At 36.2% G+C, this 61,604-nt stretch overlaps 6 protein-coding genes and 1 pseudogene across 13 annotated transcripts; 3 read left to right on the forward strand and 4 right to left on the reverse strand.

Moving 5' to 3' along the window:
* The first annotated feature begins 2,041 nt into the window (after positions 1 to 2,041).
* LOC137717778 (agamous-like MADS-box protein AGL11) lies at positions 2,042 to 12,365 on the forward strand. Of its 6 annotated transcripts, none has more exons than XM_068457261.1 (9): positions 2,044 to 2,246; positions 3,774 to 4,005; positions 8,026 to 8,107; positions 8,975 to 9,036; positions 9,266 to 9,365; positions 9,528 to 9,569; positions 9,657 to 9,698; positions 11,814 to 11,971; positions 12,094 to 12,364. In XM_068457261.1, the coding sequence occupies exons 2-9, from the start codon at positions 3,824 to 3,826 to the stop codon at positions 12,095 to 12,097; spliced, it is 672 nt and encodes a 223-aa protein (XP_068313362.1). In that variant the 5' UTR covers positions 2,044 to 2,246; positions 3,774 to 3,823; the 3' UTR covers positions 12,098 to 12,364. The 6 variants fall into 6 exon arrangements, with proteins under 6 accessions (XP_068313363.1, XP_068313362.1, XP_068313361.1 ...); XM_068457259.1 differs by having other exon boundaries at positions 2,047 to 2,215; positions 8,023 to 8,107; positions 12,094 to 12,362; XM_068457258.1 differs by having other exon boundaries at positions 2,048 to 2,246; positions 8,023 to 8,107; positions 12,094 to 12,361.
* A 374-nt stretch (positions 12,366 to 12,739) lies between these two features.
* LOC137717676 (regulator of nonsense transcripts UPF3-like) lies at positions 12,740 to 18,932 on the forward strand. 2 transcript variants are annotated; one of them, XM_068457113.1, is made up of 14 exons: positions 12,740 to 13,070; positions 14,055 to 14,161; positions 14,429 to 14,524; positions 14,607 to 14,705; positions 14,788 to 14,867; positions 15,135 to 15,233; positions 15,547 to 15,670; positions 16,820 to 16,905; positions 17,033 to 17,516; positions 17,704 to 17,802; positions 17,939 to 18,057; positions 18,151 to 18,206; positions 18,383 to 18,518; positions 18,608 to 18,932. In XM_068457113.1, exons 1-12 carry the CDS (start codon positions 12,931 to 12,933, stop codon positions 18,190 to 18,192), a joined length of 1,575 nt encoding a protein of 524 aa, XP_068313214.1. In that variant the 5' UTR covers positions 12,740 to 12,930; the 3' UTR covers positions 18,193 to 18,206; positions 18,383 to 18,518; positions 18,608 to 18,932. The 2 variants fall into 2 exon arrangements, with proteins under 2 accessions (XP_068313214.1, XP_068313215.1); XM_068457114.1 differs by having other exon boundaries at positions 12,743 to 13,070; positions 18,154 to 18,206.
* A 91-nt stretch (positions 18,933 to 19,023) lies between these two features.
* Positions 19,024 to 23,354, reverse strand: LOC137718325 (putative methylesterase 14, chloroplastic). The gene is made up of 5 exons (XM_068457849.1): positions 22,853 to 23,354; positions 21,350 to 21,589; positions 21,123 to 21,266; positions 20,311 to 20,445; positions 19,024 to 19,684 (listed from the first exon to the last, which is right to left on the reverse strand). Exons 1-5 carry the CDS (start codon positions 23,096 to 23,098, stop codon positions 19,412 to 19,414), a joined length of 1,038 nt encoding a protein of 345 aa, XP_068313950.1. The 5' UTR covers positions 23,099 to 23,354; the 3' UTR covers positions 19,024 to 19,411.
* A 4,309-nt stretch (positions 23,355 to 27,663) lies between these two features.
* LOC137718090 (vacuolar protein sorting-associated protein 60.1-like) lies at positions 27,664 to 31,226 on the reverse strand. Its single transcript, XM_068457602.1, has 7 exons — positions 31,012 to 31,226; positions 30,476 to 30,627; positions 29,555 to 29,648; positions 28,783 to 28,854; positions 28,577 to 28,688; positions 28,166 to 28,326; positions 27,664 to 27,918 (listed from the first exon to the last, which is right to left on the reverse strand). The coding sequence occupies exons 1-7, from the start codon at positions 31,078 to 31,080 to the stop codon at positions 27,865 to 27,867; spliced, it is 714 nt and encodes a 237-aa protein (XP_068313703.1). The 5' UTR covers positions 31,081 to 31,226; the 3' UTR covers positions 27,664 to 27,864.
* A 5,933-nt stretch (positions 31,227 to 37,159) lies between these two features.
* LOC137717191 (pentatricopeptide repeat-containing protein At1g71490-like) lies at positions 37,160 to 45,667 on the reverse strand (annotated as a pseudogene).
* A 1,282-nt stretch (positions 45,668 to 46,949) lies between these two features.
* On the forward strand, positions 46,950 to 51,566 carry LOC137718368 (probable alkaline/neutral invertase D). Of its 2 annotated transcripts, none has more exons than XM_068457903.1 (5): positions 46,950 to 47,156; positions 47,730 to 48,272; positions 48,661 to 49,092; positions 49,543 to 50,101; positions 50,963 to 51,566. In XM_068457903.1, the coding sequence occupies exons 2-5, from the start codon at positions 47,889 to 47,891 to the stop codon at positions 51,256 to 51,258; spliced, it is 1,671 nt and encodes a 556-aa protein (XP_068314004.1). In that variant the 5' UTR covers positions 46,950 to 47,156; positions 47,730 to 47,888; the 3' UTR covers positions 51,259 to 51,566. The 2 variants fall into 2 exon arrangements, with proteins under 2 accessions (XP_068314004.1, XP_068314005.1); XM_068457904.1 differs by having other exon boundaries at positions 47,821 to 48,272.
* Positions 51,567 to 52,030: 464 nt separating this feature from the next.
* On the reverse strand, positions 52,031 to 58,667 carry LOC137718369 (uncharacterized). Its single transcript, XM_068457905.1, has 9 exons — positions 58,541 to 58,667; positions 57,616 to 57,760; positions 57,404 to 57,531; positions 56,028 to 56,099; positions 55,623 to 55,749; positions 55,418 to 55,533; positions 54,233 to 54,274; positions 53,100 to 53,312; positions 52,031 to 52,337 (listed from the first exon to the last, which is right to left on the reverse strand). The coding sequence occupies exons 1-9, from the start codon at positions 58,664 to 58,666 to the stop codon at positions 52,269 to 52,271; spliced, it is 1,038 nt and encodes a 345-aa protein (XP_068314006.1). The 5' UTR covers position 58,667; the 3' UTR covers positions 52,031 to 52,268.
* Positions 58,668 to 61,604: the final 2,937 nt, after the last annotated feature.

The raw sequence follows: 61,604 nt of genomic DNA on the forward strand, positions 1-61,604 counted from the left end.
TATTTTATCATGAGGGCTTCTCAGTGTCCGCATGCCATTATATCATTAGATGGTGAAAATTGATTACCACGAATTTGTTAATAATTTATACATACAAATAGTTTATTTATTTTTTTTAAATGAAGTGCTTGAATGATTAATATGTATGTATGTATGAGTAGAAATTAAAAGTACATAATAATTTATCAAATATTAGAAGGTATGAAGTAAGCATATGATCAAGAGCAGTAAACCAACCAATCATGTATTATATATGGATGATCATCATTTATGGAGGATAGGGATCTTATACCAATCAGCATATATCAGCTAGCTGTTAATAACTACTCAACAAAAATGATATATAGGCAGCCCACGGTAATTGGAAGCTTGTGACCAAAAATGGTATATGGGTGTTCGCTCGTAGATCAAAGTAAAATGGTGTGTGTGTGTGTGTGTGTATATTATGGAGTTTTATACTGCAATCTCATCATACTAGATTTGACGTAAAAACCACGAGAATCATTTCATAGTGTACGGCGCATTTTCTAGTGAATGTCAAAGTGTAATGATTTGGTTCGAAATCAGTTTCGACGGTAATTAAACTTAAAATTTTCTTATTTACAAGTAAAGAAGAATACTACTAGTATTTCTGCATTGATTAAATGCAAAATTGAAGAAGAAGAATATCATTAGTCCATTATTTGTTGTGTCAACATGAGATAATGACATAATTGGACATAATGAGTTATGAATCCACAATAGAATGAGTTATTTAACTTATATTTATACATGAGTACAAGTCCAGTCTTATATATTCCTGCCGATTCAATTCTCTTTCAAAAACTCAATCTCATCTAGCCCACTAAATAGACCCAAAGTGCTATGCCATGACATGGGGTTTTTCGGCCGCATTCTATTATTTATAATGTTTTATTAGGATTCTAAGATTTTAGGATTATTTTTTTTTGTCATAATATTTCATCAGGATGTTTCAGTATTTTGTTATTTTTTATAATGTTTTACCTATTTGAACTCCTGTAATGTTTAAGAGTAACATGCATTAAAAATACCACTTTTAGGGTGCTAGGCTTGTTTCTTTCATAATTTCTATCTATTAACTTTGAGGTTTTTTCATAGTTTCTAGTGGATTACAACTTTATTATTCTTTAACATTATCGTTTGATATTCTTTCTTTGTCACGTTGCGTTAAATTTGGACCCAAAATTCCTCGATCAGATCTAAACCCTAATGTCTTGATCTTCAATTCTCATCTAGAACCTACAGTTTTGACCAAGACCTGCAGCAAATCATAGCAAGAAGGCAATGAGAATAGCCCTACCACACACTTAGACATAATTTGATGAACTTGTCCACTAAGTCTCGATTAAGGACAAAATAAAAATGGTTGAGAGAAATTGACTATTCTGTCATGAATTTGAACTCGATAAATACTACGCAACTTGAGGTTTCAGATTTTTGGGACAAAATTAATAACAAGCTGTGGTATTCGAAATGACTTCTTTTTCCCTTTCTATTTGTTGACAAGCCTAGTGCAAACGTACGTGGAAAGCATCATACCCTAATCTGCCAAACGGTAATAAATTTCCATTGGCACATTCTGGAATTCCTCACATATATTTCGATCGCCAGAAAACACTTTAATCTCATCATCACAAGCATTAGATACAAGTGATGAGTTGTTAATTAGCTAGCTATATATAGCTAAGATAGATTGATAGAAAAATATTCTTGAAGAAGAGCAACTTATAAATAACGGATTCACTGTCATGTAATGTTTGGATTCAAAAACATAATGTTATGTGTTGAAAACTTACACATGTTATTATTTTATTTAAACGAGACGTACGTCACGATAATAGTGAACCTGTTTGATGTAAGTTCTCCATTCTTAAAGGACATTTTAGTCAGGCTAGCTCTTAATAATTGCACAAAATAATTATAAACAACTAACATTGGAACAAATAAAACTTTGCAGTTTATGGATCGAATTTGAACCTGCAAAGCTGTTCAAATCAGCTCAAACAACCACATATTGTATCTCATTTCGGGAAAAGGCCAACCCTTTCTCTCTCTTCTCTCTCCACACACAGTCGCACACAGACACAAATATCAAAGTTGGACAAGGTAAGAAAGAAGCTATAATTGGCGTGGAAAAGAGGACTTGCCCACAAGCTTTGGCTTCTTTGGGATCAGAAGTTTTCCGAAAGCTGAGGTGAAGATCCAACGGAGTAGTGGAACCTAGAGTAAAGATCTCTCTGATACCTAGCTCAGCTTCTTCTTCTTCTTTTAAACAAAATCATCTCATCATTTCCACGGAAAAATAAAACAAATTTATTTTCCAATTACGATAATTATTTTTCATCGTATCACATTTCATATATCTGTGTTTCCGAAGCTTTTTGTTATTGCTCATTTTCGCTTCCTCTTTTATTTATTTTATCTTGCATAGAAATTCTGGGTTTTAGTGTCCTTGATATATATGATAATATGATCTTTTTTTGGTCAATATATATGATCATATGCATGATCTGTTGCTTCATCTTTCAGACTTTCTTCACTTTCTTTTTCTTCTGTCAACTTTTTTAATTACTCTTTCGTAAATATTGGACATGATATCAAGAACCAAATAACTGAGACTTCATTTTTATATAAATTTAGGCCTTTGGCTTTCCAAAATATATATAGGTGTAAATTCTATTTAATCTGCAAAACCTTCTTCTTCTTCTTCTTCTTCTTCTTCTTCTTCTTCTTCTTCTTCTTCTTCTTCATTTTCTTTCTTTGAATTTGATTTCACCCTCAGTTTTCTTCATCTAACTTCGATCTAGCTAATGCTCACAGAGCTAGAGCTCAAGGTCCACCTCATATATATATGTATATATGTTTAGTTACGGTGTCTCTCCTAAGGTTGTGAGAGAGAGAGAGAGTTCCCAATAAAGGGTGCTGCACCATTATTAATGGTGCATGACTACCAAAATCTTTTTCAGCTAGCATGTTGTAGATTCTGGTACCAGAGTGTGTATAGGGCATATATATATATATGTGTGTGTGTGTGTGTGTTTTGAGTTTTTTCTATGACAACCTTACATACTTCTCCGTTGAGATCTACTTCTAGATCTCGTCAACTTTTTTTCTTATTTCCTTGATCCATTTTCTTTTGTTATTTGTTTTCTCTGACGCACTAATCCTTAATAATATCTACAGTCTTTAGATTATCCCATCACCCGATTCACCGTCTTTCTTCTTCTTCTTTTCCTCTACATGACACACACACACACACACACACATCCAAATCTTTTTCCTCTGAAATAATAATTCTTGGGTTTTCATTTTAGTCTGGTCATGCATAATAAATTGTCAAATCAATTAAGGTTAGCATTTGTGGGTTAAGTTCTTTAATTTCAGTTTTGATCAAACCCCCATTAGAAAATGTTTCCTTAATCGTTGTTTGTACAGAGTTCATTCTGCTGAATTTTAATTTTGCAACTAGTTATATTTCCCTTTGCTAGCTAGAGAAGAGAGAGAAGGAGATATCTCAAAGAGGATTTTCTTCTATTTTTTTTTAATTATTTTTCAGTCTGTTCTATTAAGTGATTTATAGGGTTTTCTATTTAGCAATTTAGTTTCTATTTAGTCATATACATATGCTAGCTGCTCTTTTCTTCTGAATTAATTCTTGTTGTCTTAATTAATCATGCAGCATCGATCTATATGAAATTGATAAAATACATTTCCTATTTATTAATATTGTATAAATTCATTCATGTATACAGGCAGAAGGTTGGTTAGTTCTTGGATCCGATCAAAGTAATTAGATATTAAGATGGGGAGGGGAAAGATTGAAATCAAGAGGATCGAGAACACGACGAATCGGCAAGTGACCTTCTGCAAACGAAGAAATGGGCTGCTGAAGAAAGCATATGAATTATCCATTCTCTGTGATGCTGAAGTTGCCCTCATTGTCTTCTCTACTCGTGGCCGTCTCTACGAGTACTCTAACAACAAGTAATACGCTATAACTAATTTCATCCTTAACTGTTATTTAACTTCACTTCACTTATCAATTAATTAATTATTTTCTTCACTTGCATGCATGCATTGATTAATTAATTAAGGGGTGTGCTATACACACATCTTATTTTACTTCTCACATACCCTTTAATAATTTTTGTCTGTTGATATTCTTCAATTCATCTGATCCGATGGCCAAAAATTAAAAAGATGTATGAGAAGTAAAATGAGATGTGTGGATATCACACTCCTTAATTAATTACATTTTGGTTACAATTTATGCGCTCGAAAGCTGAGTGATTAATAAATATCACTCGTCCCTACGCAACATATATATTGAAGATTATATTCTTGTCAAAATATACACTCAATTATTAACTAGCTTTTGTGTCTCCGTGAGTTTGAAACTATTATAATAGTTTAGGGAATGAGAGAGTTGCATGAGTAGAAACTCAACATCTTATCCTATGTGTGCTTGTGTTACTGTTGTATATATGGTACTTATAGTACCAATGTAGTCACAGTTTTCTCGAAGACCTAAAAGTGAATGAAATGGAAACATTTGCACTGATTTGGATCTACTTTGTTCCACAAGAATCCAGTGCTGGTTGCGTTTGGGACTTCCTTCTCTTCATCCTTAGTGTTACGAAACTATGGGACTTTTTTGGGTGCTCCAGATTATCCACTCGAGAGTATCGGGTACTAACCATAAGTTCTTTGTTTAAAAATACAGAAATGAAGATCTAATAGTTAAAACACCTAGGCCTCATTTGGCACATCGTATAAGATACCGGATAGTACTATATAATACGAAACATGTGTTTTGTGAGTTTTGGACTAAATAAACACCGGATTAATAATCTGGCCCCACCATTTTTTATACCCCTTATGCCCGCTTGCTTATCCTATCCTTAGTATTATTTAGTCGGGTTCACAAACTTCACGCTAAAGCAAAAACAACTGCTCCAACCATCTCGCCATCTACTTCTACACATCGGGAACTCCTTCTCAACTAAGGTATTCCTTCTCTCCCTCTTTCTCCATCCCCACCTCCGATTAGCATCAAGCAGATTTTGAACGAAAAACCAGAGGTGGCAGATCGTATCCAAGTCAAGCCATTCCTATTGTGGAGAGACATTATTTGGGTTTTTGGCTTAATTGTTATTTGATTTTCATGATGTTCGGTGATTAAACTCAAAACTGGAAAAAGATTTCATCTGGGTTTTGGTTTCAATGGATTAAAAACTCAAAATTGGGTTTTTTATATTTCACCTGGGTTTTTGGCTGCATTGACTCCCCTGTAAAGCATGGACACAGACTTTCTGCTTGCTAGGTGAGCAAGCTACGATCAATAATTTGGAGATTTGCTTTTGCAAATGTGATTGGTTGGTGGATGAAAGAAAAGGAAGACGATGATGGTGGCGAAAGAATTGATGATTTTTTATTTGCTTTTCCTTTTTTTTTAGGGGATTGTGAACTTTTATTTTAAAAAACACATTTTTTTTTTAATCATCAATTTAAAAATATTATTAATAAGTACCAAACACAGTATCGGTAAAAAAAAAAAAAAAAGTACCAAACACAGAATAAATAATACGGTCATTAGTCCAGCATTCACCAAACGTCCGACTAATTTAGTCAATACTATCCGATGATTATTTATTCTATCCAACTGAAATAGTCAGTATAGTCCGAGCTGCTACACGAGGCCTATACTCCAGAGCACCCAAGAATTTTTGCAAATCTATTTGAATCTCTCTGTCTGTGCAGTGGCATGCATTGCGATCATGGTACCGTGTCGATGGTCTTACCTTTCCATTTCTGGCTTTCAAACCCTCATACCCTTTTGTTTGTCTTTATCTAGCTATTGAGCGCAGTACTGTAATTTAGAAGAAAGCTTCCTCAACATTTCACTTTAGTTTTCACTCTAAAAGGTTAACTTTCATACATACTACTGGATCTCCTTGTTCTAATAATTTATAGTTTAATAATATAAATATGTATGTATTTATTTATCACTTTGCAAAAAGAATATGAATCTCTTAGCTCTGTGTTTTACTTTTATGTTCTAGTTCTAGGGTTTCTATTTTGATAAGGCAAGCGTGGCGTGCACGTGCCATGCTGCTTGAGTGTGGGGGTTATGAATGGGAAAAGTCAACTGACCCATCCATGATCCACCCATACTCTTTTTCGACTGTTGATGTTGATGTCGAACTGACGACTCTGCTGACTGCATCTGCATGCATTTTTATCTATCATGTCCATATATATTTCTGATGTTCTTGTGAAGAAATTATGTTTAATTATCTGCATGCATGCACATTATTTTCTTCAACTTTTCACTTTAGTATTCACTCTAAAAGGTTAACTTTCATACATACTACTGGATCTCCTTGTTCTAATAATTATAGTTTAATAACATAAATATCTATCTATTTACTTGTCACTTTGCCAAAAGAATATCAATCTCAAGCAATTTAGGAAGAGGTAATTAAAACAAGAAAAATTCGAAGAGGCTGTATATATATTTCAAGAATGTTCAATATATGTTTTAAATTTCCCGTATATATGTCAGATCGTTTAATTTTAATATATATAGAAAGCATCCATTGAAGAGATGTGCATATTAATCTTTGCAAGTTTGCATGAATAATGGGGAGTACGGCGTACCGTACTTAATTTTTAAAGGAAGAAAAATGTTAATTAAACAAGAGGAAGGTTTTCTCAAAGCCAGAAAAATGAAGTGTCTTGTTTGTGATTTGACATCTGTGGCTGCGTGGTGGCCAGTGCATATGTTATTGACCTCCACAAAAGGGGTTGAACTGACTTGAGAGTGCCATGCATGTATATAGTGCTTTCCTGTTTAATATGATATATTAATTTATTCCTAAAGACAGTGTGCCCTATCTCTCACTCATGTCCCATCTCCACCAACATATGTGTGCTTAATTTCAGTTCCCCCTTCATTGTTTGACACCTCGCAATCGCATGAGGTTACTTTTGCAATTAAAGTTTTTTTATTGAACAAAACCAATTATGATGGGAATCTTTATGAATACTTTTCTAGAGCGTGTCTAGTATTTAGGTTGCCTTCAGCCAAGTGTTATAGTCCCAATTTGGGTAAACTTCGTCCTCAACTAAGAGCTAAAATGAATCTGCTTAAAAGAAACAAGACTAATTAGTTAAAGATAGAATACATGGTAAGCCAATTGGTTTTTCAAGATGGAAAAATTTAACCCTGTATGATTGAAGTTGGAAAAATTTAACCCTATATTTTACTTAAAATATTGATTTTTGAAGGGCTAAAGTATATAGTCAAGGGTTACATTTAATCATCCATGATTAAAGATGACCTTTCATTTTTTGTCATGGAATAGAAATTTACAATATCTAATAATATTTTATATATTTGAGATCACTCTTAAAAGTCTATAAGCTGAACTTCGTTGACAACTCTTATATATGTGGTTATATAAATCACCTTATTCATTTAAAAATAACATGCAACTTCCAACTATATATCTATATGCAATGTAATATGTGTTAGCATTAAACGCTAAGAATATTGAATAGTGTTAGGGTTTAAATGAAGAAGGAGAGGGAGGCTAGGGTTTAATGCTGGTTTGAGAGGGTCTAGATGCAATGTAATATGTGTTAGCATTAAACGCTAAGAATATTGGAATAGTCTAAATTTACGGGACTACAATAATAATCTAAACCAATTTGGATCATCCAATACACAATGCTACGTAGCATAAAAGAACTTTCTAAATTTGAATCGATATAGTACGAGTAATTATTAATGCTACGTAGCATGCATGAAAGAAATTTTCAAAATTATGAATCGATATACAGTAGGAGTAATTATTCTATATGGATGATCAACTCTTTTTTTACTTCCTAGCTCCTTTTTGTGGATTCATGTGAAATGAATTTATTTCAAAAAGAAGTTGAGTTTTCACATCTGCATTTCCTATTGACATTTCACAACTTAAATATTTTGACCTGCAGCAGCATAAGAAACATCATAGAGAGGTACAAGAAGGCATGTTCAGATAGCACAGGATCAACTTCTGTTACTGAAATTAATGCTCAGGTATATCTCTCTATGTATATTAGTTGTTAGGCCTAACCTGATATTATATATGTGTGTGTATATTAAAATACTTGCTGCATGCCTTTTCTGTATATTCCAGATATAAATACACACATATATAAACCTTGTATATATTTTCTGTTGAAATTTGATACACTTATATTTCGTCTACTTAATGGGTTAGAACTTACAACTTACTTTGGATAATGCATTTGTCAAATTGACAGTAATACTTGCTGCCTTTTCGGTTAATTTTGTAACAACCACGATTTCTGTTTCACATGAAAAATAAAATCACAAATAGGTTTCCCCTTCGATCTTTTAGAATAAGTTTCTCTTTGCAATATAAATAAAGTGATTCATTTCTTAATTTGAAACTAAATGGCTGTTTGAAAACCATTTCGTTTTCAACTTTCATTTTGAAAAACTGAAAATTCGTTTGATTAATACTTTCATTTTTGCAGTTTTCAACTAAAAATTGTAAGCTAGTTTTTGGGTTTTCAAGATTTGACTTTCAAGTTTTAGTTTTTTATTTTCATTTTGAAAAAAAAATGGAAGACTGAAAGTAATTATGAGATGAGCTTCAGTTTACAAAAAAGTAAAAATTAAAAATCGAAATAATTATCAAACGACTCCTAATTGAAATAATCTAACTTGCAGAGTTGTAATTTATGCTTTGGGTCACTTATTCTAAAGATTTGAAATAAAGATCTGGATATATGTATTCTTAATTAATGTTTAGCGAAGGTACTTAGTACTCCATATTATATACATACATACATATGTATATATGTATATATATATATATATATATATGAACCTAACAATTCATGCATGCATTTTGTTTGCTTTTGTCTCGATATGCAGTATTATCAACAGGAATCGGCAAAACTGAGGCAACAGATTCAAATGCTGCAGAACTCTAACAGGTGATCCTCGATCTATATATTCATAAACCCTTAAGTTGTACATGGAACTGGAAAAGTACGATTACATTTAGTATATAATTTAAAGTTACCACACACAACAAGAATGGAACAGCAGTTTTAAAGTTAAAGTATACTCTATAGAATTGCCCTAGCTTGCACCTCAAGGCAGTATATTGCAGTAATATGTATAGATGATGGATGAATACAAATATTGTTTGCTTAATTTTAGGCACTTAATGGGAGATGCCTTGAGCACTCTGAGTATGAAAGAACTAAAGCAAGTGGAGAATAGGCTTGAACGAGGCATTACTAGAATCAGGTCCAAGAAGGTAATTAATTAATTCATTCAGTCAAACAATTGATTTATATGATCTTGATGGCTTTCGAAGAATGCTGCATAAGCGTATTTTTCAATTTAGAAATTGGCCATCTTCATTTTCCTCTCCTCGCAATTGATTATACGATATTTTTCCTGGTATGCTTGAGAACAGCATGAACTGCTGCTTGCAGAGATTGAGTACTTCCAGAAAAAGGTAAACCTTTTACTGTAAACAAGAGCTGCCCTCTTTCTGTGAAGTGAATGCCCTAACGATCATCAATTATTTCTGCTATGTACGTAGGAGATTGAGCTGGAAAACGAAAATGTTTATCTTCGAACTAAGGTAAATGCTTATGCGCAGAGATTAGCATTCGTATACGTTAAGTAGTAGTTTTGATCAAAATGCATGCCGAAACTAAATAATCATCAGATGAAGAAAGTACTTTCCCATCTGTGCGATCAGCTGACGCTATCTGTACATGCATGTTTAGCCACCAAAACCACTGAAAATAACAGATATGCATGCAGTAGTCCTTTAAGTTTTACATAAATATATATATATATATAGGGATACTTTGGATGCGGTCCCTAATCCTTAACATTCTTTGATTAAAACCTTAATAGTATTCAAAGTTTGATCAAAGTTCCTTGACTTTGTACACCTCATTATATTACCATTAATATTTTTATTTTTATAGTTTTGACATTAATTGTTTGATATTTTATGAGATTTATAATCCTATAAATTCAAAATCCTTCATTATTAGGAACGGTTACAATAAAAAAAATTCAAACATTTTGATTTAATAAATGGATAAAAACTAAGTAAAAATAGGAAATAATAAATGGCAAAAGAATGTATCCATAGTGTTAAAAAGATTGGTGCATTTTACAAAAAAAATGGTAGATTTCACATATAACAAAGTGGTACATTAATAAAGAAGAATGGGTACATTATAAATAAATTAGGGTACATATAAAAGATTAGAAAATTATGAGTACAAATGAATTTTTTAAAAATATAGGCGCTAAAAGAAATTAATACATGGGTACAAAATAAAACTAAAAATATAAATATATGATACAAAGTTTAGGCATAAAACATAAATATACCATATGTAATTTTTCTATCATTGATTAAATATACAATGTAACGTGACGGTATACGCTTGGGTACAAACACAAATAAAACTTTAAAAAATATGGGCACAAAAAGAAACTAATATATGGGTACAAATTAAAAATGAAAAGATAATTGGTACAAATTAAAAAATATTTGCAAATTACAAATAGGTACAAACTAAAAATAAAAATATATGATAAAAAATTTAGCCATAAATGTAATATCCCACATCAGCCAGGGGAGTGAATCCTCTAAGCCAAATATGTATATTCTTATCTCTACCTAGCACGAGGCCTTTTAGGAGCTCACTGGCTTCGGGTTCCGTAGGAACTCCGAAGTTAAGCGAGTTCGCGCGAGAGCAATCCTATGATGGGTGATCCACTGGGAAGTTCTCGTCTGAGTTCCCAGAAACAAAACAGTGAAGGCGTGGTCAGGGACCAAAGCGGATAATATCGTGCTACGGTGGAGTCGAGTTCGGGATGTGGTGGGGGGCCGGGCAGGGATGTGACAATAAAAATAAGGGGGTGTATTTAATTGAGAATTTGAGAGATTTTAATGGATTTATAAATCCATGGATTTTTATGCAGTTCGATTGATTTGTAGAGATTCCATATAAAATTTTGATTCAATTCCCTCGAAATCTCATGGGAAGATGTGAGATTTGTAGATGCTTAAAATACACTACGAAATCTCTCCAATTCCCTCTAATTCATCAACTTTCTCAAATTCTTTTAAATCAATTTCTAATTGAATACACCTGGAATGTTATATACTTTTTTAAAATCTTAATTGAATACACCTAGATTTCTAAAGATTTTAATAAACTATCTTAAAATTCTAATTAAATACATATTGAATTTCAGAGAATCACTTAAAATCATGCTTGAATACCCCTAGATTCATTAAAAGAATCAAAATCACTCAAAATCCCAATTGAATACAGCCCCCCTAAATATACTAATTGTAACATTTTTAACACTAAAGAAAAATATTTAAAAATAAAAATATTTTATTATTCAAATAATTAATGATGTTATTAATAGTCAAGGACCTTGATTAAAAATTGAAAATGAATAGGATTTTAATCAATGGAGTAACAAAAAGAAGGAGGTGAACCTAATAAAATCAGAAATTTCGGATTGAATTGAATTTTTGCAAGGATGATCTATAAATCGAGACTAACAAAATAAACGGTTCGGATCATTGAAATTCGATGTAGAGTTGGCCCTATACCGTAATAACCATTTTTTTTTTCAAAAAAAAAAAAAGGATCCCTTTACATAAAAGGCCTATATATATATTTGATGTTTAATTTTCCGATGGATCGATGATCAGATATCAGAAGTTGAGAGGCTTCAACAAGCAAACATGGTTCCTGGGTCAGAGATGAATGCGATCCAGGCGTTAGCTTCTCGCAATTTCTTTAGCCAGAATATGATCGAGGGTGGAGGAGCTACCTTCCCACAGCAAGACAAGAAGAATCTCCATCTTGGGTAATCATTAAAGTACTAATTTCTCCTTACATATATACTTTAATTCGTACAGAATTACTAATAAAACAGAAAATTTGTATCTTAACTTCTTGAGTTTAATATTTTGTTGTGTTTACGTGCAGGTAACTAATTAGCTTTTTGAAGGCAGAATCTTCAAATGCAGGAAATGCTACCTCAATCATCTTAATTATATCCAGATAATAATGATGATATATCTTCTCTTATGATGAACAACTTTTCTAATTACTAGCTTTATTATGTATTTGTAAGGATTGTAATATGACTTTGGGCTTTAGTACCCAGTACTACCCAGAATAATTACTACTACACTATGATCTGGTATTCAATAAGTTTAATTATTAATTAGCTTAATTATGGCAGTGATGATGAACTATTCGTTACATGAGATGAAATAAGTAGAGAGGTTCTCTCAGTTTCTCTCATGGCGTTATGCTTGGGGGAACAGTGCCACATCACTGCACAATTATCGTCCACATAGGCACTACGTCACGCTTTAACGAAGCTCTTGACAACCAACCTAACGGAAGTATGAATCTGAGAGAAAAATGTAACTTTCATATGAAATGAGTTAAAAATAAAACTTTAAGGATGAAAGTGTGTATTTTACGACACTTGATGATAATAATGAAAAAGTTGCCCTAAAAACTTATATATATTTATTTAATTGGCATGGAACGTCACTCATGTCACTTAAGTTTTTCTCCTGTCTGAGTTTGCACATGTTCCGGAGTTGGGTTGGACATCGTACGCTACAATAGTCGCAATCCTAAATTTCTGGGCTTGGTTCTCAGCTTAAACCCAATCTCAATTTTCTCTCAAACCCACTTTTGGATGTTCCACAGAACAAAACTTTCCAACAAAAGGAAAGAAAAAGACAGAGGGAGAGGGAGGAGGGTAGAACGAAGAAGGAAAAGAAAATCGGAAGAGAAAAAAAGAAGATGAAGGAGCCATTGGTGAGGACGAAGGTGTTAATTCGGCACTTGCCTCCGTCTCTGTCTCAGTCCGATCTCTTCGGCCAAATCGACCACCTGCTAGCCGACCGCTACAACTGGCTGTGCTTCCGTCCAGGAAAGAATAGGTTATGCCCTTTTCAATTCCTTTCAGTTCTCAATCATTTTTTCGTATTATTCCTGTTTCTTAGAAAAATTAGGTTTAGGATTGTAATTGAATTCGAATGGGGCTTTCATTTATGCTTTTTTTGTGGATTTTTTTATTGTTAATTGGAGCTTTTTTTCTGGCATTTTTTTGGGTAGCATTTTAAGTGGTTATTCATTTTTATACCTTTGAAAGCATGGATTTTTCGGCCCTTTTGTGGTGGATTGGGGAGATTGAACTTGTTTTATTATGTAGTGATATGTTTATTTCTTATTTTTTGCTCAAGGGGGACGAGAAAAGGATAAATTTGTGAAACAAAAAATGTTTTTTCATTATAGAATGGCTAATTATTTATTTTTGTTGAGTTTTTGGATATGATTATGGAATGTCGTTCAATGACTCATCTGTTTTTTGAATAAATTCTCCACTAAGCTTTGGTCTATGACCGTGTTGATAACAATAATAAATCAATATGGATGTATGGGGTTTTATAGGCAGTGCGTTCCTCATAGAGTTCCTACTCTCATACTTGGCCTAATCTCGATAGATAAATGTCGAAGGTGGTTTTGTTCCCTTTTGTTTTCAGTTGCTAAAATCAATCGTCAGGCAAGAAGGAAACTGAATATTTGAATTTTGCATTTTTTTTCTTGGAAATTATTATTAGCGCTCCAAAAGTTTCATTGTGCACGCCAAACTTTCTATATTTAGAAAGCAAAATACACTTGTGAGGAGTGCACAAAGAGATTTTTGGTGTGCCAATAACAGTTCCCTTTTTCTTATTAAGTTTTAATTTGAGTAGCCAGGTTGATATATCAATTTTGGTGGATTCGCATGTTTGTGGAACTCATGATAGATGGGGAAGTTTGGTTTTGCAAGAATCTGTGTTTTCCTATTTGTTTCTTGGCAAAGAAATGGAGAATAAGGATTTTTCTCATTTAAATAGTTTTCTTTGGAAATAATGTTGCAGCCAGAAGAACCAGAGGTATTCTCGGGCCTACATAGACTTCAAGCGACCTGAAGATGTTTTCGAGTTTGCTGAATTCTTTGATGGACATGTATTTGTCAATGAGAAGGGTAATTAACACTGAAATATGTTTATTTACCATGATATATTCTTATATATGAATGTTTTAATGAGTTTGTGTGATATTGATGTATTGAATTTTTCTTTGTTTCTCTTATATACTAAACTTGAAAGAGAGAAAAAATAAATTCCTGTCAAGAAACTGGTTGGGTATTGCTTGATTCTTGCAATGTAAAAGAATATGTGCACCTTGGTATTATAATTTCATTCTTATTTTGTTTTTGAAGCTTGAAACTAAATATATTTTCTCTTTCCAGGGGCTCAGTTCAAGGCTATAGTTGAATATGCACCCTCACAGCGTGTCCCAAAACCTAGTACAAGAAGGGATGGCCGTGAAGGGACTATATATAAAGGTGCTAAGTTAGACTAGTTTGATAGTACTCTAAAACATGATCGGGATTATTCAACTAACTGCTATATACTTGGCGAATGTAGATCCTGATTATTTGGAGTTCCTCAAACATATTGCAAAGCCTGTTGAGCATCTTCCTAGTGCAGAAATACAGCTGGAGAGAAAGGAAGCAGAACAAGCTGGTTAGTTATGCATTTACTGAAGGAATATCGGTACAAATTGTTTTGCTCAAGATTGAGAACTAATCCTCTGTTATTTTGTTAGGTGGTGCAAAAGAAGCTCCTATTGTTACACCCCTCATGGAGTATGTTCGACAGAAACGAGCTATTGGAAGTGGGACTCAGGTAATGGCACTACACTGTTTTTCTGTGTGTTTTTGTGCTGAAAATACAGTACAGAGCCCTAAATAATAAATAGACTAAGAACCCTTGTAATCTTTTTAACAACTTATGATTTCAGTCCCAAAAAAATAAAATTATCTGTTAACAAGTTACAGCTAATTTTTTTACTTCATTTTTTCTGTTAACAGTAATCCTTTCTCCAGATACATTCTAGTTTGTTATTTTCATCTACAGTTCCTTTGAGGTATTGAATATTTTGTTTGATCCTAGGTTTCACCTGTTGTTCGGAAGGTTAGAAGAAGAGTCGGGGCTGGCTCTGTTAGCAAACGTGGTTCACCTTCTACAAAACGAGTCTCTGAGAAGAAAAAGGCATGTGCCTCCATTATATGTATATTTTAAATTTATTCTCAAATATATGTTTTGTGGTGGTGGGTAGAGAGGTTTTTCATGCTTTTAGTTTCAGTAGAGCATGTTCATAATCACCTGTAAAGAGGGGTTTTGAGGGCATCTTTTGTCAATGAACCTTTCCTTTCAGTTATGATTTCTCCTTGTAGCAAAATATACCCTTGACCCCTTCTTGTTTTTTATTTATGTTTACCAATTCTTCTATTTTACCCTGTGACCACATGTGTCTGTATATATAAAAGTTAACAGAATTGCAAATGACCTTTTGTTGACACAGTACATAATGAAGGACAGTACTAAACAGACAAGTCGAAAGGAGAAGTCCACTTTCAATGTGGTGCCCAGGCGAGAGGATCAGTTGGCTCGTTCTAGTGGAAAAGAAACATTAGAAAATGAAATTGGTACTTAGTATTATTTTTCTGTTGATCTTTGTTGTTTCTTTTCCTAGGAGATGTTTTCAATTTAAAACAACTGGTGAATTTCTGTTGTTATGTGCATGAAGGAATTTCTGCCTCTAATTTTAGTTTGGAGTTGGTCGCTCTTTCCAGTATTGTTGGTTGCAAGTGATAATATCTCATAGTATGCGATTAGTGTGTGAAGTAATACCTAATCCCAAATTTCCTGAGTGGTTAGTCATGTAGATAAGGCTGTCAATGGCCAGATCAAAGATTGGTTGAATACAATTAGGTTCAAATATTTTACAGAAAATGTCTACGGTTCAAGCTCAAATTTGTTTCTGAATCCTATTATAGTTTGGTCAAATTTAGGATTATGTAAACGTGATTAGAATCATTAGATATAGATCTGAACTTGATTTTAAATTTTACGTGATGAAGTTTATATTAAATGAAATATTATATGAGCAATCAATTATTTAGATGAAAACATTGTTTCAAAACATTGGAAGTTGATCTCTTTCTTGGACTTTACTTTAACTGGAATGCAGTTGTCAAAACTGTTGTGTGGACCCAAATTTGGATATTACTTTAGTGATCTGGCTGAAATATAGACCTCTCTTCATGCTTTATCCATGCTGAATTGAAGCCACTTACAGCCCTAGTTTGAGATGATGGCAAACATGTATTCCCTTTGAATCCCCACTTGCGTCCTCTCCAACAAGTCCCAAATCTCTATTATTAGTTTTCCATGTATTTTTCTTGATGATACTTTCCCATTTACCTCTGAGTATTGTTGTGTTTATTGCTGATTGTAAGTTTGAACAATCCTAAACTAAAGAATAGTTTGATAGCTCTGCAAATTTGACCTAGCGCAGAATGATAAGTAATGTATCATGTAATTGAAGTTTCCAATATGAAAAATACTATCTGAAATGTTTTTTTTTTTTTTTTTTTTTTTTTTTTTGTAAAGAACCGAAATAAGGTTTTCCCCATCTTAGTTAATGTTTTCACTTGACTGAAATTTGGGGAGAATGAATTCCAATCTTCTTGACACACTAAACTAGATACCACAAAGAGAAAATATATGCGTCATTTTTCATATCGTTCTGCTGCGTTTTTATGTTTGCTAACTTGAAATTTCTGTCAATGAAGGTTCTCTTTCAGGAATCCCTGTGATTTCCGACTCTGGAAAGAAGAAAATCCTACTTATTAAAGGAAAAGAGCGTCAAATACCTCCTGTAAGTTCTATTGACTCTGTTGATTCGGATAATTATACTGTTTTTCAATTTATCACATGGACATGATCTATTATTATATCAGTCTTTTTATCATTTTGACTAGGTTGTAATGTTTTTTTTTCCCCAGGCTGAGGGTATGTCACAACTTGGAAGTTCTCCTGTTTCACATGCTCCGAAGCAGAACCAAGGGCGTGAGGTTAGTGGAAGATTGGTCAGAAGCATACTTTCAAACAATGAGGGACACCAAAGTCAAACTTCAACCGAAACTCAGCCTCAGCAAAAAGTTCAGAGTCTGAACGCAGATGTTAAGCGAGTATCTCGGCCTTCCAATGCAAGGTTAGGGTTGAATGGTCATGGCTCTACTAATGAACTAAATTCAATGAGCTCTGAAGGGGATAGAAAGAGGGGAACAGTTGATAGATTTACGAAGAAGGACACGCATGGTACAACTAGTGTTAGTGAGAGGCAAGAAAAAAATACACGAAACAAGGATAGACCTGATCGTGGTGTTTGGGCTCCTCTTCGTCGTGCTGATAGTTCACAGGCTAGTGATGAGCATTTACCATCCTCCGGGTTACAACGCCCTCGTTTGCTCTCTGATTCCATTGAAGGTATGGGCTGTTTCTGTAAATGGATGCGTAGGCTTTTGTGAGTCTATAAATGGTCTAATTTAGGAACATGACTTTTGTGTTAAATCATCTTGGGTCAAAACTCAATGGATGAATGCCTAATCTTACGGAGGAATACTGGATAGTTGTCATCTGGGAACCTACAGTCACTATCTGCTTGATTTTCTAGGTCCCTATGGAGAAGGGAAGGATGACTCTTCTTATGGAAGCAGGACTGGGGAAGTTATAAATCCTACAAGTGGACGTAATAGTTCTCATGTAGAGAATGGTTAGTTATATCTTCAAACCAAGATACTAACAGCTCTGAACTTATAAAATGTCATTTATTTGTTTATATTTTTAATTTAACACTTGTTTTTTTGTGATTAAAAATTTTGCTAAACCGACTTTTATACTTTGTCTAGGTTCACATAGACATTTTGGTCGCCGCGGAACAGGCCATAATATGAAAGATGATGGTTCTCAAAATGTAGGTGAGGGGAAGCCATCTAAAAGAGGTGCTACTGTTCATGGTGCCCCTGAGGTATGCATCACTTTTGCCATGTTGATTACCATATTATTTTTATTTAACCTTCCTTTTTTCTGAAAGTAGTAAGAATCTTTCACCGTTCACTAGCAGAAACAAGTGTGGGTTCAGAAATCATCGTCGGGTTCTTAGAACATCCAAGGCTGGTATGTACTGCATCTTTTGTTTTGTCCTACATACATCTCAAGTATAAGATCAAATGCATAGTTTATGGCTATTGCAACTGTTTATCGGGGCGGATATGTTTTTCAATCAAGGTTCTATAGCTTATTTGTGATTGGTAGTCGTAGATTATAATGGTTTGCTACCCTGTTCAAAGCAGATCACGTTATTCAGTCAGAACACTATTCGTCATATGTTCGAGGCAATCATCTCCGTTATCGTGGCTTAAGGCGACTGAAGACATCATGAAAATGGAGGCATACGTAAAAGGAGAGCTTTGTTTGTGCCAAATTACGGTATGTCCACGTGTTATTATTCTGAAGTGGTTCTCAACCCTGGGTTGCAATCTCACATGAATTTATTTATTTACCTTTTGGGATTGCAGACCAAATTTTCTTGTGGTATGATCCAATTTGTGCCGGATGGAAGGAATGCAGCATGCTCCAAGTTACAACCGCTGCAAACGCGACAAAAGTTTTTGAGATGGTTGGCTTTTTATCTTCAGTTTACGACTTTATCGTTATGCCATATGTACAGTTTAATTGGTGACGAATTTCATCACGTAAATTACTAGTTCGATTGTTGTGTGTACTTGGCGGACTGGTAGTGTCTAAGAACATCCACCTCTATGTACCTAACGACGACGATGAATGATGTGTACCATGTAACAAGGAATACTTTCGTGAAGAGAAATCATGAGTTATGGTTTAGCATTTTTTTTTTTTTAACAAACGATATTATTTACACTAAACGGAAGGGGGTGTACTCAAACATTCAGGGTATACAACCAAACACCGTTGAAAAATGACTCAAATTCAAGCCTCTATAAAGCCCACTGCAATTAAAACCTGATCAATCCAAGCTCAAAACAAATTAAAGCAGCAGCAGCAGCGTCCTGCTTTAGCTTCAACTCACCACCGGCGAGCAATGCTCGGCGATGATGAGATGAGAACGAGGAACATAACCCTCAACTTAACACAATGAAACCATGAGACATATAAAAAATAACCAGAGAATTTCTTTTGATCTATATGCTAACTAAAAAGAAATTGAAGGATCCAATTCGGCCGCCGTGTTCTACATACAACTATGGCCTTAGACTTCGTAGAGAACTGTTCAATCATCTATGTTTTGTTCTGTAACTGGAAGGTAAAATAAAGGAATCCCATTTGTGATACTTGTGAAGAAGCTACGGAATTTGAGCAATTTCCACCAGCATTTTGTGCAATGATTGTGGCTTTGAGAAGAACGGGCAGTGGTCGCTCCCTTTTATCTTGTACACTCCCTCCGGTGGGTTTTCCCTCACTAGCTTTTCTTGGACATCTGGTGACAGTGCCCGATCGTCTAGTGTTTGAATGAAGAACCGCCGGCTAGTTCCATAATTTTCAGGCGTCAAAGACAGTTTTTCCATGATCGGACCTAGTGGGATAGGTCTCATGGAAACCATGGCCAGAGCAACATCCTGGAAATGAACCAACTTCCGTTAAAATTATGTAATGGTACGTTAAATCAACTCACAAAAAAAACATAAGGTTCTACGACGGTAAAGAAACTCCAGTAAAGCCACACAACTTATATGTTATTGTCCAACATTAATGGAGACTAATCATTGTTAATGAGCTACAAAATATTTATAAAGTACGAACAAGACTCGCTTATATAATCGTGCCATAAGGTATCGACTCGTCGTTACTGAGCTACATATAAGCAGGAGATTACAATGGCCTACGTGCAATGTAAGGTCTGTAAGGAGAGAGCTATCTACACTTAATGAATCAGAGCATTTTCGTCTTCTCTCCTTCCGCTCTGGACTACACAAAACAAGATCTAGCACTACACCAAACATCTCTTCCAAGCTCATTGGTTTTCTTTTTCACTGAAGAGAGAATACCAAACTAGCTCTAAGGCGTAATAAAAATTAAAAAAAGCGGTTAAACATTCGTTGACATTTTGGAGGTACTGTGAATAATATTCTGCTCGCAAAATTTGCAAAACTTAAGCAAATGCTGTTTAAAATGAGAAAAAAAATACCAAGATAATATAAGAATAAAAAAGCTTAGACTACTTTAGTTGTAACTTGTAACATACCTTCGTATTAGATTGGTTGAAGTATAACCCTTTCATCTGCTCTTTCTCAAACATGAATCCGGTAGGAGGCTTTTCGTTCCCATTCCCATGAATCAAAAGCTTTGATCCTTGCATAAATTGTTCTGCAGAACCAAGCTGCAATACAGATTTCCTTCTTGAGAACACGAAATCGGAGAGCATATAGAAATGAAACTGTTTAAGTGAACTGCACCCCCAACACAAAATTTAGTAGCAAATAGAATGGGTAAATGGAAAGAATGAAATACACAAGTAATTTAATTTAACCCATGAGAAAGAGGCAGACTTGCTACTGAAGGATAAAGCGGCAACATGCCAATAAGGGGAAGAAAATGGCTTCCTTGAAAAGGAAAAACTAGTTTTCTCCTAAGTTACTTCAATAACCTTCATCACTCATAGGAATATAAAGAGAATTTTTGTAGAACAAAGGTGAAAGGATGCAAACATCCTCTTCAGTGTGCGGAGGTTCCGCGTGTATACATTGCAACATTACCGTATATATATTTACACAGACACCACACACAACAAATTCACTATAAGCTTGTTCGTTCAATTGGAATTCTTATGCAAGTAATTTTGCTGGATGGATTCAATAATTCTCAACAATATGAAGTTCAACACACGTGATGGCACAAAATAATTGCAACACCTTGGAATTTTGTGAAAAAGGATGAAGTATGTGGTGTTTTATAGAAGTAATCGTGGCATATGCTGAATCGTTACAATTTTCAGGCATGCACAACAAATGCTTAACTGATCTTATAGCCTGAACTGGTTCATTTTTAACTATTTACCTCTTCAGCAAACACATCAAAGGGTCTCTGGCCATCAGACACCATAGTAGCACAGATGAAAACTGCTTTTGAAATTTTCCGTGAAAAGTGCTCCAGTGCATAAGATACGCAGGCACCCCCACTACTGTGACCAACCAAGATGACCTGCACAAAAGTAATAAGCATTGAAGATTTGACAATATATTACATGCTTACAGTGAAGGAATGAAGAACATATCAGCTTGTACCTTTTCATCCTCTGGAAGATTTTGTAGATAGTCAATCAAAGGCTTCGAATACTCTTCCAGCGTAGCTACAGAGTTTGTATCTGTGAGATCAATACCAGAACCCTTGAGATCAAAAGTGATTGCAAGCAATCCCGCTTCCTCTAGTAGAGCAATTGTTTTGTACCAACACCATGCCCCAAATCCTCCTCCATGTACAAGAATGAACTTTTTTGACGTAAGCTTCTCCAAAAATTCTGGTCCCTGTAAAATATATGAAATCAGTAATCATGCCAACAACTCAAGGGAGGATGAACATGAACTGGTGCATGACCTCGTCCTCGTGGTAGTCAATTGCTATGGCAAAAGTTTCTTGACTGTAAAAATTAGAAAAGGAAGCAGACTAGAACCAAAAGAAAGGAATAGCAAGAAGTCGAAAATTTTATGGACGTTGAGAGTTGTTAAAAAACCATGTTGTGCATTATTATGTTCTAAAAGAGGAAGACTGGATTACCTTACGCTGTGTAAATTTTGAAACCCACAAAACAAAACATAAACACGTTACGCATTAAAGACCAGACGATGTCACGGCTATCAAAATTTCAAATACAAACTCTATTCTCAGTGTTCAATAAGTACACATTCTGACAGAAGCTAATATACATCATACAGAGGGCACAAAATTTATAAAAGGGTGCCTCCAGAATCTTGCTTAGTGACGAACCTGGGACATACTGTGAGATCCCACATTGCCCGGGGGAGAGGAGGTGATGTGCCTTATATGTACATGCTCACCTCCCTATAGTAAGACGAGTTTTGGGTGGAAACCCAAGAACAAATCCGTGAGGGCGTGGCCCAAAGCGAACAATATCTTACCATGTGGACTGGGTTGTGACCCATACAGCCAAATCTTTTAGGACAGCTTCAATCCAAATACAAACGTAACTGCTTTCTGTTTTTCTAGAAAAATATCGCCCTCCTGAAAAGGGAGGTAAAATTGTTTAACAGTATGGTGCTAGCAACTTTGGGGAAAATAAGGGACTCAGTTGGTCCATAACGGAAGGATCTGAATTCTTCGTTCGAGTTCCCCCAGGATTTGGCAGACTAATCACACTTAGTGCCACTAATTTTGGTTAGATACCATAAACGCGCTGCTCTCAACTAGCTAACGAAGGGATAATGAGTAAAAGTTGCATGGTTATCAAGAGAAAGTGAGAGTCTTGAAACACACTTTCTCTTCTAGGTAAAGAAAAGCAGTAGAATAATAAAATTTCAAGATCTATGAGTGCACAATCCACATAAAGTAGACCTGCTTTTAATAAGCACTTTTCAAACCATCATAGTAACGCAGTAGAATAATTCCCTACTTTTGCCACTTATTTCTTTAACTTGATGATTGATTAACTGTTGATTTTCACATATGATTAAGCACTTTTTAGCTTTAGCAAAAAGCTGGTTAAATCAAAATCATGAAAACACACTTTCATCACAGATCAAAATCATGAAAAGTCAAAAGTGGAAATCAACCTGCTTCACATTAGTCAATGGATCAGAGGCGAGTCTCCTGGAGCTTGTGGACCCCCCAATCCTCCTGGACATGGATCCATCAAACCTCTGCGACGATTGATGTTGTTGAAGAACCATAGACAGAGCTTGCCTGTGCAGCAAGTCTTCCTCCGCGACCAGTTTCCTCTGCGAGCGATTCATTCTCTTGCTTCTCGATCCATTTTCTTTGGTGTCCTTCTTTGACATGCAAATAAATCGATTACCCATTGTCGGATAAGCAATTCTAAGCACAACCCAGATTCGTTTTCGGCAAATTTCCCCAGAAAATGGGAGAAACTCAGCACATGTTCCTGGAAAATGATGTCTTGGTGAAGCAAGATGCAACTGTCTGTCCGTAAAGATGCAGTCTTTGGTACCAAAGCTGATGAACTTTCTATCCGTTTTTTCTTCTTTACTCTGTGAGAGAGAAAGAGAGAGAGAGAGAGAGAGAGAGAGAGAGAGAGAGAGAGATTAGGTGAGAGAAGTTGGTTGGGATTAACAAATAAGAACGTGTGCTGTGCAATGTGCGATGAAAAACTCTCTCTCCTCTTACTCTCTCTCTCCAACGGAAATATAGCTATTAATTGGCTTCTCCGTTTTCTTTCAACTTTTCAACGGTGGAAGGACTTCTGAAGGCTCTCTTTCCAGTAACCGAGTGGTAAATGGTAAAACGATAACTTCACTTCGCTCTTTGTTGTCTCTCTGCTAATTGGCCAGGGTGAAAATTGCGCGGTAATTTTCTAGTTGTGGAGCGTAACCGTACGCTGTTGGGTGGGCCGTGTGTGACGTGGCCTCGTGGTTGTTAAATGTTGGATTGTCAATTATTTAGTGATAAAAATTGCTGTAAACGAGATGACTTCATGCGCAAAACTTGGACTAAACGGAAAATGCATGTTGACCAAAAAAAACATACAAAGAAGATATTTTCCTTAAATTATTATTATTAAGGGCGGGGCGGAGAGGGGGGAGAAAGAGCGTCGCTTGGTGGGTCTCCTTACGCTCGCGAATGCCTCCTTTCTCTTTTCTGAAGTCTACAATAAAATTATTTATTAATTGAATATGAAATTATTGGTTTTTTGCTTGGTTGATTGAATATCTCTTTCATTGCCTATCGAGAGTAGCTTTAGTCTTAATCAGCCTTTAAGGAGTGAAGTGAATCAGGGATGATATAATAAGTTATGAAAGAATCGATTTAGAACGTATCCACTGTTTTAGCCATATTCGCAACACTCATCTTTTTAAGGGAAAGCTATAGCCCACAATCAAAGTATACTACCGGTTTTTAGCTGAGCTACCTGAACCACTTTCCAAAAGTATGTTTTCTTCGCCCCGTTTTGAAGTGAATTTGAACCACTGGCACAAGGATTTGCAGTCCTCTACTCTACCAAAATAGGTATCTAAAGAAAGAGGGGTGATGATTCGAAACTATTATAATAATTAAAATAAATGAGAGTTTCGAACTCGTCATGTTATATTTGAGCATCTTAATAGAGATATCAACTTAAAATGTTAATTTACTAGCATATACCCACATAAAAAGTGTATGAGGACATTTTTTTTAATATTTGAAGTGAAAGGAGAGGGAGTGGGAGGGAATGTGAGAATTCGAAGGGATTTTTTTAATATTAGAATCACATGTGAGTGAAGCTTAAAAAAAGTAGAATTTGCTTCGAGTAAAATTACATTACTGTTACGTTTGTTATATCTATTCAGTTTTGATTAGAAGAATAGAATGGTAATTTTATGGAACCTTGGTTAACAATTAAGGTTCTATTAATATATAGTTTAGATTTTATAGCTTATGTAGTGTCACATCCCAACCCAGGCGGGACCACTTCCCAGGTCTGCTCCACCACCGTAGCACGATATTGTCCGCTTTGGGCTCTAACCACGCCCTCATGGTTTTATTTCTGGGAACTCACACGAGAACTTCCCAATGGGTCAGCCATCTTGGGAATGCTCTCGCGCGCTACTCGCTTAACTTCGGAGTTCCCATGGAACCCGAAGCCAGTGAGCTCCCAAAAGGCCTCGTGCTAGGTAGGGATGAGAATATACATATAAGGATCACTCCCCTGGGCGATGTGGGATGTCACAATCCACCCCCCTTAGGGGCCCGATGTCCTCGTCGGCACACACGCGACCAAAGTTAGGCTCTGATACCAAATTGTCACATCCCAACCCGGGCGGGACCACTTCCCAGGCCCACTCCACCACCGTAGCATGATATTGTCTACTTTGGGCCTCAACCACGCCCTCACGGTTTTGTTTCTGGGAATTCACACGAGAACTTCCCAATGGATCACCCATCTTGGGAATGCTCTCGCGCACTGCTCGCTTAACTTCGGAGTTCCCATGGAACCCGAAGCCAATGAGCTCCCAAAAGGACTCATGCTAGGTAGGGATGAGAGTATACATATAAGGATCACTTCCCTGGGCGATGTGGGATGTCACATATAGCAACTTAACAATTTATAAAATCCCTTGTCAAATTAAAATTCTTTTTAATTACTAATAAAATTAAATTGGTCAGAATTTAATAGAAATAATCAATAAGTGAAGAAAGTACAGAAATATGTGGGCCTAGCATTTAAAAAAATAATAATAATATTGGCAATGTCTTCAAATTTGGTGGTAGAGTAGAGAATATCAATTTATGTAAGATCATTTTCAAAGGAGATGTCAAATATGTCAAATAGGATTAAAAGACATTCAAGTGTTCTCCAATGGATATATCATATATGATGTGGCATGTAAGTCATTTGACTCATTGCTTTCTAGCTGCCTTTTTTGACAGCAAATAAAGAAGGAATTAAATATATTTAATTTAATTTTTAATGCATGGGTCCCATTAACAACCAATAGAATAAAAACTAAAACTAATTTTGATTATTTTTTTAATAGTTAATATAACTCTAGGACCAATAAAATAATAAAATAAATATTTGACACATCCATTTGAAAATAAGAGAATTTAGCACTTGTATTCAATTTACCACATCAGCCATCAAATAAAATTTTGCCATACTATATCTGACATCTCCTTTGGAGATGCTCTAAGATTTTGGCATCTTTTTTGGGACCAAAAAACCACCTTTTGTTTATCAAGATAGTATGTAAGATTTTTTATATCTCCTTTGGAGATATTCTAATATATTGATGCAGTGAATGATAAATTAGTACCACCACAAATAGTTATGATGGCTGGTGTGACTTCTCATTCTTCAAAGAACATGACTAAGGCTTTCTTAATTAGGTTGCATTGTAACTACAATATGTTTTCTTTAGTTTTAATAATCTCTTGTATCAATGAGCATATATCTCCTTATTTAAAGGACTCCATATGTAAGATTAAGAAGTGAATTAAAAAAAAAAGTAATCTAAGAAGAGAGTTTTCTCCTTCCCTAAATCAAGTGTGAGGCTTGGTTGTGTCGAGTGAATCCACAAGTAGCGACGTCGAGTGATTCCGTTGCTCCTAGTTGAGTAATTCCCAAGTTACTACCCCTGTCTCTTCGAGGCTCTTGGTCCTTACGATTATATATGACTTAATATGAGGAAGTCATAAGATTGGATGAGGACATGTGGCACTATGTGTATAGTGTAGAATCTTATAAAAAAATTTCACCTGGGGGAGTTGCACAGAGTTAACTACTTTTCGGGTGAATAGTAAAGGCAATTCAATGCCATTGCCATTGTCCTTCCTCAACGGGTGAAATTGTTCTAAGAGCATCTCCAATAGAAGTTTCTATTTAGGGACTCCCACCATCACTTTTGAGTACTCATTTAGAGTGCATTTTTGCTCACCACAATTTAGTGTGGTGTATGCTCATCACCCTATTTATCACCGTTAGATGAGTTTGAATTTCAATATTTATGCTTATCCACTACACGAATGAAACATGAAATCGATGTTTCGGAAGCTTCACATGAGGTAAGACTTCATATTTTTTATTGTTTTAGTGATTTTGATGACATCGATAATTATTCAATCTTGCTTTTGATGCGTTATTCAAGCTTCTATGTTCGTATTCATCTTTTAGGGATTACATGAAGACTTAAACACCTAAAATTACCATCAAATATTAAAAACAGACGACACGGGTTTTAATGATGGAATTGAAAACAACTCACATATGCTTTAAATCCCAAGCGGCATATTTTGTCAAAATTATAGTCGCCATTTTTTGTCCAAATTAAAAGCTTAATAAGATTTGAGAAATGTGGGATGTATAGAAAATATGGGGTGCATGTAGAAAATGTAATGTGTCTATTAAGAATGTGGGGTGTGAGGGTATTATGGGGAAATATGTGGGATGTATTAAGATAATTTTTAATTGAAAAAGCAAATGTGGGGTGTATTAAGTATGTGGGGTTTTTTTTAACAATTTGTGGAGTGTTAATATAATAAGCCTTTTAAAATTCCTTAATAATCTTAATTCTTCATCCCAAACAGAGTGTTAGGTTAACCAAACAAGAAAATTTACAAATTTTAGAAAATAAAATTCTATTGTTTTAAGATTCATCAATAATCTTAAATTTCATCATCTAACCATAAGTTATACTACTATTGAAGATGAAAAAGTTGCACATTCGTTCCCTTAAGTCCCTATCGAATAGTGACATGAAATTTGCCGGTGATCGAAAAAAGATTTCAGCCAAATCGACGGTGGCAAGATTTCGGCCATAACGACGGTGGCCGCGGGACAATTTATGGCACTAGTTCTGGTGGCTCAGTCCGGTCTAGTTCAGAACCAAACCAAACCGAGCCTAAATACACTTTTGTGCGATTATCTTCGTTAATCGTCATAAATCTCAATCGTATTTATTATGAAAAGTTGAAAACCAAACTGTTCAGGTATAAAAGCCAACCACAACATACGTGAATTTGAACAACAGATGAATGAATATTCACTTCTGCACAATATGTTGATAGAAGAGTTGTTACTTCTCCATCCAGCTCCCGTCCCACATGCGCAAATGATAGAGCCAACAAAACCCTAGCCGCGAAGTGTTGCCCGAGGGACAGCTGGTAAACCCAATTCGTCCTCAGCCTGCCAGCATTGGATTTTAAACAAGAATTAGCACAACGGAAAGCAATGATGTGGAGCATGCAAGTGCAACTACCGATACCACCACCCATGTCAATGCAGAATCATTGGCAGCCAAGGCCAAAGACTTGCCTCTTTTGTTCATTAACGTTATGAAGTAAAAAACAAAGTTCAGAGTTTGACTGATCGTTTGGCATTCTAACCACAAAGTAAACATCCAATCCAGCAAACAAAATCAAGGCACATATACCTGGGCATTGGATCTCCCAGCCGGAGCTGTTGCCTGTCCTGTGGGTGCTGAAGGCAAGCGGAGCTCCGCATCCAAGTCCGGTTCAGCATCAGGCTGGAGATAGGAGGGAACCCCATCAGCTTCTGTTTCCATACCCATGTCTGCTTCTAAAGCATCCAGCTCTGCATGCCAAATCGAGAATACAGTAAGACAATTGGAAACAGAACCATCAGAACACAGAATCATATATGTTGATGCTTTGAATGCGACCAGAATAGATCTTAGCAGCACACAAGATGAACAAGGTCTCCCCTAGCCTATAGTCTAAAGATTGGTTGTCCAAAATCGATCAGAATGATTTCGAACATGTATGAAATTCTGAAGCCAGTATTTCCTTCAATAGTTGGGAACTCAAATGATTTCTAAGCTTACCACCCATAAGATCTTCCTCATCAATGTCATCAGGAACACTATAGCTTCTGCCAAGGGTCTCTTGAATTTCATTGCTCACATCCATCAGGTCCATCATTTCATCTTGCAAATTCTACAACAATCGAGTATTCACATGTTAGAAAGATATGCTTTCAAACGTAGCTAGTATGGAAGCAAGAGAACAAAAACAGAAAGAGACTACTGACATCAATATCTTGAATCTTCACGGTTTTCATCATTCCTTTGAGCTCCTTGTTTGCAGACTTCAGAGCTGTCATCTGTGTAAAACACATCAATGTTATATTCCAAACAAAAGTATTCTTATGGCAGAAAATATGCCTCCATTGCATCTACATTTTGAACCCTAAATGGATACCAGGAATGAATATAACGGAATCTAGGCTTTATACCAATCACATAGTTATAAGCAAAAAAAAAAAAAAAAAAACCCCCAAGACACAAATGGTCCATCTCCTACCTCTTATGAGGTAGGCAGCAGGTTCCAATCAGGGGACAGAAAAAGCTCCTCCTCAACAGCCTTGAAGTATGCCCCTTGGGGCACTACCAAGGAAAACCAATAATTTTAAGGTGAATTTAGTATATCCCCTTTGCAACCAAATTTGATGTAGAATAGAGTGACTCCAGCATGTAAATCAATAATTAACCCTTTAATTTGGGCATCCTATCTATCTCTTCTTCTTCTTCTTCTTTTTTTTAGGTACTTGTTGTTGAGAGGAAAGAGGGCATCTAATCCATCTAAATACATGTCATAATCACAACAGACTGGGTACCCTATCCCCAGCCTTTAATGCTAAAGGGCTTCACCAATACAATGAAAGCAGTTCATCACACAATGTCATTTGTTGTGTTGAGCTATGTCATTCATTATTCTCGTATCCTCACATTTGAAAATCAAAACAATCCAACACATGAATAAACATTGTGTTAATCACAGAACTTAACAGAATAGGACATTACCGTTTGCTGAGCATCTTTTATACCCTCTGAAGCAAAGGAAACTTGATCAAGGTTAAATGTCTGATTATACAGCATGTCCCGTTGTCCTTCATACCTGTCCAGAAGCTCAACGAATTATACCAATCATCAAAGAAAAAAGGATAATGCAAATTGATTCACGTAGTATATTCACCCCATTCCTTAAAAGTTGCAACAGATATCTCAATAATTCTAAATTCCAAAGAGAACGATCTCATCATTCAGTGAAAAATTTAAAATGACATCATCAATAGTGAAAAATTTTCAAATTTTAAATTAAATTAAATAAAAATTAAAAAAAATTTAAAATTAAAAAAAAAAACCATTTAGCGCAATGTTTTTGCAAATCTACCATTATGGCCCTACTAATATTGAAAAAGGGCATGCACTAATGTCCTCACATGCAGATTGTAACCTAACCTACTGGACGTAATGAACCAATGATGCTATAACTGTTTGTATTTGACAGATTTCTTTTTCTCATTGAGGCTAGACCATGCAAAGACGCTGTAAACTTATGCCAGATTTCTAGCTGCAGGACACTCCAGGAAAACTGAGTGTGTGTACAGACTCATGCATGCTTACTTTGTATTCTATTTGACATTCTTCTAGCACTATTGCGCAACCGTAAGTTGCTCATCATGTTTTTTAATTTCTTTTTTTTTTTCAATAATTGTCTTCAATTAACCGCTTAAAGTTCACTCCCAAGTCCCAACCGTTCTTAAGTCATAGAAATGTTTAATCATTGTCACTCCCTAGCTTTTCCCATAGTCAAAATAAACCAATCTCAAAATCCTCACAAATTTCATATGAATGAAGAAGAACGATTGACATGCAATAAATATGAGATAAACCGCTGAGGGGAGCAATAAACCCGTAACATGGAAGGGACAGGGGACCTACATTCGTTTCTGCTTGAGAACCCTCATGGCTCGAGACTTAACAGCTTCTTGTGCAGGACCGGGCCTTGTCTTCTTGATTTGCTCTTTGTATCTATTCAGTTCAACATCAAGCTTTTTGATCTTTTCGTCGACTGTTTCGCCTCTTTTATTGATCTGTTACAAAATAATGTCTACTTCCTCAACAGTTGTAGCAGAAATAATACCAAACGAAACTACAAAAGCTAACTATTGAAACAACAGTTTCTCGGAAACCAAGCATGGCGTTTAGTTACAAGAACTATCGATTCTAAAGCTGGTGAAAGTGATTTGACTAAACCTTCAAGCTCTTGATTAGAGTAAAAACCATCGATTCTACAACTACCCAATTTTTACTATTATTCGTTTTGGTTTAATTAAACCTAAACATATTAAAGCAATAAATTGAAATCCCCAATCCCGACATAATTACAAATAGAAAGCGCTGATAATCCCAACCCTAATTAAATTATGTGATACCCAACCCAACAATCAATCAGGAGAAAGAGAGGGGAAACAAACCCTATCGGAGGCATCGCCAACAGAAGGTGGGGGCTCTTTGTCTTTCTTGACACCAAAGACCCTCTTCATCTCTCTCTTCCCTTACTTTGCTTGTTGCCCGCCTCTGAACCGACGGAGAGAGGGAGAGACGACGACGGGGGATTCCACCAAACAACGCAGACACAGACAGAGTGATTAGAAGAGAGAGTGTATGTGAGAGAGATCCAGATCAAAGGTAGAAGAGACTTTGAGTTGAATCGGTGCAATTTTGGGATTTCATCTCTATCTCAATGCTGGAAAAGTAAGGATCTTTCGCGGTAGCGTACGAGCTTTCATTATTTCTTCGCAACACGTTACATCATTGGGAAAACCAAAAGGGTCGGGTCAACCCGATCAGCCCAACTCTCTCAAACCCAATATTCGACCCACTTTGTTGTGTCAATTCTCTGGTCTTACCTTTTTGATAAAATTGTAGAAATAGTCTTTCAACTTTAACCTAATTTGAACAATGGTCATTTAACTAAAAATTCATAACCATTAGTACAATTGGGTTAAGGTTAAGGGACTATTGCTACAATTTGATTAAAGTTGAGGGACTACTTGTCCAATTGAGTTAAAGTTGAGGAATCATTACTACAATTTTTTTATTTGATTCAACTTCATGTGCACGTGACTCATTTTGACAGAAGTTTTAATGGAGCTAACGAAAATTACTATAACTACATGTTTTGATAAGTTAAGAAATCAATGATTTCAAATTTTTAGTTAATGGATCATTATTCCAATTAAGTTAAAGTTGAGGAGTCGTTGCTACAATTTTCTCTACTTTTTTTAGGCTTATTTTCATAATGCCTCATGAATCTTAAACTTCATTCCATTTTCCACCATAGAATAAAGATATTGTCGCTTTACACTGAATTCCGTCTATTCCATCCAAAATGACGTCAAATATGCTAACGTGTAAATTGTAAACGAGAAAGTTGCTTACATAAATACTCGGAAGTGGTATGATTAGTCATTGGTTATTTGTGTTTTTAATGTTCGTGAATTAGATAGTACCAAAAAATACAAAAAAGTCCGCATGTTGGCCTGGAGTTTTGTTTTGATGGTTCGATTTTGTTTCGTTTTAGCATATTGCGATCTTCCTCTTTGACAAAATTGTTTACAAAATAAGTTACTCAAGTTGCACCAATAATAAAGGATTAAAGAGAGATTATTGACATTCCGAAAAAATATTCATGAAACCACGTAAAATACATACATGTAAAATGCATGAAACCTCTTAAGTGTGAAGAAACTTTTTAGTGTGCCGAAAATACGACTCGATATCCAACCAATCTAACTACTTGTATTACGAGACACTTGAGAATCCAGCCATGTACTGGCATGCTTAAAAATTTCTCACAAGTGTGCCACTAACAATATCGCATTATATTCTGCGCACACAAATAGAAGCCATGCATTCCAATTTCAAACAAAACCACAATACACCCCATGGATAGATACTGGTTTAGTGGTATTTCTCTTCCAACGTTGAAATATGTCCCAAGTTCATATCCCATTTTCCAGCTAATGAAAAAAATTAAAAGAAAACTGTAACCATTTGAATTCAAATTAAGAGTAACATTCATGACAAGTAACAGAGTCTACAGAGAGCCTATCATCGCTTGCAGCACTTCAACACTCCGCCGTTATCTAAAGATTATTGTAATCCAAAGCGTTTTTCGTTAAGAGTACGTTCCAAACGGGGAAACCACATCGAGAAAGTACATCCAAACAATTCATGGTCTAAGTTCTTCAAAGGAAGCAGGAAACACCTCTCAAATTGAGCAACTATTTAGCCCAGATTATTACATACCAAATTTGAACAAAGCGAGAGACGCATTTAGTTATACCTTCTAGCATCGCATTTAGTTATGCCCCTGAAAAAAAAGGGAAACTCACAATTAGTAACAGTATAGCATTTAGTTTCTAAACCGTATCAATGTCCACAAGCAATTAAAAGAATGTTAAAGGAAAAGTGCCACTAATGTCGGCAGAAGTAGAAGTATAGTTGTCTTGGTTGTTTAGAACTTTAAATGAATATTGTCACATGCAGATTGCTTATGCAAATAAAGCCGCCTCAGCAGCCAGCAGCATAGTTAGTTTCTGTCCAAACCTGCAGCATAGTTAGTGAGTGGCTGTTTTGTTAGTTAGGAATCTTGGATCGGTACTATTCTCTCTTGTAACAGAAAACGTCTGTGAAAGATAATGTAATCCAATCTTGAATTGAAGCAATAAATCCTATTTAGGTTCTCTTTCGAGAAGAAAATTCGAACATGGGAAATGAAGACCAACAGATGCTCCGGTTAGAAAATGAGATTAAAGACAGAGGCTCAAGGCAAAAGAGATAGAAGAAGATCTAGGAATACTTGAACAGAGACTTTAAGAAAAGACATATGGTACTTCGAGCTAAGGGAAGATTTGGCGCTGAAAGCAGTGGTGTTCTATATGATTCAGACAGCTGAGCCCAGGCTTTCTTGTTGTTGTATTTCTATTCAATCAGCATTTTGCAAGTTATTCAATTGCCCTGCCAGTGACGCAGAGTCATTTTCCCAAGTGATTAAGCACATCATTCATTCACTATTTTCATTGTCTTCTTAGTCCATGACATCATCCAATTCGGTTCTTCCTGTGCTTTTGTTGAGGCACAGTACACCCATGATATCAATAACCACCATTCTCAAGGAAAAACATAAAGGGAGTCCCAAAGCAACATCAAATGCCCATCATCAGAGGGTGTTAAAAGTGGCCAGTTTCTCTTTTATCCAATGCATACAAGACACGTAACCTATAATACCTTGAGCACATCTGGAGGCCTTTAAAGATATATAGCGGAGCATATATGTGGGTAATATCTATACAATCCTAAAAGAATAATGATTGAAGGTTGTGAAAGGTAAAACCAAAAAGCACTAACTTGCAAAATCATCCAAGTCACAATAGAGGTATAAAATCAGAGTCATAACAAGAGAAATGAAAAACACCCGACTCTTGCAGAGAAAATGGTACTGACCGAGCTAGTCTTATTTGGTGGATTTAGGATCATTCTTGAGAGCGTAACCAGGAGGGGAATAGATGACAGCTGCGGCCATGGCTCCAGGAAAGACCACATACTTGGCCAAGGCTGCCAGTTTTGCCACTAGTGGCTCTCCCCTCATCAATGCCATTCCTCTGCTTAGCTGAGAGTCTGTAACACTTTCTTCAACCAAATGCATACACTCAACACAAATGTCCAAAGAAACACACAATAAAAGTAAATATAAAACAAAGATAAAACATGATATTTTCTGGAGCCTACAGATTCCCACTTTCTAGGACCATATAATAAAATCAAAACCATATTCCATCAATGGACCAGATAATAAGGGGGCAACTACAGAATCCCATCAAATATTTAAAAGGTTCCAACCTTTGAAGCACGAGAATCTAGCATGAGTACATTTATTATCTAACGTTATAACTTACTAACTTCAAGCATTGTTTCCATTTTGTTTTTTTATTTTTAGCATTCTGTCCAAAGTTCTATGTAACTGTAATTAATGGTCAAACTTACAATCCAATCTCAAACAGTATGTTATTCTCTGCTGAAGGGATCCATCTCACCAGTTCACAAAATCGAAAGAAGGTTGATTTCTATTTAGCTAGGTATCCAGAACATTTTGCTGCTACTATGGCAATGATAGGTTAACTGAGAAACCTTAATAATCAAATGCACACCAATTTTTTTTCTATTTTAATTGAAGAAGAGCCGGCTATAGAGTTGCAGATGCCCAAGTCTCACGATACGATTCAGATATCATTTTTGTTGGACATTAGTTTGCACGAAAAAACTCGAGGACATAGAAATACAATCACATTTGCTAATGTTATATGGAAGAGGACATAAGGGTGATGTCTATGAATAATGATTTCTGTCCAGGATCTCTTAAGGCATGTTGCACTTTTTTCATAAGCTATTAAACCTTAAAATTGTAAACCTCAATACGACACTATAAAAGCACTTGAATAGAACTAAACTGGTAACACAATCATCACAAGGATGATCGTTCATTCATTTGTTTCTCACCGCCGCCAACTGAAACAGTTCGGTATTTTCAATTAAGTAGGTTATGTTCCGTTCTTTATTATCCATGTGGTAAAGAGAGAGAAAAAGGGCATCAGCGAACAATCCAAATCTTACAGTTGGATTTTAGAAGAGGGAGATGCTGGACATCAATCAACCCAAAACAAGCAACATCCCAGAAACTAGGCTGGGCAAGGTGTGAATTAGCTTGGTACGAGTCCCAGACCACGCACCTGAACCAATGTTTAGACATGATCTGGTCTGGTTTGACTTAGGCAGCAAACTAACAACCTAACCGAACCAAACCTATCGGCAAAGTGATCAAATTTACTTGGCCGATTTGATCGGTTGGGGCCCTGAGCCCATTGTTTTATGTTCTTCAATTTTTTACCAATTTAGGCCACAAATAAACAATTACACAAATGTACAATAATCATCAACCCATAACACCTTAAAAATGAATCCGTAAATTCGAATTAAGAAACCAAACAAACAATTAACCAAAAGCATACAAACCGAAACCGAAACAAGAACAAAAAGCAAATAAACCAGATACAATATCAGTTTAGACCCAAATCATACTAGTAAATTTTAACGCTCAAGCATATTGAATTCGATTAATACTAGTGATCATCACACAAAAATATATATTGCTTTGCCTGTTTTCAAAATTAATAATTGAAAATTATTCAGTTTATTCTTTTCCCTTTCCAGAGAAACAAAATTTAATAATCAAACGAAATCCATCAATACAAAAGGAATGAAAAGTACAGTATTTGATTACCAAGTAAGACGGAGCAGATGATACTGTGGTTGCGGTAGCGGTGGAGATTGAGAGGAGGGAACTCAGTCGCAAGATGGAGATAGAGGGGCGGAGGGCAGCTGACTGGAGACGGCGAGATGCAGTGTGTAGGGAGGGTCCCTCTAGACACCAGACCTTCGATTAGTATTGTGGGAAAATTCTACTTTGCCCCCGCAATGCTGTTCTCCATCCCCAAATATCCTTTTCACCAAATATTCCAATTTTACCATTAAATTGAATTTCATGAAAGGAAAAAAAACGTTTTTTTTTATAAATTAATTAGCATATACCCCACACTTTGTATGTGAAAATAATTTTTATTTTTATTTTTATTTTAGAATGGGAAGGAGAAATGAAGAAAAAATGAATGAGGATTAGAGAGAGAAGTATTATTTTTTTATATTTTATTTCTCAAAATTAAAGGATGTTAGGATCACCTTTGGATGAGGCTTTGAAAAAAAAAACTGTAAAATTTAGTTTGTGTGAATTTACTTTATTGTCCATAATTTTGTTTTGTGGTAGAAGACAAAATTGTATTGTTACCATCTCTTGGTTGACAAAGAGGGTTTTTTTTTATTAATGTAGTTTTAGATAATTCACAACATTGATGATTTGACTCGTTTGGAAATGTTTTTAAAGTTACTGAAAACGCTTTTGATGAAAGTGTTTCTTGCCAATGCATTTCCATGGTGGGCAGATGAGTGATGGGTGTGTTTTGGTCGTGGCGACGAGGGTTGTCATTTAGGGGCAATGGCAAAAAAGAGCATTCTTAGAAAGTAGGAGTGGGCAACAAGCCTCAGTTTTGACCCCGAATCGCTGCCGTGCACATCACTTATGTTGGACAAAGATCATTTCTGGATCTCAATATCTCAAGTCCAAGGACTAGAGAATTTGGACCACTCAAATTGAATCTGACAGTTCCTATAAACTCATTTTGCTGACCCACATCACACATATCAAGGCCTCTGATTTCTCTTTCATACAAACTAAAGACCCGGATTCCTGGTCCTTAGGCTCATTATACCAAAGTCTAGAGAGGTTCCAAATTCACTCAGGTTGACATTATTTCAAACCATTGTTAGCTAAGACTAGAAACCATCAAGCGGGGCGAGTTGGGTGGTTTAACAATGTTGTTAAATTTTTGCTATTTTAGTTAGTGAATAATGTCAAAAACCTAATTTAGCAAGTCAATTTAACTTATGATCTCCAACAATACTCTATTTTACTTATCCATTCAAGTATAATCAACTCCTTGTTGTATTCTAATCCTCGAAAACATCATAATCTGAACTAAAATCCTCATCGACAACAGAATCAGTATCTTTCATTACCTTCGTTAAACCATCCAACAAAAGATAAATTTCATCTCTTAGCTGATTTGTCGTGTCCCCTCACCAAAAAGGGTGAAAATCCATCGCCTCCATCAACTGTCTTCCTCACACCCAAGTCCCTCATCAAAGCCTTCACTCTTGCTAGGTCGTTCCACCAACAAGTAGCAGTATACATGTTATTGATCTCGGTCTCATTTCTAACAGCTTCTCAGCTATCCATTCCCTTATCTCTACATTTTCGTGAAACTATCGATTAAAGTAGCCCACATAGCAGAAGCTGGCTTGTAAGGCATCCTTGAAATAATCTCCTTCGCATTGCTTTGTTTAGTAGACCAACCCTCCCAAAGAGAGCAACCATGCACGCATAGTGCTCTAAATCGGGAGTTATACCGTATACGCTCAACATTTTTCAACTAGCATTTGGCCTTGGATTACTATACCGAAATGGCTACAAGTTGATAGGATTGAAACCATTGTTACATGATCTGATTTTATGTGTAACAAGTTCATCTTTTCGAATAACTTCAGTGCAACTTTTCCTGCACCCTGGACTCCATATCCTGCAATCATGGAAGTATAAGTTACTTCATCTCTCTTTGACATTGAATCAAATACTCTTTTAGTCTGTAAAACCTTACCGGATCTGGCATACATGTCTACAAGGGTATTCCACAGCAATAAACAATCATCAAACACTACACGTTTTGTAATGTAGCAGTGGAACTCCTTCCCGTGTTGAAGATTTGTTACCCGAGCACAGAAGGGTAATAACTGATATAATAGAAATGCCACATGGCATTATTCTAGTGGTTAAGTTTGTTAATATAGTTAGAAGGATATTATTGTAATTGGGATATATAACTATATAAGGGATTGTATAACTATCATTTCTTTTGAGTTCGGTTGTATATATTTTCTCAAAGTTATCAATATAATATTTTTTTCTCCTCCATTGTTTTCTCTGTAATTCTTTGATCTTCAACTATCTTCAAGTGTTAATATGGTATCATCGTCGGTATTGGCTTGTCGCCATTTCCGATCCTGAAGATGCTTTCCGCTGACTTGTTTGGCACTCGAGTTGGAAGTTCAAAGGTCTGAAAAGTGGGTTGTTCATTTGAAATCGCACAGTTTGAAGATTTGGGGGAAGTTCGCGCTGTAAGTCAGGTGAATTCGTCTCTGTTAATGATTATGTAGTGTTTGTGGTTATTGGAGTTGTGTCTTGGCTTGTAGAAAGTAAAAGATTTGGGGGTTTTGTTTGAGAATTTTGATGTGTTGATATCAGAAAGTGTCATTCTTTCTGCGTATATCTTGCAGTGTTATTCTCTAGGATTTGAGTTTCTTAGTTGAAGATTATGATTTGAAAATGCGAAGGCAGGAAATGTCATTCTTTCAGTGTATATCTTGGAGTATCATTATTTAGGATTTGTGTTTTTTGGTTAGAGATTATATTTTGTTGACGCGAAGGTAGAAAGTATCATTCTTTATGTGAAATTTGGAGTGTCATTATCTCAAGATTGTGTATGATGATTTACAAAGGAATTTACTGAGCATTGTCTCTTTCTTGAAGTATTCCTATCTGTGATTAGTGTATTTTACTGTGAATTGTATTGGTTGTATTCATCTTGATGGCGTCTTCTTCATTCAAGATAGAGAATTTGTTGGGTATGTTGACTATAAAATTCATGGATGACAATTTCACCAAATGGGCGTTTCAATTTCAGTCTGTTCTTAAAGGATATAAATTTTTTGGCCATTTTGATGGTACGGTTGTGTGTCCATCAAAATTTGTAGTACGTTCATAAACTGGTATCACAAAGGAAATCTCTGTATAGTTTCTTGAATGAGAGTCGACTGATTTAGCTCTTATTAGTTTGTTACTTGCTACTTTAACAGATGAAGCAATGAAATATGTTCTTGGTTGTAGGACTGCTTTTGAAGCATGGTCAAATCTTACTGAAATATATGCATTTGTGTTAAAGTCTAGAATTAATCATTTGAAGATAGAATTGCATACAATTCAGAAAGGCACAGAGAGTATTGATAAGTATTTGTTGCATTTGAAGAATATTAGGGACCAGTTGATTGCTACAGGGGAAACAATTTATGATAATGATATAATGATTGCTGGTTTAGCTGGGCAGCCTAAAGAATATGATGTTATTAGGACTGTTATCTTGGCAAGTGAGTCTTCCATTACTTTGAGAGAATTTCGTGCACAATTACTTGGTACTGAAAAGGAAATTGAAGGAGAAATGACCATGCTATCCTAAAATATGCCTGCTTTCTTGATGTAAGGTTCTAATTATGGTCAGATTTCTGGTTCTGGTTCTCTCATGTATGGTCAAGGCTATGAATCTTCACATGGTGCATCCTCATCCAATCCTCAGAGTCATAATCACATACCTGCTACTGCAGGGGGTACAATCATTCAACAACTACATAATCCATCTCATCACAGTTCTATCGAGCCTCAGCCATTTGGTTCAAACACATCACTATCTTTTTCTCCAGGACATCCTGAAGTTTATGGCTATGGTTTTGTGGGACAGTCTAGTTCTGGACATCAACAAGTATTCAAATCTCAGAATTTTACTTACAAGTTCAACAATGGTAATCAATACAAGAATAACAACATCAATATAGGAATAATAACTTCAGAGGAAAGGGTATAACAATGGCAACAATTCCTACTCTACATGGTTAAAACAAACACATAATGAAACTGGTTCATGGTCAGGCAATACAGAAGCAAGAACAACTGTTGAGTGTCAAATATGTAATAAAATAGGTCACATAACTGCAAACTGTTTTCACAGAAACACAAATAATCCTTATGTTGGTTTTTTTGTGGAGTGTCAGAATTGTGGGAAATGGGGTCATTCTGCACTAAACTGCTTTCATAGAGGAAATTATGCATTTCAAGGTCAGCCACCACCACCATATTTGTCTGCCATGCATGCACAACAAACAATTCAAGTATTTCCTCAGGATTCATGGGTTGTGGATTCAGGTGCTTTTCACCATATGACTGCAGGTATCACTTCATTAAGCCAAGTTGCTCATTTTCAAGGTTCTACGAACATAACCATTGGTAATGGTTCAAGTTTACCAATTCAAAATATTGGTTCCACTTCAATTCAAACAAACAATCATTCACTCATTCTCAGCAAAGTTTTTCATGTTCCAAATATTGCCAGAAGTCTTTTTTATGTTAAGCAATTATGTGCAGATAATAATAGATGGTTTATCTGTGATGAATGTGAATTTTTTATGTAGGACAAGAAGACAAGGGATGTGGTGTATCATGAAAAGAGTAAACCAGAAGAGCTATTCCAGATACCTTTGTTACATACATTAAAAGGGTTAAAGTCTGCTACAAGGGATCCAATTGCTTATTTAGGGAAAATGGTGAAATCAAATATATGGCATCAAAGGTTGGGACATCTTACCCATGATATTATGACTACTATGACTACTATGTTGAAACAGTCTAAGGTTGTACACAAGTTAGATGATACCAAGGTTCTAAAAAACGTTAGGCGCTAATTGGGCGGCGGGCTGGGGCCTAGCGCCTAGGCGGTTAGGCAGACGTCTAAGCGGACTAGGCGGATTTAAGTATTACATCATATAAATTAATTAAATTTACTACTTAATATATATAAATAAACATTGATACTATGTTATTTAAAATAAAAATAAAAATAAAGAATATATATAGGTATATATGTTAAATATGGGTATATATGTAAAGTTCCAAAGTTGTATCATTTTGTAAGCCCATATTGTTGGGCCACTCAATAAAATAAAAGGTTAGCCCTGCATTCTTTTTTTAATTAATCTTTCACTGACTCAAACCTGACAAATACTAGCTAAAGCAAAAAGTTACTAATTGCTTAAGACCCTAAAGCAGCCACACCTCTATGCAATTACAAATTATCTTCTACAACCTGCCGCCGCACCCATCTCTGCAATTGCAGACTTACCTTCTACAACCCGTTGCCATCACCCATCCCTGGAATTGCACAACTCTCATCTACCTCTCACTCTCACCATATTCGACTCCTCTTCTAATAAACAGATAGGCAGACGGCCATCACCCATCCCTGCAATTGCACAAATCTCATCTACCTTTCTCTCTCACCATATTCGACTCATCTTTTAGCAAACAAAGAGGTATACGGCGAGACTCAGGAAGAAAAGAAGGTTGTGAGTCTCGCAATAGAAGTTTTTTTCCTAGATCGCGCAGCGTCTGCTGAGCCCTCCTAGCTCGCCCAGGCGGCCACCTACACCGCTTAATGTCCTTGCTGATTTAATGAACGATTTCAGGTTAATTATGGCGGAGCACCGCCGCCTAACGCCTAAGCGGCGCCTAGACCGCGTTTAAGAACACTGGATGATACAGATACGACTTGTATTTCTTGTATTCAAGGGAAAATGCCTAGGATACATTTTCCTGTTATAAATAACATATGTTTGGTTCCTTTTGAGAAAGTTCATACTGATGTCTGGGGTCCAACTCTTGTAAAATCCTTAGAAAGATACAGATACTATGTACTTTTTATTGATGAATATACAAGATTTACTTGGATATTTCCCATGTGCAATAAGTCTGATGTGTATGAAATTTTTGTTAAGTTCTACACCTTTATTCAAACTCAATTTGTGATGTCAATTAAAGGATTACAAACAGATGGTAGAGGTGCATATACTAGCAATAGATTTACATCTTTTTTGGCTACAAAGGGTATTATGCAATTTATCTCATGTCCCTGTACTCTGCAATAGAATGGAATATCTAAGAGGAAGCATATACATATTGTAGACACTGCACTCACTCTCTTACATGTTGCTGGCTTAAATAGTGAGTTTTGGTATTTTACATGTGCTCATGCAGTTTTTGTGATCAATAAGATGTCATGTAAAACCTTGTCTTTCAGCTCTCCATATTTACTTTTATACAACAAGTTACCTGAATTACAATCTTCAAGAATTTTTGGATCAGCAGTGTTTCCTTGGATAAGACCCTATAATACTAATAAGTTGCAGTTAAGATCAAAGATGTGTATTTTTCAAGGCTATGCAATGGGGTATAAGGGAGTTATTTGTTATGATACACAATCTAGGAAATGTATTATATCTAGACATGTTGTCTTTGAAGAGTCAATTTTTCTTGCAAAATTGGAATTGTCTCAGATAAGGGATCAATCTGTGAAGACACCATGTACTTCTACTTCTGTGATTATACCATTTCCCATTCCGACAAGTCATACAAGCTCTACATCTCGGAATGATCATACAACTACAACACATCATGTATTGACTGATACATTAGTGGTTGGGACATCACTTTCTAATTATGGTATTTATGTCAGTAACACACCACAGTTTCAAAGTTCTGGGGTTTCATCAACAGAAAATCATGATCCTACTATTTCTCCAACTAGTGATACACCTCATTTGCTTTATGTCCTCAATACAGCACAACTCTAGGTAATATTGCCTTTCTCTGAAATGTCTTTTGTTACTGATTTTTCTGAATCTCTTGTTCAACAACAGAGACCACATGATATTCAAACAAGGCTACAAACAAGTGCAATTTCAAGAAAGAACTATGTAGCTTATCTGGCTGCTTTACTTGAGTTAAGTTCACTCAAACTTCTTGATCCTACATCTAGTGACCTCTTTGGCATATTTTATGGTGGTTTTTCCTTTCTAGCTGATATTACAGAAGTTGAAGAACCTAAGACATTGAGTAGCTCGAGGTTTCACTCAGGAACAAGGTTTGGATTATTCTGAGACCTTTAGTCCTGTTGTGAGACACACTTCTGTTAGAGTTGTCTTAGCTCTAACTGCATAATATGGATGGAATATGAGACAACTAGACATTAAGAATGCTTTTTTACATGGTGATCTTAAGGAGGAAGTCTATATGAAGCAGCCTCAAGGGTTTGTGGATCCTACTTGTCCAGGATATGTGTGTAAACTCATTAAATCTCTCTATGGGTTGAAACAAACATTATGAGCTTGGAATTCAAAATTCACTAGTTACTTTCCTTCGCTGGGTTCTAAAGCTTCCATATCTAATACTAGCTTATTTGTTAAAGTGGATGAAAGTGATATTATTATACTTCTACTTTATGTAGATGATATTATACTTACTGGTTCTAATCCTACAAAGATTTGAGAAGTTATAAGTGATCTCGCATAAGTGTTTGATCTTAAAGATATTGGAAAGCGGTCATTCTTTCTGGGATTGCACATTCAGTATAAGGAAGATGGCTCTTCATTCATAAATCAATCAAAGTATGCAAGAGAACTACAAAAAAAGGCTTCTATGGAGACATGCAAACCAACCTCCACACCATCAAAACCACATACACAGTTGCTTAAAAAAGAAGGTACTGTTCTTTCAGATCCAAGTCATTACAGAAGGTTAGTGGGGGCTCTTCAATATCTAACCTTCACTAGGCCAGACATTGCTCATGTTGTGAACATGGTCTGCCAGTTTATGACATCTCCAGCTGAGCTACATTTGCATTTGGTCAAAAGAATTTTAAGATACTTAAAGGGCACACTGGACTATGGTTTGCATTACAAAAAGAACCTAGATTTCAATTTGACTGCCTACTCAGACTCAGATTGGGCAGCTGATATCAACACTCGAAGATCAATAACTGGATTTGTGATTTACTTGGGAGATAATCTAATCTCATGGCAGTCTAAAAAGTAGACTCAGTAGCTCGAAGTTCCACAGAGGCTAAGTACAAAGCCTTAGCGCATTCTACACTAGATTTATGTTGGATTAGATCTCTGTTTAAAGATATACATTAGGTGATTTCAGCTCCTCCATTACTTCACTGTGATAACTTGAGTGCCTTAACTTTAAGCTCAAATCATGTCTTTCATTCAAAAATCTAGCATCTCGACATAGATTACCATTTTGTTCGAGAAAAAGTGCAAAAATGAGACTTAATTGTTCAATATATACACACTGAAGATCAGATTGCAGATGTCTTTACAAAAAGATTGCATAGTCCAATGTTCTTGAAGCATTGCAAACATCTTGGTCTCACAACTCCAGATCAGTTTCAAAAGCCTAGCTAGTTCAAACTTCACTTGGATACTCCAAGTTTAGTTTGAGGGGGAAGTAATAATTGATATAACAGAAATGCCACATGGCATTATTCTAGTGGTTAAGTTTGTTAATATAGTTAGAAGGGTATTATTGTAATTGGGATATATGACTATATAAGGGATTATATAACTATCATTTCTTTTGAGTTCGGTTGTATATATTTTCTCAAAGCTATCAATATAATCTTCTTTCTCCTCCATTGTTTTCACTGTAATTCTTTGATCTTCAACTATCTTCAAGTGTTAATAAGGGGAATGATGCTGGCAATAGTAACATAGTTAGGTTTAATTCTTGGATACAACATCTCCCTAAATAAGAATGAAGTTTCTTCTACTCGATCTATGCGGGAATAACCAGAAAGCATGGAATTCCAAGTAATTATACTCCTATCTTCTATCAATTCAAACTAAGTATATGCTTTCCTAAGATTTTTGCACCTGAAATACAATGTAATCGATGCATTGTTAACATTATTGTACGCTTCACAACAAATACGAATCATAAAACCATGAATTTCATTCCCCGGCTTAATAGCTCTGATGTGTGAACAAGCACTCAAACCAATCGTCAATGTTACCAAGTCCAATAAAATACCACCAATTCTCATTTGATAAACCAACTCAAGTGCACCCCTGAAATTACCCATCCTCCAGCATTGGTATTCCAAAATAAGACATTAACTCCAATTCCCTCCATCTGCATGTTTCCAAATAGCTCAAATGCATCCATCCACATGCCATTGGAGGCATAACCAGAGATCATTGCATTCCAAGAAATTGCATCCCTTGTGGCCATATTGTCAAATAAGCGGCTAGCAACGTCGATAAGCCCGAATTTTCCATACATGGAGACCAATGAATCGTGTACGTATAAATTCAACTACAGACAACAGGCATCAATGGACTCATGAGCCTCCTACCAAAACTTATATCCAATTTTTCACCACAAGGCTTGAGAACAGATAAGCAAGTGAAACAATTTGGCCTAATCCCCTTATCGACCATTTGTTTATAGGCAGAGAGAGCCTCATCCAAAAGTTCATTTTTAATATATGAAGAAATGCGCATATTCCAAGGTACAGGATGCAAAATATTTGAATTCTCAACAACGCTACGAGCATCGGCATGAAGATTAAAGCTTGGGTAAAATGTAACCAGCTTGGGAACCAAAATGAGATGTCGTTCAAACCTCAATCGGACTATATGTGCATGAAGTTGTTCACCATATGTTAATGCTTTATGGTCAGCGGAAGATAAGATAAGAGATGGAACATAAGATAAGGTCACAAGTAGGAGAAAAGGCATCGAACTGGACAAAAGAGAGAGTTTTGACTGCTTTTGATAAATTGTTTTGTTTCCAAATTGTTTCGTTCCTTCCTTCTAGCTTTTAGGTATGAATATTTGGATTAGAGATACAGAAATGCCTCTTGGGATGGAACGCGAACAAGATGGTGGCATACACTATAAAGAATATTCTGTGCATGATAACATGGTAAGCAAGAACTGATCGCATGACTTTGCCCGAACTTGCAGCAGGTGTCTCGAGAAAACTAGCTAATAGGAGATCCATTGTTGATTATTAAGATCAAAGACAACTAAAAGCTGACTCCAAGCCAACAAGGCTTCCTGCTTTGAAAGGGTTACTTTGCAATGATCAAGAACAACTAAATAGATTAAAGAAAACAACATTTCTCCTGAAAATGAATTAGAGGAAGTGTTAGAAAAGCCATATATTTATACAATCATGAAATGTGAGACTGATCATCGTATGTATACAGCTTAAATGGTTCATATACAATAACTTGAAAGCAAGGTGTGGGTAAATTTACGTGTGTTCTTGTAAGTGGTTCATATACAATATCTAGATCTGGTGAATATTTTTCGGTTCGACGTTTTCGGTGATTAAATCTGGTTGAGCTATGTTTTTAGTTTCAAGTTAGTAATTTTTGTGTTGCGATGTCTTGGTTGAATTGATGACTTGATCGTTTTCTCTAGTGTTGCGGCTTTGGTGGCAACTCGCAAGACGTTCATGACCATGTAAGTGAGAGCTACTTTATGCGTTTGGAAAATAGGAATTAGAGCTTTGGTTTTAGTTTGTTTTTTTATTGAGCTACTTTATCTTTCTTCCACTTAATAAATGTCATTTTTCGACAAAAAAAAAATTGTATCATCCGAACCGTGTAAGTCATTGAAGCTGTCATAATCAACATGTATTAAATTATTTCTCAATATTTAATTAGCTTGCCCAACCACAATTAATAATAGTGGGGAAGGAATTGGCAAGCATGTTTTAAATGAAAGAAGACCAACGGATAATGCAAGTTGATGGCGGGCGTGCCTGCGGAGTGCGGGCAGGGGAAAGTCCAATGCTGGGTCAGAGACAGAGACACGACGGGGCTACAACGGTGTCGTTTTCCCCACGTCGGCAAATCACTCGTGCTCTCGCACCGGCTACTCCCGGTGTACTCTCTTACATTCCCGGTTCCTTTTGTCCTTTTTCCGCTGTCAAAATTAAAATTAAAAAAGAAAAAGTTAAAAAACTGAAATATCCATCGCTTGCTGCTCGGCCATCCTCCCACGAGATAAATAGGAGGAGTGGGACGACTTTCTCTCTTTTTTTCTCTTCTCTCCTTTCTCCTTCTCTTTCACCTCTCCTCCAATAGTACTGGAGTAATAATAATTTGTTTGCGTCATCTTTCCGACCTGTCCCCGGCGAAATCTCGGCGAACGCCCGATCACACTGACGGAGACTCCTCCGCCGCCGCCGACTTTGACATTTCTCTCTCTCTCTGAGGTATAAGCTCCCTCTCTCTGTGTCTCTCCTTAATATGCATTATTTTGCTGAGAAGGTTCTCCCTCTCTCTGTGTCTCTCCTTAATATGCATTATTTTGCTGAGAAGGTTCAGATCTGGTTTTTCTTATACGAATTCGTCGATTTGTTAATGCTAGATGTTTGATCTTGATCTACCGTTATTTATTATTATTATTATTTTGTTAGAAGCTTATATTTGTTTAATTTTCTCTGCTGTGATGATTTAATCTGTTAGAGACTGTTTGTATAATCTGGAATTTTTTGTTTTGTTGCATATTTTTTGTATCCATTTTATAAAAAATGATTAATTATTCTAATAATATTTTACATATTAGTACTCACTGGAGCTGCTTTCTTTCTCTGTGTTTTTGTTTTTTCTGAAAGATTTATTGTGATTTCATGAAAATTGTATGCTTTTTCTATTAAGATAGAACTAACGGAAGACTTGACCTCAAAACCGAGCGCAGGGGCGTTCTAGGATTCATAAAGCCAACCCCACTTAGTGAGATAAGTTTGATTGTTGTTTTTCTAATAAGATATAAATTGGTTTGGTAGGAGTCGATCACAACACAAACACAAAGAGGTTTCAGATCTGTTGAGACCTGAGAGTGAAGTAAGTCATTTGATTTGATTTGATTTGATTCAGTCGATTGTTGAGGAAGAAACAAGAAGAAGAAGAAGAAGAAGAAGTAGAAGAAGAAACAGACAAAGGAAATGGAAGGGACCAACTTTGGGCTACGAAATGTGAGCTCGCATTGCTCCATTTCGGACATGGATGACTATGACCTCTCGCGCCTTCTCGACAAGCCCAGGCTCAACATTGAGAGGCAGAGGTCCTTCGACGAGAGGTCACTAAGTGAGCTCTCCATTGGACTCACAAGAGTCGGCTTGGACAACATGGACAGCGCGTACTCCCCCGGTGGAAGGTCTGGTTTTGACACTCCTGCTTCCTCTACTCGCAACTCATTCGAGCCCCACCCAATGGTTGCCGAGGCATGGGAAGCTATCCGCCGCTCTTTGGTCTTCTTTCGCAACCAGCCTGTGGGCACCATCGCCGCATATGATCATGCTTCTGAGGAAGTTTTGAATTATGATCAGGTCAACTTTCCACAATTTTTGACCCTTGCTTGCCTTTTGTTTTCAATTTCAATTTATGTGTGAGATTATGCAATAATCTCTCTGTTTTTGGATTAACAATTTTGGCAAACAAATCAACTTGGGAAAATTTGGATCGCCCTCTAGATTGATAGACATTTGTAATATTTGCTGTCGGTAGAAATATCTAATTAGACTCGTGAGGTGATGACGCCGAGAAACTTACTGATTCTGCAAATGTCGCTTGTTCTCTTTGATTTTGGCAATAAGATTGGATTAAAAAGAATGAATTATAGCCTTGGGGGAAGGCAAACAAAGCTCTAAAACATATAAGTTTGAAGTGTTCAGTTAAGAGAGCATTAAATCTTGACATGATTGTTATTGTGTTTAGGTTTTTGTCCGAGATTTCGTGCCAAGTGCTCTGGCTTTCCTAATGAATGGTGAGCCGGAGATAGTTAAAAACTTCCTCCTGAAGACCCTGCAGCTTCAAGGATGGGAAAAAAGAATAGACAGGTTCAAGCTCGGGGAAGGTGCAATGCCAGCAAGCTTCAAAGTTCTTCATGATCCTATCCGAAAGTCAGATACAATCATTGCAGATTTCGGAGAGAGTGCAATTGGACGAGTTGCTCCCGTTGACTCTGGTTTTTGGTGGATTATACTGCTCCGTGCATATACAAAGTCAACTGGGGATTTATCTCTCGCGGAAACAGAAGATTGTCAAAAAGGAATGAGGCTTATATTGACTCTATGTCTCTCGGAAGGTTTTGACACATTCCCAACATTGCTTTGTGCTGATGGATGCTCCATGATTGATCGTAGAATGGTAAGTTTCACTTCATTTTCACAGGAATCTCTTCTTTCGAAAAGAAACTTAATTGCCAATGGACATGAGAAGTAGCTTGAGAAGTCCTTTAAGGCTGTCATAAGGCATAGTTGGCGTTTACAAGAATTGATTCACAAGATGATAAATACTAAGCGACTAATTTATTGTGCCTGGAGGAATATATCACCAATAGACTTCTCATATAGCAATCCATCTGTTTATGGGTCCCTAGTATCGTATTTATTAGCGGTATATTCTTGATTTTATTTATTTATTTATTTTTAGTAAGAGAAAAAATGAAAAAGGATAATTCTTGTCCTTTAGTCTTCACGTTTATGAAGGTTTGTAGCTTACTTCAAGTTTTCTTGTCTGCCTGCTTGCTTTATTTCAATATTATGGTACTTCAGAAAAATATCGTATCTTATTTTACACGTTATATGGGTTGTCCAGGGAATTTATGGTTATCCTATTGAAATCCAAGCTCTGTTCTTTATGGCATTGAGATGTGCCTTGTCAATGCTGAAACCTGATGGAGAAGGAAAAGAATTCATAGAACGAATTGTTAAGCGTTTGCATGCCTTAAGTTACCACATGCGAGGTTACTTCTGGCTTGATTTCCAACAACTAAATGACATATACCGTTACAAGACTGAAGAGTACTCACACACGGCCGTAAATAAGTTCAATGTCATTCCTGATTCCATCCCAGATTGGGTATTTGATTTTATGCCATGCCGTGGTGGCTACTTTATTGGCAATGTGAGTCCTGCAAGGATGGATTTTCGATGGTTTGCTTTGGGTAACTGTGTTGCAATTCTAGCTTCTCTTGCAACCCCAGAGCAATCGGTGGCTATAATGGATCTCATTGAATCTCGTTGGGAAGAGTTGGTTGGAGAAATGCCATTAAAAATATGTTATCCAGCAATAGAAAGTCATGAGTGGCGAATCGTAACTGGTTGTGATCCCAAGAACACCAGATGGAGTTACCATAATGGAGGATCTTGGCCAGGTTTGTCCCTCTACTTGAAGTTTCTATGTTATTGCTGCAATTAAAATTCAAAAATAGTTGTGATGGTAAATGTTCTGTCAGTCAGTCCTACTGTGATACCATATTATTGATTAACACTATTTCTAATCATCCTCTCTTTACTAATACCCCTGTCAAATGTCCCTTCCCTTCAACTTGATGCACTTGATTTTGTACTTGAACAAAAGTGTTCTTCCCTGGTGGGTGCCTTCATCTTATTTCATGGGTACATCTTATCATCTTTTTTCTTCAAGGATATTGGGATGCTGCATTTTGATTTATTCATCTGAAGTACTATATGTACTCCATTGTTGAGGAATGGAAGGTTTCCTGCATTCATTCATTCATTCATCTGAAACACTATGGATGTTTTACGTAATGGAAGAGTTCTCTGCGTGGATGATCTTTGAAAAGCACATTTTAAATACAGTGTTCAAGTAGTACAAAATGGCAGGCTTCTTTTGTTTCGTTACAAATCTTTACTTTCTGAGCTGAATATTCATCCTGAGAAAGTAAGTTTGATATTTCTGTTTTTTTTTTCAAGTTCGTTTTTTCGGAAAATTATTGTGAAAACAGTGGTTGTATTTGTATATTTTACTTCTATTTTTTCAATTTTGTAAATGAACCAAGCAGGCTTTGTGCCTGAGATATTCGATTCCCTTGCCTAGCATTCATTTAAACATTAGGTTAACCTAACGGGATTATCTAATTGTTGTGTTTTGATTCAGTGACCATTGTTTGGAAAGATTCTGTACAATATTATTACACCAAACAATTGTGTACGATGTTTCTCAACCTCTCTTTGTTTCTTTGTTGGATTTTTTTCCGCTATCATGCGTGCAGTGCTTCTATGGATGCTAACTGCTGCATGCATTAAAACGGGAAGACCACAAATTGCAAGACGGGCAATTGAGCTTGCTGAGAGTCGTCTGCTAAAAGATGCTTGGCCAGAATATTATGACGGGAAGCTCGGAAGATATATTGGTAAACAAGCAAGGAAGTACCAGACATGGTCGATAGCAGGATATCTGGTTGCAAAGATGATGCTAGAGGATCCGTCACACTTGGGGATGATTTCGCTCGAAGAGGACAAGCAAATGAAACCCGTTATTAAGAGATCGTCTTCTTGGACTTGCTGAGGAGCTCAAAAAAAAAAAAAAAAAAAAAGCTGAACAAAATGGCAAGAAAAAAGATAGAGGAGAACCAAAAGGTGAGAGATACTTGTTATTTCTTTGCTGCACTATTATTTCGGGCGTTTGTCTTTGTAGTATGTCCTTGTATCTGCTGTGCTGAGACTGCTTATTGTTTTCAAATAAATTTGAACATTTGGCCTTTTATGTTTAAAATTCGATGGAACTCTGCAATGGCTCCTAAAAATATTAATAAGCTCACGAGAGGAACTGTTTGGATTCTATTGAATATAATATCATGGACGATTTCAATACTAGTACACTGTGTTTGGATGCGGAGATTTAGATTATTAAGGAACTCCAAATTGGATGGAAATTGATTTGACAAAATTCTTAATTTTTAAAATTTGTAAGTTTTCTTGTTTGGCTAATCTAAAAGAAGAATCAAATTTAAATACGGAATTTAATGTGTGAAGTTATTAATATATAAATGGTAGATAATAGTTAGGAACTGTGCTAGTAATGGTCCCGGCAACAGCGGTGATGATGGTGGGTGGTGATGGTAGTAGAGGTGATGGTGACAACGGAGAAAGGGGACAGGATGCAGACTGACAAGGGAAGAGATGAAGGGCAACGACATCCATGGAGTATAGAAGGAAGCGGAGGAAGGTGGAAGAAAATATAGATGGGGAATCTATAGATCGTAGTAGTCCTCCAACCTCTCTAACTAACGTACGATACAATTTCACTTCACAGTGAGGAGTTAGTCCTTCACGATTAATGACAAAAATATGAATGTATTTTATTAAATTACGGAAAATATCAAGTAAACTGTGAAGGTAGAAAATCGATAAGCGATCATTTTAAGGGACAAATTCCCTCCAACTTATTCTCCCTCTAACTGTACAATAACACGTAGTGTAGCGTTCCCTGTCCCGGGCACTAGAAAAGCTCTCCTTAAATGAATGTCCAAATCAAAAGCTTGGCAATAAAAAATCAACCATTTTCACTAAACTGATTCAGTTGACAAACTCAATTCCTGTCAAAGGCTTCCCTTCATGAAGTTGAATGGCGGCATCGCCAACTACCTGCATTTGTTGAGCCACCACAAAAGATAGTCAGCTCCGATGAGACGACATATGTATCATAAGCATTGGATTCAAAGGAAGCGAGAATCTTCGACGGTTGGAAACTAAGCTCACAAAGATCCTGATCGTACTATAACCTAAGAAGCATCGACCAAGACACAACGGGCTCATTTGGTGCACTTGATTGGATTGGAATGGATAACCTACTAAATTAAAGGTATGTTGATGGGAGAAATGATAAAATCATGACCGCTTCGAGGATAGAAGATGGTTTACTTAAGAAGAAAACTTATCCATTCCAATCCTCCTTAAAATGGTAGGATTAGATGGGATGAATTTACTTCATGGCTAATCCATCTCTAATCCCCTCCGGATGAAAAATCATTCACTTCCACCTTCAGTATACCTTGAAATTCGAGTGTTCTCCATTCCAATCCAATCATGCGTACCAAACGAGCCCAAATGACAAATAGAGGAAAATAATTATCCTGTCACTTGGTTGTGCATGAAGACCACACCAAAAATAGTAGCCAAATAATCAAAGAGAAGATGTGTATATCTATCACCAATCCCTATATACACGTCTTGTCTCATCTAATGGAGGTATTGACAATGTGACACCGGAGGTATTGATAGCAAGGTGTAGCCTAGTGTAGTTGATTCAGACAAGATGATCACTAGATGATGGCGGTGTTGGACATACAGTAGTGTAGTGGAACTAAAAATGAGCGAGCTGATTCTGTTTTGTCAATGGTTGCTTACCTTAGCCATGGATCTGTAAGAATACTCTGTAACTCCTGCCACATGAGGTGTGATGATAACATTGTTGAACTTCAAAATTGGATCATCAGGATCAAATGGCTCCGTCCAAGCAACATCAATCCCTAAACCACCTAAGTGGCCAGACTCTAGGTTATATGAAACAGCTTCATAGTCCAGGAGACCCCCTCGGGCAATATTTACCAGAAGGGCACCCTAGAATGAAAAAAGAAACATGAGGATCAACAGCAAGAATCGATAACAGGAAATTAAGACTGAAACTGTCCCTCCCAACAAAGGTCTTCCAATTTCTCTCAAACCACAAACACCTAATGCTTAAAAGCAGCTGCCTTCCAAGCTCAACTAATGAGATGTTCAAGAACTCAAGAGCAAGGGTGAAACCAGTCCTTCCATTTCAACAATATTTTGAATTCAATGTTCTCAACACATTCCCTTATGTATGGCTGAATAAACCAAACATAAATTATATTGGGTAATAATATTGAGCACACGTGGAGAATTGACTTTAAAATGTGGATGTTTTGACTGCTCTAATGAAATGATAAAGGTTGTTGGTTTGCCTTTACAGCCCGACATGTCAAATTCAAATTATCTTAGGAGGTTCCAACTAGACCCTTTTGGCGTTACGCTATCATATTCTATTTGCACCACTAAGTCTAAAGCCTAATAATATGAAGTTCAACTTATGCTTAAATATTCCAGTTGCAGGGACCCGAACTCAATCTCCTACTCTGATACAATCAATAAGTTTGTTGATTTAACCACCATTCGCAAGAGCTTAAGCCGTTAAGATTTGGGATAATCGCACCATAGGATGCTGGAAATTCTACCAAAAATTTCTATAAGCTCTGAATTGAACAGAAACCTGATTATTTAAGAGTTTTAATCCCTCATTTCTTTAGACTCTTGTTCGTGCATAGGGTTGCAGATAAAAACTTCTACTTTAGGTTCAGTGGGAGGCCTCCTATGACATGAAGAAGGGATCTATATATTACACACATATATGGCTGTAAGCTCGTGTTTACAAACTCACACATCATATATTTGCTAATATGGCTCTGTCATTGCAAACAAAGTACAATTATAAAACAAACTACACTGGATTGAAACCAAACCTTTCTCATCGAAGATATGAACGACTTGTTTACAATGCCAACCTGAAACACAAAGTATGCAAAAGTAGGAGTCAGACAACTGAGCATCACCGAATCTTCTGCAGTGGAATTGAATTCATATTGACTTCCATCTCACATACAATGCAATTCGATTTTGGAAATCCAATTTGACAAACTCTTGCTATCTACATAACTAAAAATTATAATAGAAAAAGGAAAAAAGTATAGAGGTTATGTTTAAGGGCATAATTAACAAGCAGCAGACACAGATTGCATATAGCAACATCAACATCATCTGAGCGAGAGAATACAAAACAGAAGATGCAACAGATGGAGAATAGAAAAAGATAAGAGAGAACAGAGATTGAGGAAGAGAATGAAGAAAATGAAAATATGATGTTTAGAGAGAGACAAAACAAGTGGAAGAAACCAATGACATTAAAAAAATTTTAACTGGAAACTTATGAATGGACCACGATGAGGAACCGTTTTGTGGAAAGGAAAAATGACCAAGGAAGACGTCAAACCATTTATGATCCCATCTGGGTCAGGCATGTAATGATCCTATCATCAAACCTTTCTCAAGTACTAATTATTTCATTCTTAATCAAGTTAAATGCAGCTGAAATTAAGAGTCTTTGCACGCTTCTTCTAAAATAGAAGGGGTATTGGTTGAAGCTGCAAGCTTGCAAATGCTCTTACTTTAATGTAACATGAGGTCAACATTCAGCAATGAGATAATCTTTGACACATGCAAGAAGAAAAGTTCTGTTTGGGCATATAAATTGGGTTTTTTTTGTTAGAGTTTACAGGTTATTCATCTACTTTGGGGACTTTAGCATATTAATTTGACAATAAAGAACTGAGTTTACCCTCCACTGTCTCTCTTTTTTCTCTATCTTCACTTCTCAACCTTTGTACTATACTTTTTGCTCTTATCAACGTTTTGTCTTTTCCTTTTGGTTTCTATTCTGTCTCTTCCTTCACAATCTCTCCCGCAACCACATAAATTTGTACCAGAGCAGTCTTTGCCCCATATCAAATGATCACAATTTGGATCTCAAGTGAACGTAATGAAAAACATATTTGGACATGTTGACACAGTGATTGAGAAGGTGCAAGTGCAACAGGAACAATCATCATCCACTGCAGAAAACATGGTATAAAAATGACCAATGATCTTACTGTTTCACTGTTTAAATTTATGCAGCAAACAACGATGTCTGCAATACTTGCAAACTTGTGGATATCTTCATGGACACACTTCTCATCAACCAAATTCTCAGTGGAACAATTTTGAACTGAAAATTCAGAACATATAACCGTGATTTACATGGCTGTATGCTTCAGTATCACAATTCAGTGTTCTAGCTTACGCATCCTCACATACCATTTGATTGGCAAGAATCTTGTGACTGTGTGGCCCAACTCCGTTTGGAGGCAATAATTTTCACACCAAACGGTCTCAAGCGCTTTGCCAATTCAATTCCAATGTTCCCATATCCTAAAATGAAAACCTGCATGCATTAGCAAAGAAGCTCAAGTTTAAAAACTGACTTGAACATGAGTAAATCAACACTTCAAGTTGCAAAGCGCTAAACATAACCTCCAGATCTTCTCAATCTGTAAAGTGTCGAAACTTTCTAGCAGAAGAGCATACTCATAAGAAAAATAATAAAAGTAAAAAAGAAAAACACGAGAACTGCAATCTGCATTCTAGAAAGTTTCTATCTGAAAACCGCTAAAAGAACATAAAAAGAACACAGAAGAGAGAGAGAGAGAGAGAGAGATTCACTGTTTTTCCAAGCAGTGTTTCACCAACTGGATCCCCAACCTTCTTCAGCTTTATAGAAATTTGCATCTCATTCTATAATGGTAGAAAAATTACAGATAAAATGAGCAGACAAGAATATAAAATAAAATAGAATAAAAAAACTAAATTCAAGAGAGCCACTAAGTATACTTTTGATATGGAACAATAAATGTTTATTAAATAAAATAAGAAATAAATTGCAAGAAAAGACAGAAATATTGCAAAATATACATGACTAGCACTAGCATCCAAATTACCAATCAAGATGAATGTGAACAGAAGAGAATATTTATAAAATTCCGTCTCAACATAATAGATTTCATGACATGAAGATGCCAAAAGATAGTGTGCAAAGATGAATTTCACAAAAATTATTTATATATTTAAATCCATCCAAAATGTTAATTTTCAAGAAATAGTCCGAGAAGAACCAAAGGAAGCAAGACAACACAACTGCGTTATTATTAGAAGAACTGATCACCATACCAAACATCCCTTCAAAGATAGATAATTGAGAATAATAACAAGAAACAGGACAATATTTCAAAGGATAATAAAACGAACCTTTCTAAGAAATCCGAGAATTCTACTGATTATATTGCACTGAAAACATACTCTCAAACTGGAAAGAATTGTGCTCCAAGGTTAATCTCAAAAACCATTTTCCTAACAAAGCTTCATTCATTTTAAATAAATTTGCTTGTGGAGAAGAAAAAGGTCAAAATAATGTGGACTTGCTGTGTGATGGCTATTGTCTAGCTAATGTGGAGTGGAGGGAAAGAAAAAAGATGGTTTTGGCCGATCTTTAGGGGGTGGATTGGAGGGATTATGGGATACACAGTTAGATTTGGGATATCATTGTAGGTATCAATATCATTGGAATTTCAGGATGTGCATGCAAATAGGAAGGCGGCACTCAAATTTTCTCATGCATAGTTAATAGTTTTGGACTGTACTTTGATGTTTAGTACTGGTGGGTTAATTGTATCATCAATTCATATAACTATGTCTACATTATTTTGTATTGCTAGCTGTAGGATTAATTCCTTAAGTTTAGCTACTGCTTGGCAACTCTTGCAAATATTTAAACCCTCCCTAAGAGATGAATACAAACACAGAATTTCACAAATTTGTAAAAAAAAAAAAAAAAAAAAAAAAAAAAAAAAAGAAGCAATGACCAAATGCAAAGGACAAAATTAGTGAGGCCCCTTGGATGATCAAATTGAAAGGATATGATACGATGAAAGCATTCAACAGAATCAACACTATGATGCCTAGAAAAAAAAATTGAAAAATCATAAGGGTAATAAAAATTTAAATAAAAAACTTTACTAAAAATAAGTTTAAGCCTAACTTACTTGCTTTCGTAGGAGGCCCAACATCAGATAAATGGCCATTTCGGCACATGAGGCTGCATTTCCAGTTACATGGCTCGGAATCCTAGCAACTTTGATTCCAAACTTAGTTGCAGAATCAATGTCAACGCCTAAAGCAAATAAATTTAAATTGTAAATATAGACACCTAAGACAAACGCTCTTTTTATAACAATTTGAACCACATGAAAATGACCTTCCAGGCCGACACCATACTGCAGTACAAGCTTCATCTTTTCTGCACGGGACAGAAGATCGGAATCTAACTTCATCAACTTCACGATACACATATTGTAATTCTGGATAACACCAGGCACATCTTTATGGGGAACATCATCTACCTACAATAGTGAAAATTGAAATACTGAAGGAGCACTGGAAATCGATGATGGAACATATACAGGAAGGAGCCCTAAGATAGATAGTGGAACATGTGCAGAATAATCACAGGAGATTGATAGATGGATACATAGATGCAGAATAAACACGGGAGATTGTTATATGGATACATAGATAGATTATAAGTTACAATTTGCTTGAGAAAAACTTTACATCTATCTATAATATTTATATTATATATGTACACAAGTTTACTCAAGCATATATTAACGTTTTAGACGTAATTTTGGGGACTGACATGATTATAGATAGACGTACTAGTATACTCAAGCATATATATTTATAATGCACACATGATCAAGTTGTTATATTCCTTTTATGTAAGCCTGGTGTTCATAGCTCTGACAATTGACGGTCAAACGGTTCAATAACTCAAAAATAATTCAGAGCGCAAACAACACAATTCACATAGAAAACAAGAACACAAAAACAGCGAGATATATACTTCTTTGGCTACATCCACCATGACACACTGAATCGAACCTAACAGATCAACAAAATCACAAAATCACAAATCAGGTTTCGCCGGTACAAAACATTGTGATGATTCTTTCTTAACAAGTGACTGCTTCTTCAAATCTGATGAGATTAATATACGACATTGACCAAAGTTATAGTATAATACAAGATGAGCAACAGAAACGACGAGCCAGCCACTGTCAGATATATAAAATCGATCGACGGAGGTGGGAGCGGACGACCAAATGCAGGAGGAAAATGACCTGGATAAAGGGGTAGTCTTTCAAATATTCCCTTGTGTAAATTTCAGCAGCAGGAAAATGTGATCCGCAGAAAAGAAGACAGGAAACCTTCTCCTTGTTCTTCACCTCCCCATTTTCTACTTCCATTTTCGACTCTGCAACTGCAACAACACATTCGGTTGCAGTTGTACGAAGCAATGAAATTCGGGGTTAAAAGAAAGAAAGTAAAAAAAATAAAAAGTTCAAAACTTACCGCTGAGGGTGTGAGCGTGAGTTGGATGTAGAATCCTGTGATGGCGATGTGGATGACGATGACGGGCGGAATCACAAATGGCCTTCGCGAACAGCCTCAATCTCGACGACCGCATTTAAATTCCAATTGAGATTGAAATTCAAGCCCCGGACGAGACGGGACGAGACGAGACGTGGCCAAGAGGAGAGAACTACTGACTGACTCACTCACCGCGCCCACCCACTCGATGATGAGGACTGAGATACTGACAGAGGAGGAGGAGGATGGGGCCGCAGGGAAGGGGAGGAAAAGGTACTTGAATTTGTTTTCAGGGTCATTCAGTCTTTTTGCACGTGACAAAAGGTTAAGGAGGGCAAAAGCGTTTTGAGTCAGTTATCTGTTTTTTCAAGTTGGTTTTTTCGGAAAATTATTGTGAAAACAGTGGTTGTATTTGTATATTTCAGTCAGTTATCTATTTTTTCAATTTCGTAAATGAACCAAGCGGGCTTCGTGCTGAGATATTCGATTCCCTTGCCTAGCATTCATTTAAATTCCAATTGAGATGTGACATTATCAATGCACATATCTGATATTTTATTTGTTTAAATTCCAATTGAGATTAAAATTCAAGCCCTGGACGAGATGAGACGAGATGGGACGGAACAAGAAGAGACGTGACGTGACGTGGCCGAGAGAAGAGAACAACTCACTCACTCACTCTCCACGCCCACCCACTTGATGATGAGGACTGACTGACTGACAAAGGAGGAGGAAGAGCCAATATGACCCTTTCTTGATTTTTTTGGTGAGGATCATAAGGATCTGGTTTTTTTGGTGAGGATTAAGAGAATCTGTAAATTGTACGTACAGTTTTTGTCAGATATTATTTATTTTAATTTTAAATAAAAATAATTAAAATAATCTCTGACCGTACGATATATAATGAATGAATATGATTTATGGATTTCCAGATCCGGCAAGAATCCGGATTCGAAGGGTCGTAAGGAAAGGGAGGAAAAGGTACATGAATTTGTGTTCAGTGTCATTCAGTCCTTTTTTTTTTTTTTTTTTTTTTTTTTTTTTTTTTGGAAATTGGAAATATATTACCAGGGCTAAAAGCTAGAGAGTTACAAGAAAGCCCATCGCGAGGCTAACAAATAAACAGAACTACCAAACAGCCAATGGGATTGGAGAAGACACAAGAATTGAATTCTAGTATCACCCCTTCAACTACTACCAAAATTAGTAGGAACCATGAGGATAAGGTAAACATCTTTGTTTAGTACATGAACCAACGAAGATAGAGGTTTGTTGACCCAAGTGAAATTGCACATCTCTATGTTACTTCTCGACACCAAGCAATGCGTCGCCATATTGGCTGACCTTGGAACCCAAGACCAACAACAGTCCTGGAAATACTCCTCAAACTTGTTAACAATTGTTAAGGTGGGGACAGCTTCCTATCTGCCAGGATCTAGTGAACTAGACAAAGATAAAATGGTTTCCTTTGAGTCAGATTCGAAGATTACCTAACGATATCCTAAATTAGCAGCAAGTTGGCACCCTCTTAGCATAGCCAAAGCTTCAGCCGTTGAGGCATTAGGCGCTTGGACCGCAAACCGTGCTGCAGCTACAAATTGTCCCATTGCTCCCCTGATCACAATGCCCACAAAACCATTCCGTACTGAAGAAGACCAATGAGCATCCACATTAATCTTAAAAATAAAAAAAAAGGAATTAGAGAGGGTGACCAAAATACCATCAAATTCTCCACCATTGAAAGCACTAGGGGGAAGGGGAAGAATGCCCAGTAGTGTCCAAGAACACCAAAGCTGAGGTGGAGATGGCAAGAAGAACCTTTGTAGAACTAATGGGAGAATGATTAAACAAAAATTGGCACATAGCTTTCCATATATGCCAACAAGTAAAGGCAACATGAGAAAGCAAAAAGCAATGTTCCTCATTCGACCTAAATCTCCGAGTGGCAATGGAGTAGAACCAAACAAACCAGGAAGAGATCTGATGTCTGTCAATGTTATAATTCTGAACGCCACTAAACCATATAGGCTTTACCTAAGGGCATAATAAAAAGAGATGCTTAACAATCTCTTCTTGGCGATGACAGATTGGACACATAGGCGATGAAGCAGATTTACAAACAAATAAATTCACCATCGTAGCCAGGGCACCGTGGCCAAGTAGCCACATAAAATGTCGAAGTTTCGGTGGGACTTTTAGCTTCCATATAATAGGCCAAACTTGTCAAGAAAGAGAAAGAATATCAGAAGAAGAGGGCCTGAAATCCACCATGGAACCGTGCAGAGACCGAGCACAGTAGTACCCCGACTTAACAACATACGATCCATTTTTGGTTGAAGGCCAAATTAGTAGGTCTTGCCTGCCAGTATCTGCAATATGTGTCTCCAAGATAGCCATCGTATCCTCAACTAACAAAAATGGTTTAAGAAAACTTAGATCCCAAGATCGCGAAATATGATTGATGAGAGACTTCACCCGAGTAGTCCGAGTGACAGGCACCTGCCCATGGGGTATAAGATAACCTGAGGAATGGAAGGAAGCCATCGATCCACCCAAAGCCAAATAGTCTGTCCATTCATGATTTGCCAATACATTTCCTTCATTAAGAGATCTTTGCCCACCAAAAGACTATTTCATGCACAAGAGGCTCTACTCCCATGTTGAGCATCAAGGAAAGAACAATGAGGAAAGTAACGAGCTTTCAAAACCAAAGCCCAAAGAGAGTTAGGATTATGAATCAACCTCCAACACTGTTTCGCAAACAAGGGATCATTGAAATCACTAAAGTTTCGAAACCCTAAGCCACATCTCGCT

The sequence above is a fragment of the Pyrus communis genome, chromosome 15 (assembly GCF_963583255.1).
Source record: "Pyrus communis chromosome 15, drPyrComm1.1, whole genome shotgun sequence".
Taxonomy (NCBI): Eukaryota; Viridiplantae; Streptophyta; class Magnoliopsida; order Rosales; family Rosaceae; genus Pyrus; species Pyrus communis.

Bases quoted from the DNA above. Each gene is read 5' to 3' on its own strand.
- LOC137718325 (XM_068457849.1), bottom strand. From the start codon at position 23,098: ATGGGTAATCGATTTATTTGCATGTCAAAGAAGGACACCAAAGAAAAT. The intron at 21,590-22,852 runs GTTGATTTCCAC...TATATTTTACAG, and splicing joins CATTGACTAATGTGAAGCAG to GGACCAGAATTTTTGGAGAA. The intron at 21,267-21,349 runs GTACAAGCTGAT...ACTTTTGTGCAG, and splicing joins ATCTTCCAGAGGATGAAAAG to GTCATCTTGGTTGGTCACAG.
- LOC137718368 (XM_068457903.1), top strand. From the start codon at position 47,889: ATGGAAGGGACCAACTTTGGGCTACGAAATGTGAGCTCGCATTGCTCC. The intron at 49,093-49,542 runs GTAAGTTTCACT...TGGGTTGTCCAG, and splicing joins CCATGATTGATCGTAGAATG to GGAATTTATGGTTATCCTAT. The intron at 50,102-50,962 runs GTTTGTCCCTCT...TCATGCGTGCAG, and splicing joins TAATGGAGGATCTTGGCCAG to TGCTTCTATGGATGCTAACT.
- LOC137717676 (XM_068457113.1), top strand. From the start codon at position 12,931: ATGAAGGAGCCATTGGTGAGGACGAAGGTGTTAATTCGGCACTTGCCT. The intron at 14,868-15,134 runs GTAATGGCACTA...GTTTGATCCTAG, and splicing joins CTATTGGAAGTGGGACTCAG to GTTTCACCTGTTGTTCGGAA. The intron at 18,058-18,150 runs GTATGCATCACT...ACCGTTCACTAG, and splicing joins CTGTTCATGGTGCCCCTGAG to CAGAAACAAGTGTGGGTTCA.
- LOC137718090 (XM_068457602.1), bottom strand. From the start codon at position 31,080: ATGAAGAGGGTCTTTGGTGTCAAGAAAGACAAAGAGCCCCCACCTTCT. The intron at 28,855-29,554 runs GTAATGTCCTAT...TGTTTTACACAG, and splicing joins TAAAAGATGCTCAGCAAACG to ATGACAGCTCTGAAGTCTGC. The intron at 27,919-28,165 runs GTATATGTGCCT...CAATGCTGGCAG, and splicing joins CTGGGAGATCCAATGCCCAG to GCTGAGGACGAATTGGGTTT.
- LOC137717778 (XM_068457260.1), top strand. From the start codon at position 3,824: ATGGGGAGGGGAAAGATTGAAATCAAGAGGATCGAGAACACGACGAAT. The intron at 4,006-8,022 runs GTAATACGCTAT...TTTGACCTGCAG, and splicing joins TACGAGTACTCTAACAACAA to CAGCATAAGAAACATCATAG. The intron at 9,570-9,656 runs GTAAACCTTTTA...CTATGTACGTAG, and splicing joins TTGAGTACTTCCAGAAAAAG to GAGATTGAGCTGGAAAACGA.
- LOC137718369 (XM_068457905.1), bottom strand. From the start codon at position 58,666: ATGGAAGTAGAAAATGGGGAGGTGAAGAACAAGGAGAAGGTTTCCTGT. The intron at 55,534-55,622 runs GTATGTGAGGAT...CTGAATTTTCAG, and splicing joins AGATTCTTGCCAATCAAATG to TTCAAAATTGTTCCACTGAG. The intron at 54,275-55,417 runs GTAAGATCATTG...TTTGTGTTTCAG, and splicing joins TAAATTTAAACAGTGAAACA to GTTGGCATTGTAAACAAGTC.